The sequence below is a fragment of the Salvelinus namaycush genome, chromosome 32 (genome assembly GCF_016432855.1).
Source record: "Salvelinus namaycush isolate Seneca chromosome 32, SaNama_1.0, whole genome shotgun sequence".
NCBI classification, from domain to species: Eukaryota; Metazoa; Chordata; class Actinopteri; order Salmoniformes; family Salmonidae; genus Salvelinus; species Salvelinus namaycush.
The window spans coordinates 7,244,694-7,305,641 of NC_052338.1; the positions used below are offsets into that span (position 1 = coordinate 7,244,694).

The 60,948-nt window shown below is 42.5% G+C and overlaps 3 protein-coding genes across 5 annotated transcripts in view; 1 reads left to right on the top strand and 2 right to left on the bottom strand.

The window, feature by feature from the left end:
* Positions 1 to 3,983, bottom strand: part of LOC120027299 (inhibitor of growth protein 4-like) — a 5,783-nt gene extending 1,800 nt beyond the window's left edge. Inside the window, exons 1-7 of one of the 3 annotated variants that reach the window (XR_005473280.1) lie at positions 3,920 to 3,983; positions 3,307 to 3,378; positions 2,970 to 3,136; positions 2,555 to 2,669; positions 2,142 to 2,253; positions 182 to 326; positions 1 to 59 (exon numbers count right to left, since the gene is read on the bottom strand). The exon at positions 1 to 59 is cut by the window's left edge and continues 363 nt beyond it. Coding sequence is in view for 2 of the 3 variants with exons in the window: in XM_038972219.1 (XP_038828147.1) it covers positions 182 to 326; positions 2,142 to 2,253; positions 2,555 to 2,669; positions 2,970 to 3,136; positions 3,307 to 3,378; positions 3,920 to 3,956 (648 nt within the window). In the remaining variant the exon portion in view is untranslated. Of the gene's footprint in view, positions 60 to 181; positions 327 to 2,141; positions 2,254 to 2,554; positions 2,670 to 2,969; positions 3,137 to 3,254; positions 3,379 to 3,919 lie in introns of those variants that run through there. The other 2 variants (XM_038972219.1, XM_038972220.1) reach the window with 2 other exon arrangements.
* A 17,475-nt stretch (positions 3,984 to 21,458) lies between these two features.
* On the top strand, positions 21,459 to 44,662 carry LOC120027302. The gene is made up of 9 exons (XM_038972221.1): positions 21,459 to 21,555; positions 30,324 to 30,371; positions 30,804 to 30,841; positions 34,442 to 34,544; positions 35,645 to 35,869; positions 38,749 to 38,889; positions 40,162 to 40,490; positions 40,871 to 41,119; positions 43,877 to 44,662. Exons 1-9 carry the CDS (start codon positions 21,528 to 21,530, stop codon positions 44,090 to 44,092), a joined length of 1,377 nt encoding a protein of 458 aa, XP_038828149.1. The 5' UTR covers positions 21,459 to 21,527; the 3' UTR covers positions 44,093 to 44,662.
* A 3,978-nt stretch (positions 44,663 to 48,640) lies between these two features.
* On the bottom strand, positions 48,641 to 60,654 carry LOC120027238 (chloride channel protein 1-like). The gene is made up of 13 exons (XM_038972139.1): positions 60,591 to 60,654; positions 58,407 to 58,562; positions 57,850 to 57,919; positions 57,371 to 57,481; positions 56,534 to 56,747; positions 56,201 to 56,334; positions 55,925 to 56,109; positions 55,012 to 55,093; positions 54,677 to 54,759; positions 50,805 to 50,852; positions 50,417 to 50,530; positions 50,169 to 50,255; positions 48,641 to 49,950 (listed from the first exon to the last, which is right to left on the bottom strand). The coding sequence occupies exons 1-13, from the start codon at positions 60,600 to 60,602 to the stop codon at positions 49,474 to 49,476; spliced, it is 1,773 nt and encodes a 590-aa protein (XP_038828067.1). The 5' UTR covers positions 60,603 to 60,654; the 3' UTR covers positions 48,641 to 49,473.
* Positions 60,655 to 60,948: the final 294 nt, after the last annotated feature.

The following is a 60,948-nucleotide window of genomic DNA, read 5'->3' on the forward strand; positions in this document are numbered from 1 at the left end:
ATCAGGGTTGGGGTTCATTTCAATTCCGTCATCTCAGGACGTGATGTCATTGCTTCTCTCTATGAGAAAAAAAGGGAATTGGAATGTCAGTTTCCTTCCTGAATTGAAAGAACTGACCTCAACTCTGGACCTAGTGCTCATGTACCACTAGATCGTCACTGGCAGAAAGCTGTGGACTCACGTCTGTGTTGTCACAGCCGATCATCTCTCCGTAGGACACTTGGTGACACAGGCAGTAGGTGGGCTCGTTGGGGTCCACGGGCATGTCCAGCACGTCCGAGGGGTGGACGTTCCCAAAGTTCACTGTAGGGGCTGTGAACTCAGGCCTAAGGACAACAAGGGAGGACAATGGGGATGAATACTGAGAGGAAGAGATGTACTGCATCAGAAGCTGCTGCAAGATACGGAGTGAGAGAATGAGAGAAGACCAGAACAGCACATTTCGGGTTAGGTTCACGGGAGTTATTTGAGTGGAGATGAAAATGAGCTGTCTTGATTATATCTGGTACAAAGTAGTGATGCACTGATATGACATTTTTGGCCCGATACCGATAACCGATATTTAAAATTTTAGCGGCCTTTTAAGCATTCTAGTACAGCGTCGTCCAGGCCGTCATTGTCATTAAGAATTTGTTCTTAACTGACTTGCCCAGTTAAATAAAGGTTACACACCACACTGACCAAAAAGTTATTTTGTTGGTATTTACGTAGGTAAATGTAAAACATAATCATAATCAAAACCTATTTATTTTAAAATCTATTTTTCCTTTATTTAACTAGGCAAGTCAGTTAAGAACAAATTCTTATTTTCAATGACGGCCTAGGAACAGTTAGTTAACTGCCTTGTTCAGGGGAACAACAACAGATTTTTACCTTGTCAGCTCGGGGATTCGATCTTCCAACCTTTCGGTAACAAGTCCAACGCTCTAACCACTAGGCTACCTGCCGCCCATGTTTTGTTGTTCAGTAGTTTCATTCTCTACCAGGATTTCTATGGAACGCCGTTGGGGTCTTTGCGTGTCAACAAAAGATATATGTCAAGTGTCAACTAAGTGTGCAAATTGGACTTTGCGGCTAGCCTTCAAAAATAAAATATGGCATATTTCTACTATTTGTATTCATTTGCAACACTGTCAACAACATACTTTTATTTTGAAGGCAAACCGCAAATTTCACTATTGTGCCTAATCCTTATTGTGGCTAGCTTCACAACACATAACCCGGTCTAGCCAGATGAAGCTACCTGGCTGCTTATAACATTAGCTTTGGGCAACAGGGTTAAGTAGCTGGCTAGCCATTTATTTTCATGGAACTGAAGTTCAAGTTCAATAGGCCAACAACAAGTGGCAACCTAGCTAATACTTAGTCACAAGGATTCCTAAATCATTGTTAAGAATAATGAAAATGACTGCAGTTTCTACTGGTCATTGTTTTCAGGCTGGTTGTATTGGTGCTAGCTATGTACCAAGCTAAAGCTAGCTACCCCAGAAGTTGCGGTCGAACAAATAATGCTTTATTACCAACGCGGTATTGTAAACACATCGTTTGTGGCCGGTGTTTGCAGACTTTATTGTCCAGCTTTGACAGTGCTACTGTATCTTTTATGACACACAAAGACCCAAACGGCATTCCATAGTATGTATGTCGTGAAGCTAATTGCAGTGACGCCATTACTGTATAACTCCGGTAGGGCAACATCTGAAAAATAGCGCACTTGGTAGTGTGTACCGGTGCTCGACCAGTCGGCGAAAGCCAACATCAACCACGACAGAGAACGGTTGATTGTCAAGGCCAATGAATTCCATTATCTTGGCTTTAATGGATTTCGCCTTTGAGTTGTCTCGCTGAAATTTTGTTACTCTTTCAAATGACCGCTCGATCCACACAGCAGACATTGTGTGGGCTAGGTTAGGAATGCTGTGTTGAACGTGTAGCGCTACATTTTACATGGCGTTATTACATCACGTACCTACGTTATATAGGTATGCACGGTAGCTTTGACATCGGTTATTAACATCGGGCCCATACCGATGTTGGCATTTTTTAGCTAATATCGTTCGATTCCAATATGTTCACCGATGTATCGTGCATCCCTAGTACAAAGCATCAGCCTATGAAACGTATGTTTTAAGTGTACATACGCTTGTGTTAGTTTGACTTTCTTCTGTCCGCTTTTGGGGCTGCAGTCGTCGTCTGACTTCACCTTTAACCTTGTGCGAGCCACCTTCTTCTCTTTTGGCCCCCTGAGCTCACCTGAAAAAAGACAAAACTCTTTAGGCTATGGTCACATTTGGAGCTTACCTGGGTTGTTTATTAAGCACCAAACAGAAGAAAATAGACTAATAAAATAAATAAGGAGGGACTCCCTGGACTTAAGAATGAGCAAAAGTTTGTTTTTGCTAAAATGTTTTCCATTGCATGCCATAATGAACATGGCCCAATTCACAGCTATCTATAGGGTTGAACGTCAATGAGACAACACTAAAAAGTCACATTTGGGTTGAAGGGACAAAATTGAATGAAAATGAGCACAAAGTGTCTGAACAGAACTTACTCTTGATTCCCTTACTGGAGGTTGAGTCATAGTCTGTGCTCTCAATCTTTTTCTCCTTCAGGTCTGCCTCGAAGCGGGCCAGGTCTGTGTCCAGCCTGCGAATGTGTTTGTCCACCTGAGGGTCACAATGAATAACAGGACACTGACTGAGACATTACATGTAGAAATGACGGACATCTCAACTTGCCTAGGCTAACTATTCACAGTCGAAGCAGAAAGTAGTCAACATTTCCATTTCCAGCTGCATCAAACATGCTAATTGAGAATATAACACACATTTCACTATGTAAGGCTTACCTGCAACCTGAGGTAACCCTCTCTCCAAAGAGCACCTTTCCTTTCCTCATTACTAGTATGGACCCCAAGCAGCGCTTCTATTCCCATTCTACTGTATCCATCTTAAGGTCCTACTCACCATCTCATAGGTCTGCATGGCCAGTTGGACCTTATCATCTCCAAACTCTTTACACTTGCCATATGACTGCTGGATCTGCCGGAGCAGGGAGAGCTTCTGCTCAGAGGAGAGGGTGTGTGTGTTTGATGTGTACTCACGAGCCAAAGAGTCTATCTGCCCTTTCAGATCTGAGAGAAAGAGATTAATTCATTTATAGTAAATTGTGGGTACAACCATCACATGGGCTACATGCACACTGACTTCTGACTTTAGCCTAGACACTCTGGATAAGTGTTTTCTATTTACCTGTTATGATAACAGCAACAATCATAATATCAGATCTGTGTGAGAGTCTCACCCTCTGTCCGTGTGTCCAGGTCTCTCATAAGAGTGAAATTCCTCTGTAGCTCAAACGGCAGATTTTCTATACCTAGAAAAACAAGGTTGTACAGTGTATCACGTTATATACCGGTTCCAAATCAAATACACCAGTATCATCAGTGTCAGTGGGCTGCAACATTGCTAGTTTCTTGTGTGTGTTAGGTAACGTTACTAAAACTGTCAATGCTGGTCTATAAATATGTATAACTGTTATTACGTAAACGTGAGGATAGCACTGAATAGAACCCTACGATACAACAAAGTCATTTAGAATCGATCAAGAACGGTATAATTATGCACCACTTTGTTAGCTGGCCATCTAGCTAACTTGGGTTGCAGGCGCGCTAACTTAGCTAACGTAAGTTAGCTTTCTCGCGTGCTCTTTGTCCCTTGCTCTGGGCTTTTTTATGTAGTAAAGTTAGCTGAACCAGTAACTGGGCTTCTTGTCTCCTCAAGCCCTGGTACTGGTTCTGGGAGTAGCTATGCGTGCATGTAAAACAAAAATACACAAACAAATTCCATTACACAATATTTTTGTAGGATTCTACATTATTTCATGAATAAAACATAAAAAATGAAAACTATCTTACTGTCAAGGTAATGTTCTAAATACATTCCCGCCGCCATCTTGAAAATAATAAACAAAGGGTTCTCTGGTCTTCTTCTTTTATGAGGTTTAACGGCGGTTGGCATCCAATTTGTTGCATTACCGCCACCTACGAGACTGGAGTACAACTCCCTTATAATTTGCTTCGAAAATAAAAATGTACTAAATAAATACCCTACCATCTAACACTACACTCACTAATTTCAAAATGATATAAAATAAAATTAACACCACCCTACTCCACTGATTAAATGTATTTATTCCTACCTCATGCTATCACACACTGTAACTGTGTGCCTCCCGGGTGGCGCAGTGGTCTAGGGCACTGCATCGCAGTGCTAGCTGCGCCACCAGAGTCTCTGGGTTCGCGCCCAGGCTGGGCTGGGTTCGCGCCCAGGCTCTGTCGCAGCCGGCCGCAACCGGGAGGTCCGTGGGGCGACGCACAATTGGCATAGCGTCGTCCGGGTTAGGGAGGGTTTGGCCGGTAGGGGTATCCTTGTCTCAGTATGTAAAAAAAAAATGTAATAAAATGTACTGTAAGTTGCTCTGGATAAGAGCGTCTGCTAAATGACTAAAATGTAAAATGTAACTCTTCTGCTGTCAAGTCTCGCACACCCAAATACCTCTCTGCAGCTGCCACCACAACCTCAATTTTCTGCGACTTCCATTCCATCCCTGCAGTACAGTCGATAACCATTGTTATAAATGCTAAAAAATCAAATGTTAATGAAACTTATCACTCTTTGGTCTATCCCTCTGTACTGGTATATTTCTACTACTCTCACCACTCCTCCCCCTTAACCCATCTTCCTCTACTTTCTTCACTGCCTCAGCATATGACAACTTCTGCCTTACTCTAACCCTGGAAACCTCAACCTGCCTCTCTCGCACGGGACATTTTTGATCCCCAGCTCCATGGGCACCCCTACAATTAACACATTCCACTACTTTCCCCAATGCTACACATTCCTTTGTTTCATCCCCTTCTGCACATTTCTCACACCTTGGACCCTCGCTCCTACACACTGCTGCCACATGTCCATAAGCTTGACACCTGTAACATCTTAATGTATTCGGCACATACGGTCGTATCCTAACTTCACTTTGTCAGGCAAAGACTCTACTTCAAAACTCAAAAGAACAGACAATGTTCTGTTCCCCACTCTCGCCACCCTGTCTGCGTCGCATCAAATGACGAGAATCACATACACCGGGAATCTTTCCCCTCAGCTGATCAACGTTTATATCTACTGCTACCCCAGTTATCACTCCTTTCATTGGTGCCCTTTTCTTGAGAACAAAACAATTCACTTTTCTTGCTCACATTCATTTTATTCCGAGCTCATTCTCCCTCTGACCAACAGAAACACAAACAATTATCACTAGATCACATTACCCAACAATTTTTTCACCCACCGTGAAACCACAAATGGATCAGCCAAAAGGCAAGAGTCCACTTTTTCCATAAACTTCACTCCTACTGTCACAGACTCATCTTTTTCCTGATCCTCGGTGCATACCTCGGTCTCTGATAACTTCACCACACCTGCCACCTCCGATACTTCACCCTCATTCACTTCCATTTCTCCTCCTGTCTTCAGCTCCCTCTGCTTACACTTTCTAACGTTCTTCTTTAACAAACCATCTCCCCTTTTCCACCATTTTTATCTGACTCAAGCTCACCCTCTTCTTCCCTCTCTCTCTTAGACCTCCTCTCCCTCTCTTTTCCCCTCCATCCCTCCTCCGTTTTCCAAGTATACGTCTCCTTATGATAATACTGCACTACTCCTGACAACCATCTTGTTCTTGCTTTCTCTAAGGACTCCATTTCCGTTGAGGCGTCCGTTCTCGTTCTTCCGGTCAGACATGAAATCAAATTCTTCTTCTCATTCTCCTTCTTCTGGGTTTAAGGTGGACTACATCCTAAAAGTTGTATTGCCGCCACCAACTGTGCGGAATGAAAATAAAAGATTACAAAAAACAAATAAATATGGATAAAAATACTAATTAACTACCCAAACTCACTCCTCAAAACGCTCCCTACTTCATCTGTTAAAAACAATAATCATGTATAGTCCCTCCACAGGCCTGGGAAGGCGTCATCTTCAGACGCCAAAAACCCTTGGAAATCTTCCACTGTGAAGTCTGCTGAAGCCACAATGTCCAATTTCTTTGATTTCCTTGCTACTTGAGCCACAGTTGCAATGAACACCATTAAATCCACTTCCTTTACCTACAGCATGTCCAGTTCTCTTGATTGACAAATAGGCCTATTCACTATGGGCTGTTGTCCATTCACTACCATTTCTTCAACATCACTTGTTCTCTCAAATCTTTTGATCGCTTCCGCATAGGAGATCCGATGCAGCGCCTAAATGCCACCTCAACCTCCTTCACCCTTACAGGACATGCCATGACCTCTGGGCCATGATCAGTGGTGTAAAGTACTTAAGTAAAAATACTTTAAAAGTACTACTTAAGTAGTTTTTTGGGGTATCTGTGCTTTACTATTTTGATTTTTGACAACTTTTACTTTTACTTCACTACATTTCTAAAGAAAATGATGTACTTTTTACTCCATACATTTTCCCTGACACGCAAAAGTACTTGTTACATTTTGAATGCTTAGCAGGACAGACAATGGTCCAATTCACACACTTCTCAAGAGAACATCCCTGGTCATCCCTACTGCCTCTGGTCTGGCGGACTCACTAAACACAAATGCTTTGTTTGTCAATTATGAGTGTTGGAGTGTGACCCTGGCTATCTGTAAATAAAAAAATCTAGAAAATTGCGCCGTCTGCTTTGCTTAATATAAGGAATTTGAAATTGTTTGTACTTTTACTTTTGATACTTATGTATATTTTAGCAACTACATTTACTTTTGATACTTAAGTCCAGGATCCAGTTGCAGGGGGGTTTGCTGAGGAGTATTTATGTCTGTAATAAAGCCCTTTTGTGGGGAAAAACTCAGTGAGTGGGCCTGGCTGCCAAGACCCTCCCAGGCCCATCCATGGTTACATCCCTGCCCAGTCATGTGAAATCCATAGATTAGGGCTTAATTCATTTCTTTCAATTGACTGATTTCCTTATATGAACTGTAACTCAGTAAAATCTTTGAAATTGTTGCATGTTGCATTTATATTTTTGTTCAGTGTATGTATATATATATAAATAAAATACCAACACAAAATTAAACAAATAAAACATTAAAAAACAAAACCACCAAACATAAAAAATTAAATAAATCAAACAACTTCACTGGTAAAAAATAAACCGATCTGATCCCTACACAGGCTCAAGGGGAGCCTGGAGGGCGGGGCGTCTTCCTGCGCTAGTACCCATTGCAAGTCTTCAGATGTAAAATCCTTAAGTCTCAAAACATTTCTTCCGCAGCCACAATAATGTCCAATTCCTTAGACTTCATTTGAGACTTGAACCTTACAGATTATAACTGTGGAAATGCTGAAATCTTCAAATTCTTCTTCTTATTTGGTATTATGGCGGTCCGCAAACAAATGTTATAGGTGCAAGCCGCCACCTTCTTTATTGGCGGCCTACTATTCTGTAGTATGAATTCATTACACTTAGTCCCTAAAAATTATTTCTGTGGATTTTATATGGAGATTGGCAACCAACTTTAAAGGGGCAATCAGCATGCATGCCTCAGGAGCTTAATTCAACTGTCGTACATCATCAGAACCTAAAATATAAGCTTTTTTTACTCCATAGTTAGTAAAAAAAAGTAAATATAGGCTCAAAACGTGGTTAAACTACAATTTTGATACCATGGATAGTCAGTCCTTGCATCCATAGCTCTGTCTATGAATTTGAGAGTGGTTACATTCCTCTAGCCCTATCCCTCAGCTTTTTACCGAAACAGGGGTGGGGAGTTCGCTTTGTTTTTGTTTCAATTGCTGATTGCCACTTTAAGGTGCAGTATGGGCAGCAACTCCATGATGTATAAAGATAAATGATCCGTTGTTGTTTTTGTCAGCGCCACCTTAAACTCAGGAACACTAAAAGCTGCTCCTGTCCTCCCTGTTTTAGGGTCCTTAGATCCATTAGTGAATATATTCAAGAAAGCGTAGTACTGTGTTCTTAAATGTTCACTTACAACTGAATCTACTCCTTCCTCAACGTCTCTTACCCTCTCAGGCAACCCTAGGTATATCATTGGCCGAGTGAGCAACCAAGGTGGAATAGCAGGAAGAGGCTGAACTCCTTCCCAAACAATCCCAATCCCATTTCTTACCTATCCAGCCAGAACTTGTATTCAGATCTCGTTCACGCTCCCAGCACTCTAGGAGCACCTTATGTGTGGGATGTGTAACCTTATATCCTTGAAGATTTACCCAATATATCATGGTTAGTTGTTGTCTTCTCAACTTTAATGGTATCTCTCCCAACTCTACGTGCAGCGTTGCCACTGGGGAGGTCCTGACTGCTCCACAACATATTCTAGGTCTTGTGCCTGGATTACATCAAGCTTTTTTAAAGATGTCTGAGCTGCTGATCCATACGCTACACTACCATAGTTCAGTGATCAGACAGGGAATGAAGTTCGGGGGAACCCAGTAGGGGACACCCCTTTTCATTTTGTGCCACCAAAATAAGGTTTTCATACATTTAATGAATAATAAAGATTTTCTATTGCATTTTAAAAAATCCAAAAAGTTGAACAATTTTATGTGGGCCTATTTTTTCCCTTCAGTAAGCTATGTTACAAACGAGATGCAATATGCATTAGTCTAAGGAAGAAAATAATATAAATATTATCTGAAATACATACCTTTTTGTTATAGAACAGAAATATTTATATGGAATTGGCAAAAATATAAATAAATAGTAGGCCTATCTAAATTGAGAAACTAAACCTCAGATGAAGAGGAATAGCCTCTTCATCTGATCCTGTATCCTGATTGATGCATATAGACCTCCTTTCTGCCACTTAACTCTGGCAAACTGTAATTTCTCCTTGTGCTGTCCTCTATGCTAGAATGGGATTCTAATCAACTCAGCGGAGCTGTTCAACAGCTGGCAGGAAACCAGACAGGGTGAATGGAATAATATGGTCAGAGGATGCAGAGGAGACACCATTTGGTTTGTCCATTCGTTCATTCATTCATTCATTCATGCAATATTCATTTATTTATTATCCGGGGCACTTCAAAATTACAAAGCATTCTCTGAGTGTGTGTCACCAATAGGTGGCAGTGTACTATATTCTATCACCATCACAATTCACTGTCAGTAAAGAACCTGATGAAATGGAAGTAGTTTCCCCTACCACTGATCCAGAATCAGATATTTGTCAGTCTCCTGATGACTCTGAAAATGACAAGCACTGAGTAAGTAGCAACAAAGGTGAGATGCAAGTAATGACCAACCTATCGGGGCAAAAGCACTCGACCAACTAGAGGCGCATTACTAAGAGAGACAAACGCAAACAAGAAGAGGGGTCGACAGACTAACAGGCGGAAGAGGGAGGAACACAGACGTGTGCACCACACGACATGCAGACGAGTGTGAAAAGCTCTGAATTATAGAGAACACACACACACACACACACACACACACACACACACACACACTGCAACTCTTTATCCTCGTCAGTTGTGCCTCACTATGTCAAGCAGGCCACCCACTTTTGTGGGGAGGTTAAACTAGAATAGTTCTTTATCTCACTTCCTCTCTCGGACTGTCTTATGTCTCACTGTCTAAGATGGTTCCAAAATATGCTGTTATTTTGTCAATCTGAAAAGCTTTCATGTAGAAAAACATGAGTGGTGCTAAAGCCACAACCCTGAATTTGTGTGTCAGCAAACGGCACCCCTTGCCACTTGATTTGCTAAGCTGAGGAAAAGGGCCAGAGAAATGTAAGCACTTTCAAATTTCTAGATAAATCTATGGATGCAAGACCTGACAGCAACTTGAAGCTATGGGCTACATTGTTTGTTGACAAGGACTCAAATTACAACAAAACCTAAACAATGATGTAAACCATCCTTATATTTTGGGTTATGATGGTACTGGAACTGACCCTGTATATGCTAACTTACAGTAATTTATCGTGTTTTTCTTATTTCTTATTTGTATATATTTTGTGATTTTGTTCTACCTTACATTATTATTTATTACTGAATTGTTGGGGTTAATGCTTGCAAAAAGCTTGAAACTTGAAATGACAGATTTTACCTTAAAAGTCAAAGATGTAAAACATACTATCTAGGTGTGCTTTGTTAGTGTCAAATAGCTCTGTACCAAAACTTGGCACAGAAATTATGAGAAGAGCACAGCTGCAGAGTTGATATGACCACTTGGTTTACGTGGCAATACACCCTTATCTGGCAGTTGTCCTGCCTTTGCAGCATAGCTTATTCACACAAGCCCTTAGTGAGAAATAACTTTCTTATCATCTTTGATTTCCTTAATTCTGTTATTGTTTTCTTTTTAAACTTTTGGAGTTAGGTTTTTTTTAGGATCTGGAGTGAAATCTAAAAATCATACAGTTTAGTAAAGGCAGAGGTTAATAGTACATTTACTGTATATAAAATTCCCTCCAAGACAGAGAATGTGCATGTATATGGATCGGTGGGGTGATCCACCAATGATGTCAAGCCTACCGGCCTCCCTGCCCTCTCTGAATTAGATAAAAGGACAGGACCCACTGCTGCACAGCTCACCTATAGTGCCTGCCAGCCCAACACTCTGCACCATGTTCCTGTTCCTCTGCATTGCCATTCTCCACAGCCTTGTTCTGGGTGCTCCTGTGCTTTACCAGGGGGAAGAGCTATCCCAAAACTACTGCCCAATGGGCTGGTACGATTTTAACGGACGCTGCTATAGGTATGTTGCTACACCACTGAACTGGCCTGATGCTGAGTCCTACTGTTTGACTCAGGGAGCGAACCTGGTCTCTGTGCACAGTGCGGCAGAACACCAGTTCATCAAAATCCTGATCCAGAGATTCGACCCTGCGGAGAGAGGAACCTGGATGGGTCTGTCTGACATCCACGTGGAGGGGAGGTGGATGTGGTCTGACGGGTCCAAAGTGGACTTCATACCCTGGCATCCATCCCAGCCTGATGGCGGACGGAATCAAAACTGTGTAATAACTAACCATTTTGACCAAAGGTGGAATGATCAAGGTTGCAATTACAGTCACGCCTTTGTCTGCGCCGAACGTCTCTGCTAGCCAGTCATCCGTCAAGATGGAAGGGCTTCCATCCTGAGAAGAAACCTGGTTTTCAATAAGAAATAAACACATTTGATTGAAAATACTGTTTTTATGGATTGCTTGTGAATTTGAAATAGAAGTAGTGTGATTGCTTTAGCTGTCTTTTTATTGTATCAAGAGGCCTCGTATTAAACAATTATGACAAGAATGAAGCAATACCCACTTTTCTGGAATGGCTGTAATGCTGTCGTTGGAGTACAGACACAGTGAGTGAAGTGAGAAATGAACTTTCACAAACTTTAATGTTTTTGGTTGAAAGCCATACACGTAACATTTCCATCTGCAAATAGTGATAAATGTCAATAAAATATAAGTACTAGTGAAGGAATTAAAATGAACTAGATGTGTGTAGAACTTCCTCTTTTGCAAAAACACGAAAACTGTCCAGTTATGCTGATGATGACTTAATTTTTAAAAATTTAACCTTTATTTAACTTGGCAAGTCAGTGAAGAACAAATTCTTATTTACAATGACGGCCTACACCGGCCAAACCCAGACGACGCTGGGCCATTTGTGCGACGCCCTATCACGGCCGGTTGGAATACAGCCTGCAATCAAACCAGGGTGTCTGTAGTGATGCCTCTAGCACTAAGATGCAGTGTCTTAAACCGCTGTGCCACTCGGGAGCCCAACATTTATACAATGTTTGTATAAAACATTCACCTGATGTTGCAAGAATGTTTCCCAGAACAAATGTTGTTATTACATTACCTGGGAACCTAATAATTACCGTAGGGGAACGTTCTGTGGTGGTTGTTATAGATGGTGCATACAACGTTTTTGTGAATTTTAGGAGAAGATTCCAAGAATATTTTCTTTAACAAAAAAAAATCTTAACAAAAAAATAACATTTTGTTATCAAAATTATTTGAACGTCTTTGGATGTTATCATCCTAATACTCAGCTTCATGTTATAAATTAGAACACGCAAAGCCACGCCCCTTGTTTGACAGGGCGCGTCCCGGTTAATCTCATAGACCTCCATTCAAAGTTGGCTTTTTTCAGTGGTCCCTTTGAAGCTTTCAAATAACGCAAAAATGCCCAAAAGGAAAAACCCAGACATCAAGTTTTTCGCTGTACCAAATCCCCAAAAAGAGCCTCTCAGACGACTGCTGTGGCTCCAGTCCATCAGACGTGAGGATGCCTGAGGGACCTGGCTTCGTCACACACCTACCTGTGTGGTAAACACTTCATTACAGGTTACAAAAGTCATTATTGTTTACATTAGACTGGGTGTAGATGTGTGTTGTACTGTTCATTTGTGTTTTTGTGTATAACAAGGAGAGCTATCCAGCTTTTTTCATATGCTTTCAGTCAACTGTAGCTAGAAGTAATGCTATCTGTGGTACCGTTAGCCTCTTTGCTCACGACCTGTACAGGTCTCTCGAGCGAAAGAGCGTACTAACGTTAGCTACCTCAAGTTCAACAATGTAATCGGCTATAAACAAGAAGGGTAGAGTGAAAGCCATCCTGAAAGTTCATTAGCTAGCTTACATTACCTGTCTAAGAGATAGTGAAATGTGTTGTGTTCGCCTGTTGTGTACACAGGATTAAAAGCTGGGCAGGAGCCGAGCTCCCCCACCTTGGCTTGGGTCTAAATTAGTGAGAGCATGCGGTGTAACAAGCCCTAGGCTATTCGTTACAAAATAACATTACAGCCATTGAAAATCAAATTTTAGAAGAACATGACTTGCCAGATGCCCTCTCTTGTTTTGTAGCCAGTCGTCCAAAGTGCTGTTGTCCTGCCCCCAAATGAAAGACACTTGTCCTCCAGGACTCCACTGCCACAATACTGGACGTACCCATCACATGAGACTCCAATGTAATGATTCTCCTGACAGATTCTGAAACTGGCTCTCGCCACTTTCAACTTGCTGTGGTTTCTTTGCTCCATGATTCTATTATTTGAACATGTTTTCTTGCTGTTTTAAAGGAACGTTTTCTTAAAGTTCTTAGAACATGACTTTAAATGGAACCATGAGGAAACCTGCAGAAAAATGTTATGCTGATGTAGTGAAATTCCTACCTAAGAAACATGGTTCTCAAAACGTTATGTGCTAGCTGGGTATCCTGCACCATTCCCAGAATGTTGTGGGAAGGTTATATGCAAAATAACCATAGGACAACCACGCTCTCACCAAGCTCTAAGAAACATATGGTTCTCAGAACATTATTTGCTAGCTGGGAAATGCCTTTGGAATGTGGTTTTCGGGGCATTTTCATTTACTATAGTATGGTATTTCCTACCACAGTAACTTGACCTAAACCCAAACCAGACTATCAAATATAAACAAACTTATGCACTTATAGGGGCATTGTTGCAGTTTCACACGTTATACAGTAGCAATCTTTTACTTCATTACTGGGAAGAGAGAGAATGGTTTTACTTTTATAATTGGGAGCATTATTTAGAATCAATAGCAGCGAAGAGATACAATTTACTCATTAAAATGTCGCAACCGTCGGAAAACAAATACATGTTTTCTGATAAATCCTCCTAATGCTGGAGATAAGGTGAAAGCTTGCAGTGGGGATATGATACAGTCAGAAAACAGTCACAATGGCCAGACTAAAGTGGCAGTGCACATTGCTCACTGGCTGCAAAATGTTGCAAACGGAAGAAAACCTGTTCAAACCAGAAGGTTGCTGTCTCACAGAGATCCTATTAAATTACTAGAGGGGGGGGGGGGGCTATGTCATAAACCCTCAAAGTTCCAGAATGGTGTGAAAATGGCAGCCATATTGTTCAGGGAGAAACCAAACCCAGTCTAACTGGAATGAATGGCAGTAAGAGACATAATCCTTTTACTTATGCAGGAAATTAAAGGTAAGGCATGTGATGTATCAGAAGTGGTGTAATAGAATTATTGTCAACCTAAAATATTTTCATATAATTATAAATACAGTTTATACACACTTTATACACATTTTCTGTATAAATAGCCTCTAAAATATAAATGTCTACATTTTTGTTTTCTTTGAAAGCTGTGATAAAATATCAGTGCTTATTGCATTTACAACTTGTGAAATCCTCAACTGATTTGAGCCAGTGTATGACTATGGAATGATTAACTCTATTGTTTGGATGGAATGTTGGCATATTGGCAGTTTGTTTGAAAAACGAATTGAATCATTCCTCTAAATCTGTCTGGGTAGCTAGCTAACAAACATACAGCGCAGATAAATTCTTCAAATTCATTATTTTAAACAATATCTTATCACAGTACTGGCAAACCAAAATGGCTCACCTTTATTCCATCATAAGAAGGGTCATGCCCATTCTAGTATTCTAATTCTATGGCTGACTCCATCTCAGCGCAGCGAAATACATTACATCCCCATGAGAGTCCTAATGAAACCAGAGTCGTCTACATCAGTCGCCATGGGTGATGGCGTCTGCCGAACCAATAAGCTGGCAAGTAAATAAAACCCTGCTGAATTGCTCCTATTCCACCCAAAGAATTGATTGTCGCCAAGGGCAACCAATCGGTACAGGTGGGGGCCCCAAGTAGCGGCTCTCTGTCTGGATTAGTGGGCTGTCAACAGCGGCAAGGCCACCACATTCATTCTGGCTGGGCACTGTTCCACCGGGCCTGCATTCAACACAACACCTAAAGTGTCACTATGGCTATTACAGTGTGTGTTTTGAGTGGCAGTTGTGAATGCTGTGTGATTGGCTCTTTATAGCTATGGCAGGTCTTGTAGTGAAATGTATAGTACCATATGCTTTGAGCGATCATGCATACGGTTGGTTTCTGATGAGCTGATGCTATGTGGAAAGGGTATTTATTTCTGTTGATGCTTCAGGGCAGCTCGAGCAACCAGATGGTGAAACAAGGGTAAGAAAAATATATTTGGACGAAGAAGCAGACCTGGGCTCAAATACTACTTGAAATAATTTTAAACACATTTTCTGTGGTTGATTGAGGTTGCCAGCAACAAAGGAACAAATAGAAAAGTCCCAAACGTGTAAACCCCGCCCATATGGCATTCCAGGGAGGCAAAGCAAACATTCAAAGTATTTGAAAGATTTCAAATAGCATTTGAACCTAGGTCTGGGAAGAACATGACTCTGTGTGAGAGAAATAAAAATAATGTAAATAAGCCTGAAAACATGAACATATGGCCATTGAGGGAAATGGAAGAATCCTAATTAGTCTACCACCATTTAACAATGACAGATTCTTCAAATTAGTTTTGGACCTCGGACAGGCTTGGAAGGCCATGAATGACACGCAGAAGCAGAGAGCACAGTGGAGTTTCCCCTTAACTTTAAACCTAACCAAATTTCTTAATCAAACTTTACTCCAGGTTGGGCCCGAGGAAGAGCAGCTGTGGGGATGGGGATCCTAATAAAATACTAAATACTAAACCCACCCTTAACCCTAACCTCAACCATTGGAAATTCCTTGCCTAAACTTAACCAATCACATTACTTGCCTAAACTTAACCAATCACAAGCATTGTTTGCCATTGACGCAGAGCTGCCCTTATAGCAAGACTGAATCTGGAAAACTCCAATCTAGGATATGGATTGGATAATGCTGAGAGACGTGGTTTTAACAAGGGAGCAGAGTGGGAGGATTAAGAAAGTGTTCCTTAGAGCGACTTGTCTCAGGCTGAGTCCCAAATGGCATTCTATTCCCTATGGGCACTGGTCAAAAGTAAAGCACTATGTAGAGAATAGGCTGCCATTTGGGACACAGCCTCAGAGTCCTCTTCCCTGCGAGAGAGCAGCAGAGATCAGATGCTTTACCTTCAGCTGTTTGAAGGCGAAGTGAACCTATTGATTAAGCTGTAGTCGCGAGTGTGGGAGGGATCGTTATTTGTCTTTGCTGTCAGCTTTTGAACCTGATAAGCCTTTTGTGAGATTTATATCAGTATGTGTGTGTGCGTGTGTGTGTGTGGAATGATGATAATGCCACCAGACTGTGGCCACATATTACAGTGAAGCCAAATATTTTTTAAATACAAAAATCACCACAGACAAAGACAAAATCACTCAAAGTTGATAAGGAAGTAGTCCTGTCTGTCTGTCTGTCTGTCTGTCTGTCTGTCTGTCTGTCTAATATGTCTCTCTAATATGGTCATACATTGGGCAGGAGGTTAGGAAGTGCAGCTCAGTTTCCACCTCATTTTGTGGGCAGTGTGCACATAGCCTGTCTTCTCTTGAGAGCCATGTCTGCCTACGGCGGCCTTTCTCAATAGCAAGGCTATGCTCACTGAGTCTGTACATAGTCAAAGCTTTCCTTAAGTTTGGGTCAGTCACAGTGGTCAGGTATTCTGCCACTGTGTACTCTCTGTTTAGGGCCAAATAGCATTCTAGTTTGCTCTGTTTTTTTGTTAATTCTTTCCAATGTGTCAAGTAATTATCTTTTTGTTTTCTCATGATTTGGTTGGGTCTAATTGTGCTGTTGTCCTGGGGCTCTGTGGGGTGTGTTTGTGTTTGTGAACAGAGCCCTAGGACCAGCTTGCTTAGGGGACTCTTCTCCAGGTTCATCTCTCTGTAGGTGATGGCTTTGTTATGGAAGGTTTGGGAATCGCTTCCTTTTAGGTGGTTGTAGAATTTAACGGCTCTTTTCTGGATTTTGATAATTAGTGGGTATCGGCCTAATTCTGCTCTGCATGCATTATTTGGTGTTCTACGTTGTACACGGAGGATATTTTTGCAGAATTCTGCATGCAGAGTCTCAATTTGGTGTTTGTCCCATTTTGTGAAATCTTGGTTGGTGAGCGGACCCCAGACCTCACAACCATAAAGGGCAATGGGCTCTATGACTGATTCAAGTATTTTTTGCCAGATCCTAATTGGTATGTTGAAATGTATGTTCCTTTTGATGGCATAGAAGGCCCTTCTTGCCTTGTCTCTCAGATCGTTCACAGCTTTGTGGAAGTTACCTGTGGTGCTGATGTTTAGGCCGAGGTATGTATAGTTTTTTGTGTGCTCTAGGGCAACGGTGTCTAGATGGAATTTGTGGTCCTGGTGACTGGACCTTTTTTGGAACACCATTATTTTGGTCTTACTGAGATTTACTGTCAGGGCCCAGGTCTGACAGAATCTGTGCAGAAGATCTAGGTGCTGCTGTAGGCCCTCCTTGGTTGGTGACAGAAGCACCAGATCATCAGCAAACAGTAGACATTTGACTTCGGATTCTAGTAGGGTGAGACCGGGTGCTGCAGACTGTTCTAGTGCCCGCGCCAATTCGTTGATATATATGTTGAAGAGGGTGGGGCTTAAGCTGCATCCCTGTCTCACCCCACGACCCTGTGTGAAGAAATGTGTGTGTTTTTTGCCAATTTTAACCGCACACTTGTTGTTTGTGTACATGGATTTTATAATGTCGTATGTTTTACCCCCAACACCACTTTCCATCAATTTGTATAGCAGACCCTCATGCCAAATTGAGTCGAAGGCTTTTTTGAAATCAACAAAGCATGAGAAGACTTTGCCTTTGTTTTGGTTTGTTTGGTTGTCAATTAGGGTGTGTAGGGTGAATACATGGTCTGTTGTACGGTAATTTGGTAAAAAGCCAATTTGACATTTGCTCAGTACATTGTTTTCATTGAGGAAATGTACGAGTCTGCTGTTAATGGTAATGCAGAGGATTTTCCCAAGGTTACTGTTGACGCATATTCCACGGTAGTTATTGGGGTCAAATTTGTCTCCACTTTTGTGTATTGGGGTGATCAGTCCTTGGTTCCAAATATTGGGGAAGATGCCAGAGCTAAGGACGATGTTAAAGAGTTTTAGTATAGCCAATTGGAATTTGTTGTCTGTATATTTGATCATTTCATTAAGGATACCATCAACACCACAGGCCTTTTTGGGTTGGAGGGTTTTTATTTTGTCCTGTAACTCATTCAAGGTAATTGGAGAATCCAGTGGGTTCGGTAGTCTTTAATAGTTGATTCTAGGATTTGTATTTGATCATGTATATGTTTTTGCTCTTTATTCTTTGTTATAGAGCCAAAAAGATTGGAGAAGTGGTTTACCCATACATCTCCATTTTGGATAGATAATTCTTCGTGTTGTTGTTTGTTTAGTGTTTTCCAATTTTCCCAGAATTGGTTAGAGTCTATGGAGTCTTCAATTACATTGAGCTGATTTCTGATGTGCTGTTCCTTCTTTTTCCGTAGTGTATTTCTGTATTGTTTTAGTGATTCACCATAGTGAAGGCGTAGACTCAGGTTTTCCGGGTCTCTATGTTTTTGGTTGGACAGGTTTCTCAATTTATTTCTTAGATTTTTGCATTCTTTATCAAACCATTTGTCATTGTTGTTCATTTTCTTCGGTTTTCTATTTGAGATTTTTAGATTTGATAGAGAAGCTGAGAGGTCAAATATACTGTTAAGATTTTCTACTGCCAAGTTTACACCTTCACTATTGCAGTGGAACATTTTACCCAGGAAGTTGTCTAAAAGGGATTGAATTTGCTGTTGCCTAATTGTTTTTTGGTAGGTTTCCAAACAATCTCTCTCTCTCTCTCTCTCTCTCTCTCTCTCTCTCTCTCTCTCTCTCTCTCTCTCTCTCTCTCTCTCTCTCTCTCTCTCTCTCTCTCTCTCTCTCTCTCTGTCTCTCTGTCTCTCTGTCTCTCTGTCTCTCTCTCTCTCTCTCTCTCTCTCTCGGTCAAAGGGAATATCTAAGCAGTGTCCTTCCATGAGACTCAGCATGTGAAAGACCAACTCATTGCCAAGAATAGGATTACCCATCAGCCCCTTCTCTTGGCATGTCTCTTTGTGATCACCTCTCTATGACCCACAACTCTCTTCATTGAGGAAGTGATGAATACACACACATGTGACGCATGCACGTGCATAGATAAATATGCAGACATATACAGACACACAAGTACATAACATATACACGGAAAGACCCATAGTCAACCAGCCAGCCAGCTAGACAACCAGCCAGCCAGCTAGTCAACCAGCCAGCCAGCTAGACAACCAGCCAGCCAACTAGACAACCAGTCAGCCAGCTAGACAACCAGCCAGCCAACTAGACAACCAGCCAGCCAGCTAGACAACCAGCCAGCCAGCCAACTAGCCAGCCAGCCAGCCGGACAGCCAGCCGGACAGCCAGCCAGCTAGCCAACCAGCCAGACAATCAGCCAGCCAGCCAGCTAGCCAACCAGCCAGCCAGCCACACAAACGCATGTGCACACAGGCACACATACACGTACACACACCGTGGTATCCCGGAAGGTCTACCCCGAGGGTTGGTGATAGAGGGGAGGTACGTTCCGTGACGCTGGGTCACTCTGCTGGGAGTACACGGGCTGGGCACCCCGACGCTGATGGCCCCAAGTAGAGGTAATTAGGGGAGAGTGCCAACCAGCCGTGCAAGCCACATAGAGGGAGCACCGTGGCACATCGTGGGGAAGACAAAGAGAGAGGCAAGGAGTGAGCCTATCGAGGGGAACGAAGCTCCCGGAGGCACGAAGCCAAATACGAGAAGAAGGACCGAGCCAACCCTATGTTATTTTTTGTTATGTTTATTTTTTGTTGCATAGTAAAGTTGTGTTTTCTGACTAGATCTCGGTCTCTGTGTCCATCTCTGCACACTCAACCCAACACCCCACGGTTTACCACAACAGATAACAAAACAAACACACACACACACACACACACACACACACACACACACACACACACACACACACACACACACACACACACACACACACACACACACACACACACACACACACACACACACACACAGAGCTATAAATAGAAATATGGCTGTATGTTTTTTTTCTGTATGCAGACCCACGAGCATCCATCCCTGCCTCTGTCTCCCTTTCACCTCTCCTCCTCTGTCACCCTTCCTCATCCCTCCCCCTCTCTCCTAAAATACTCATTTGTGCATCTCAGTCTCACCACTCCTTAAAGAGCCACTGAACACGCCGATTGGCAAGGGTGCTTTTCTGTTGCTCATTACAAAAAACTAGATTTCAGTTTTGGTGGAGTGTTTCCTGACCGATTAAGCCTATTTCAATTACTCAAAATCCCCAGAATGAATCTAAAGTTACTCTAGTAATCTGTCATAAATGTTTTGTGATTTTTCCAAGGATGTTTGAGTTGCACAATTTTACCTCTAAGGTGTTTGGTGCAGTATTTCTCAAGTAAAAAAATGCACATGTACATTGTCAAATCAAAACCCAACCTTCATTTACCTGTTGTGAGGCATGGATTTTCCTAACTTTGTTTACATAAGAGGAGATCGACTTCCTGTTTACACTTTGTAGTCAATTTTGACACAAGAATAACTATTTCTAACACATATCGATGCTACATAGGCCATTTTCAAAGGGATTCGTAGCTTTTTAAAGGCCGTCGCTCTTTAACACGACTCAAAGCCCCCCCCCCCCCCCCCCCCCCCCCCGCTTCACTCCATCCTCCTCAGCTCCCCCTCTCTTCCTCTCCATCTGTCTCTCTCTCTTGGTGATAGATGAATACTTACCCATAAGTTATTATTTTAGTTATTATATTCTATATTAACCAATAGATGTTTGCGTATTTTAAACATGTTTTATCAGTTTGAACACATTTTACATTTTTGGACAGCCAATGCTGTCAAAGCATTGAGCTCCCTAGGGGAAAAGCCAGTATTCAACGTGTGAGATTTGACTCTGAGCATAAAAGCAGAAGCTGAGGGAGTAGGAGAGAGTCCGAGAGCTTAAGGACTCTTCCATTGTCCTCCTGCCTCGCTTCCTCACATTTGAATCCCTTTCTGTGTTCATATGCATATTGTGTGAGTGAGATGGAGAGAGACAGAAAGAGGGAGGGGCAGAAGGAGAGGAAAACAGCTGTACTGCATTGTTAGAGCGAGAGAGAAAGAGAGAGGTGGGGGAAAAGATATATACTAGACACTCATTCTTCACACCGGCAAAAGATACAGAGGACATTTCCATTTCATAGAATAGGTCAATATCTCTGCTAAATTTGTGATGCTTAAATAATTTAGAGAGTTGGGATATTAATGGCATTGAAGTAACTAGTACTTGCTTGTCATCTTTCCCTCCCTCCATCCTCCCCTGCTCTCAGACACATTGACTTGCTGACTGACTAACTGGGATGCTCCAGCATCGCAACACTGGACTTTGTGTGTCTCGGTGTGTGTGCCAGTGTGCTTGACGGAGGTAATGAGAGAGAGAGGGAGCGCGCGAGAGAAAAGCAGAGCAAGAGGAGGAGAGAGAGAGAGAGAGAGAGCGAGTGAGAGACGTGCACAAACGCACACACACATACGGAGCGAGACGGGAGGAGAGAAGAGGAGTGGAGAGAATGCCTGGTGAAAGGGTGGCGCTTCCTCGCTTGCTGCTTCCAAGGCCTCTGTGAGAGAGAGACACCATGGGCTGCATCGGCTCCCGGACCATCAGTAAGCAGACCCCCATCTTTTCCCCCTTCTGCTTTTCCCCCAGTGACGAGAGAAATGGAAGAGGGTGGGAGTGGGGGAGGTAAGGAGGGCTCTCAATTTCTCCTCTGAAACTGTATGTACGTTTCTATGGAGACGTGTTGGGTTAACCTGGCTCAGCAGCGTCCGACCGAGGCTAGACATACAGGAGAGTTTTTTTGTTTGATCATGGTGAATGCTGAATGTGTGTGGGGACTAGGGAGAGAAGGCAAGGCACCAGCATGGCAGTGGAAGTGAAGGCAGGACGTGACACGATTTGTAGTGGACTGGAATAAGGGGCGACTCGGGTTGACATTTCAGCTTTATATGCCTGATGTGCTGTACGACCATGTGCGGATGGCGATAGGTGTGTGTGTGAGAGAGAGAGAGAGAGAGAGAGAGAGAGAGAGAGAGAGAGAGAGAGAGAGAGAGAGAGAGAGAGAGAGAGAGAGAGAGAGAGAGAGAGAGAGAGAGAGAGAGAGAGAGAGAGAGAGAGAGAGAGAGAGAGAGAGAGAGAGAGAGAGCTGAGAGAGAGAGAGAGAGAGAGAGAGAGAGAGAGAGAGAGAGAGAGAGAGAGAGAGAGAGAGCAGAGAGAGATGCAGAAGGTTCTGAGGAGACAGAGAGACTGAACGATGACGTTAGAGGCTGTTTACAATGATCTCAGGGGAGACAGGTGAAAGGAGAGAACGAGAGAGAGGAGAGAGAAAGCGAGAGAGAGGGAGAGAGGGAGGGAGAGGCAGAGAGAGAAAAGAATGATGAGAAATCCTGTTAGCAGTGTCTGCATGGTGTACTGTTGCACGTATAAATAGTGATGGAGAGAAGAAAAAAAGGAAAGAGTGAAGCAGAGAGAAAGAGAGCAGACCTCTGAATTTCATTATGGAAGAAGGATTGGAGGGAGGGAGAGATGGATGGAGGAATGGTCATGAGGAAATGGACTGTTAGTTTGACTGTGTGTGTCTGTGTGTCTGTGTGTTTGTGTGTGTGTGTGTGTGTGTGTGTGTGTGTGTGTGTGTGTGTGTGTGTGTGTGTGTGTGTGTGTGTGTGTGTGTGTGTGCACTCCCTCTTGTTTAACTGCCCTCTTGCCTTGACATAGAGCTAAGGTAACCATTCGCTGTGTCTGAGAAAATCGTAAATGCTCCTCTCCTCTGTCGGAGTGCGTCATGCCAGCGGGTAATACATTGAAGCATGCGTGCGGCAGCGCATTTCAGGTTAAGAGGTACTGTATACAATTGAGACACACAGACACAGACACACACACACACTCACTCGGCTGGACTATGACCCGCATTGGATGAGTCATAACCGGTCAAACCCAGGTGTGAGCCAGGGTGCTCTGCACATGTAGGTTAATTGAGGAAAGTTAACGGTGCCCGTAGTTAATACAGCCGGTGTAGCTACATTGAGGTGTATGGCTCAAGATAGTTTCAGTGGTAAAACTAGCTTCATGGAGCATGAAGCTAGTTGTTGACTGAATGGATACTGTTGCATACTGTTGACTGAATACTGTTGACTGAATGGAATTACATGGTCTGTGGAACTCGTACGGCCCGTCCGGCTGTGACATAGGCAGTAGTTGATTTCACTGAGCTCGATCTCTCTCCGATTGGATAAGATATTATCGAGAGTGTGTTGTACTGTAGATAGTATAACAGATGAATTAAAATGTGGTGTGTCGTTGTTTGGGGGGGATACATAGGAGAGAGTGATTGCCCTCTTTTTAAACACTTGCCAGTTCCTTTATGAAAACAAATGGAGGCTCGCGGTCGGAGATGACCTTTGATTGTCATTGAGTCTGTGGAGGATGTGTAGCATGTCTATTGAGCGTGGAAATGAAAGCCAGCCTGGCGTTTAAGAGACAAATGAGTGTGCGAAATGTGTGTGTCTGAAAACAAACTAGGGAAGGTGTTAGTGGATGTAGAATTTGTAGCAGGAAACGACACTAGGGTTTTCCCTGTTCGCTGTAAGGGAGTTTTCCCTCTGACTGGGTCTCTCATTTCTCTCTTCATCTCTCTCTCTGTCATGGTTTGCTTCTGTAGTATTTAACACATAGGGTTTTAGAAAGATGCTGTAACTTGTGTAAAATACCACTACATTACTCCTACCAATACTTACTGCCAAACAAATAAACGGCTTGCTTCGTCTACTAAATAGACATGCCCATGTTAGTGTATCTTATCACGTGCAATGGTCCGTTTGATATCACATGTGAACTGAGGTGGGTTTCTTGTGATAAACTACAACAGCCCATTGCCGCGAGCGCTATTGTTATAATAAGCATGACTTGCTATAAATAGCATCTGGTATGGAGTGAGGGCGATGGATGCAGAATGGAGGGGAGATACTTACAGTAAATATGGGTCAACAGCGCATCCCCACGCCGTGTTGAGATCCTCTGGGAAACATTCAGAGGAACCATGCCATGTCAACAAGAGAGCATGATCTGATTCTACTGTATCCTACTGTTATTCCGGTGAATTGCGTAGCCTGCCGAACCTAGTTATTACAGCGTATTCCATTATGTTCATAACGGATGTTGTTCATGATGAATGGTTTGGCAGCTGTGTTTATTCCTAGACTCTGTCATTGTCTGGGAGACAACAGAGCTCTTCAACCGTGTTCACTCAGCATTGTCTTTGTTTGTCCCGTGGTTCTATATCAAGGAAGGTTAGCATAGCAATGTCAATCTCAGCAGTGTAGCATGCTTACTATAATGGTTAGTCACAGGCCTTATGAGGCAGTTTATGGCAAGAGGTTATTCGATTTCAAATGGTCACGTCAAATTTCATTGGCGGCGTACACATACACTGAGTGTACAAAACATTAGGAACACCTTCCTAATGTTGAGTTGCATCCCATTTTGCCCTCAGATCAGACTCAATTCACCGGGTATGGACTCTACAAGGTGTCGAAAGCGTTCCACAGGGATGCTGGCCAATGTTGACTCCAATGCTTCCCACAGTTGTGGGAGTGGTGGAGTGGTGGACCATTCTTGATATACACGGGAAGCTGTTGAGCGTAAAACCCAGCAGCATTGCAGTTCTTGACACACTCAAACCGGTGCGCCTGGTACCTACTACCATACCCCGTTCAAAGGCACTTAAATATTTTGTCTTGCCCATTCACCCTCTGAATGGCACACATACACAAACCATGTCTCAATTGTCTCAAGGCTTAAACATCCTTCTTTAACTTGTCTCCTCCCTTTCATCTACACTAAATGAAGTGGATTTAGCAAGTGACATCAATAAGGAATTATAGCTTTCACCTGGTTTCACCTGGTCAGTCTATGTCATGGAAAGAACAGTGTCACGGATCCCTATGGAACGTTCATAATCCACACCTGTCCCCGATTCCCACTGATTAGTATTTGTATATATGTGCCCTTTGGTTTCCATGGTCTTGTCGATTATTGTTACTATGTCCGTTGGTGCGTGTGAGTACCTGTGCTGTGCGTTTTGGCTTTCGTGCCCTTGTGGATTGCGCAGATGATTACGGTTTTCGTCCCATGTGTTAATTATTGTGCGCTTGTGTTATTTATTAAAGGTACTCCTCGCTCTTTTGTTTGGGTCTCAACCCTGTGTTTTGTATACGTGTTTATTTGGTCTTCGTCACCGTGCCTGTACACGGCACGCTGTAATTTGGGTAAATAAAAACCCCTATTACGCATTCCTGCACCTGTCTCCCGATCCTTTATACCAGTGCGACAAACAGGTGCTCTTAATGTTGCTATACTCAGAGTATTTTGCAGATGTTATAGGCCTTCCTCAATCAATCACATATCTGTCATTGACTTAATTTCTTGTCTTTCATGGGTGGTGAGACATTTAAAGTACAGTGGCTTGTGAAAGTATTCACCCCCCTTGGCATTTTTCCTATTTTGTTGCCTTACAACCTGGAATTAAAATAGATTTTTGGGGGGTTTTGTATAATTTGATTTACACAACATGCCTACCACTTTGAAGATGCAAAATATTTTTTATTGTGAAACAAACAAGAAATAAGACAAAAAAACTGAAAACTTGAGCGTGCATAACTATTCGCCTCTTTGATTAATGCCCTCCTTGCCTGGTCCGTGAGTTTTGGTGGGCGGCCCTCTCTTGGCAGGTTTGTTGTGGTGCCATATTCTTTACATTTTTTAATAATGGATTTAATGGTGCTCCGTAGGATGTTCAAAGTTTCTGATATTTTTTTTTAGAACCCAACCCTGATCTGTACTTCTCCACAACTTTGTACCTGAACCTGTTATCAAAAGCTCATTGGTCTTCATAGTGCCGCATGCATGGTGGTGCTCCTTGTTTCGTGGTGTTTCAGATTCTGGGTCCTTTCAGAACAGGTGTATGTATATACAGTCGTGGCCAAAAGTTTTGAGAATGACACAAATATTAATTTCCACAAAGTTTGCTGCTTCAGTGTCTTTAGATATTTTTATTATGGAATACTGGAGTATAATTACAAGCATTTAATAAGTGTCAAAGGATTTTATTGACAATTACATGAAGTTGATGCAGAGTCAATATTTGCAGTGTTGACCCTTCTTTTTCCATACCTCTGCAATCCACCCTGGCATGCTGTCAATTAACTTCTGGGCCACATCCTGACTGATGGCAGCCCATTCTTGCATAATCAATGCTTGGAGTTTGTCAGAATTTGTGGGTTTTTGCTTGTCCACCCGCCTCTTGAGGATTGACCACAAGTTCTCAATGGGATTAAGGTCTGGGGAGTTTCCTGGCCATGGACCCAAAATATCGTTGTTTTGAGCCACTTAGTTAACACTTTTGCCTTATGGCAATGTGCTCCATCATACTAGAAAAGGAATTTCTCGTCACCAAACTGTTCCTGGATGGTTGGGAGAAGTTGCTCTCTGAGGATGTGTTGGTAGCATTCTTTATTCATGGCTGTGTTATTAGGCAAAATTGTGAGTGAGCCCACTCCCTTGGCTGAGAAGCAACCCCACACATGAATGGTCTCAGGATGCTTTACTGTTGGCATGACACAGGACTGATGGCAGCGCTCACCTTGTCTTCTCCGGACAAGCTTTTTTCCGGATGCCCCAAACAATCGGAAAGGGGAATCATCAGAGAAAATGACTTTACCCCAGTCCTCAGCAGTCCAATCCCTGTACCTTTTGCAGAATATCAGTCTGTCCCTGATGTTTTTCCTGGAGATAAGTGGCTTCTTTGCTGCCCTTCTTGACACCAGGCCATCCTCCAAAAGTCTTTACCTCACTGTGCGTGCAGATGCACTCACAACTGCCTGCTGGCTGCCATTCCTGAGCAAGCTCTGTACTGGTGGTGTCACAATCCCGCAGCTGAATCAACTTTAGGAGACGGTCCTGGTGCTTGCTGGACTTTCTTGGGCGCCCTGAAGCCTTCTTCACAACAATTGAACCGCTCTCCTTGAAGGTCTTGATGATCCGATAAATGGTTGATTTAGGTGCAATCTTACTGGCAGCAATATCCTTGCCTGTGAATCCATTTTTGTGCAAAGCAATGCTGACGGCATGTGTTTCCATGCAGGTAACCATGGTTGACAGAGGAAGAACAATGATTCCAAGCACCACCCTCCTTTTGAAGCTTCCAGTCTGTTATTTCGAACTCAATCAGCATGACAGAGTGATTTACATTTACATTTAAGTCATTTAGCAGACGCTCTTATCCAGAGCGACTTACAAATTGGTGATCTCCAGCCTTGTCCTTGTCAACACTCACACCTGTGTTAACGAGTGAATCACTGACATGATGTCAGCTAGTCCTTTTGTGGCAGGGCTGAAATGCAGTGGAAATGTATTTTGGGGATTCAGTTCTTTGCATGGCAAAGAGGGACTTTGCAATTAATTGCAATTCATCTGATCACTCTTCATAACATTCTGGAATATATGCAAGTTGCCATCATACAAACTGAGGCTGCAGACTTTGTGAAAATTAATATTTGTGCCATTCTAAAACTTTATGCCACGACTGTATACTGAGATCATGTGACATTGAGATTGCACACAGGTGGACTTTATTTACCTAATTATGTGACTTCTGAAGGTAATTGGTTGCACCAGATCTTATTTAGGGGCTTTATAGCAAAGGGGTGAATACGTATGCACGCACCACTTTTCCATTTTTGTTTTCTTCAAATTTTTTGAAAAAAGTTCTTTTTTTCATTTCACTTCACCAATTTGGACTATTTTGTGTATGTCCATTACATGAAATCCAAATAAAAATCCATTGAAATTACAGGTTGTAATGCAACAAAATAGGAAAAACGCCAAGGGGGATGAATACTTTTGCAAAGCACTGTAGGCCTTCTTCAATTTCCCATATGAAAACACACTGCTGAACATTCTGTTGAAGCCTTGACCTGGCCAGAGACCTGCTGTAGCTTGTTGTGTACTATTTTGCACCGCTCATCTTGTTTGTTATTCAGTTCTATTGAGTGTCTTTGAGATATTGCATTACACAGGAATGCCCCCCAATATTGATTTCATTAAAAGTGCTGACAGACTGACTGACGGATGCTCGGTATTGAGCGGAGCATGCTCACTGTGTCGCATACACCGTACGGCTGATGACGCGAGTTGACAGACGACTCGCAAGGTGACGGACACGGGGCCAAGGTGACTAGTCGATGGAGTTTACTTGACGGGTGGTCATGGTTGAGCTGCTACTGACCATTAGAGTGGAAGACTGCTAGTGGTCATAGGATAAGAGGGGCGAGAGAGGCTCAGGGAGAGGGAAGAGGATGGGAGGAAGGAATTTGGAAGGGTGAGAAGAGTAAAGGAGGAATGGAGAAAAGAAGACAAAGAGAAGCATGGCTTGTGTTAGGGTGGCTAAGTGTTAACTTAATCTCTGAGACATATCATTTGAATTAGTAGCATGTTGTTTTGGTGATTTTTCCTCCAATAATAGTTTGGAACAGCTGTCCAACTCTTTTTTTACGCAGTAGTTACTCACTGGGAACACACTGGCTGAATAAACTTTGTTCCCACGTCATTTCAATGACATTGCGTTGAACCAATGTGGAATAGGCATTGAATTGATGTCTGTGCCCAGTGGGTATGTATTTCGGGTCCAATGCTTTTGTATATTAGGTTGACAGTATTTGTGGTAGCTCCAACAGTTTTTATCACAAATAAAGTCCCCTCATATAGACTACGGAAATTGATGCTGAAAGGTCGAGGTGCCATTTCCACAGGTTGTCACTTTGGTTTCAAGCCCTGGTCTTACCGTGGCCATACCTTACCATGATAGTCGCTGCATATGCGCTCAGAATAAAAAAAATGCAGTACTATGTCCTGCTAGAACTCCATTTGGCACTGGTACTGGAGTTGAAATGAGTCAGGCTTTGGCCTTCACCCGGAATCAGCGTCAGGGCGCACGTCACCCACCGTGTGTGACAGCCAAGACGCCCTACTCTGCCCCAAGTGATCGCAAAAGACAGATGATGGTGGTCCTTAACATTCCGAACCACGAGATCTGTCAGGAGCGATTGCGGCAGTGGCCGACGATTCTCCCTTCCCCCGCCGTTTGCTTTGATGACCCGCGCGGCTTCTGGCTTCCGCTCGGTTGGTCACAGCAGGCTAATGCACCCGTAAGGAATTCGCTCAGTGCAGCGAGAGTGGCGAGCCTCTGCTATTCCGCCCACTGTGTGAACCTAGTCCTACCCTTCCCCAGCTCACACAATAGCTCGGAACAAAGCTTTTCCCCCACCTTTGTAATTGTACAGTTGTATCATAAGACTGCTGTGACGGTTGAGACCTTACCTCTCCTCTCAAACGGTTCAATATCTGACTCAGATGTTTTGAATCATCAATGAACGAGGGAAAGGAAATTCTCTACAACGAGACAAATTCTACAGCAAAGTGGAGGAGGCGTAGTTCTCTATGAGATCAAGAGGTCTGCCTGTCTAGTTTACTACAAGCTGTTAGATGACAGTGATGCCTATGAAGATTGAAAACCTCTTGACAGGCCAGGGTGACAAGCGTGGGAAAAGATGAGTATGTTTGGGCCTGTTTTTTTTGTGCATGTTTTACAGATGGATGGACCTCACACATGAGGTGGTGATCAACTGTGGACACAATTCACTGTAAGAAATATTGTGACGATTGTTTTAACACCAACAAAAAAATATTCACCACCTTCTCATTCCATTGGTTAAGATGCAGGCTTGATAACACACCATAGACACCAATTGATATCATTAAAATATTGGCCTACTGGAACGCTCCCCCTCCTCCTCCTCCTCTTCCTCCTTCTCCTCCTCCTCCTCCTCCTCCTCCTCCTCGTAGTTTTGTCCTTTTTTCTCAGCCCCATCTTGGTATTCCCTTGGTTTTCTTTTCCACATTGAGTGCTACTACCTCTTACTCGCCCTCTTTTTTTCGCCCTCTTTCTCCTCGGTTATCTTGGAGTTCCATCAGCTTTAGAGGTCTCTGGTGTGTGAGTGTCTGATGGAGGAAAATGGCCTCCAGGTTCCCCTGTGTGTCAACTCAGCTGTAGTTAAAGTGTTTCAAATCAGATTTTAGAACTCAATTTGACTTTCTTTCATGTTGGATCTATTTCTTTACTGGTTTTTTGCCTGTTTAAAGGACACATGCAAGTGTTAAACGTGTTCAGATTTAGATGGGGGGCCCTTAGATAGTCATGAAGATGTGTTTCAATTAAGAACTCCCCTTTTAACTGTATACATGTTAAAGTGAGATGTTAGGATATAAAACAATACAGACAAGTGTTTTAAGGATTTTGAATTCAATTAATGACTTTTTTCAGCTTATATCTGTGTGGAGAAGAGGGCACGCAATGCAGTGTCAATTTACAGTATGTGCCAATATAATATTACTTTACTATATTTTCTGTATTTTGGGTTTAATAATACAATATGCCTTACTAACAGTTGAATAATAATGAAAACATAACAGATTAGCATTTAATATGTGTTTGAATGCATGATTTAGTAGGCCTACTATCAAATGCATCCTAATGATCATGCAGTTGAAATATGACATCCCAAACTGTCATTCGAGGCCGTTTTAAACATAATCAAGTATAGGAATCTAAAGATCTTGGCTTATAATGACACATATTAGTTTTTCCTAATGTGCTAACAGTTGGTGAAAATAATAATCACATTTTAGTGCTTTGTGTGAATGTCAGCATAAATGTTGGAGAGTGCTGTCAGCTCTACTCAGTAATGGTTGCATAAGGCTGGCTTCATGTTCTTCTATCTGCTTTTTCTATCTTTTTTTCTAGCAGCGGACGCTGTTCCTGTACGGAAAGATGGGGAGCAGGTACGAAGGACATTTCGATATACAGTACATTTTATCCCCCTGAAGTGAAATATCATTTGTCTTGATTTTATACCATTCCAGCTCTACTCTCGAGTGTATTTCATATTTATGTCAAATGGATCCTTGAGCCAAGATGGCCATCGAGGAAAAGGGTCATCTCATGGTTTCTCATATCTAGTAGTGAAACTGAGCTTGTTTCGTTCACGCTGCTTCCTATACTGAGAGTGCCATGACATAATGTTGCTCAGAGATGGTTTGTATTGAATTTCTCACAGAGGTCACCGGAGCTGGTCTCGAGAGCCAAAACCATTACGGTGCTATATATAATCTCCCACTCCAGGGACATAGCATACGATCCATCTCACTCCTTTACCACTGTTGCTGTTTGGTTTTTCTCTCTTGAAAGAGGCTACAAGGCTGAATTGCAATACACAACGGGTTCTTTTTAAACTGAAAAAACACACTACACATTGACAACCAACAAGACCACCACAGATGTTTAAATACAAAGAAAGCATGTTTACTATACTTAATATGCGATTTGATATTTTATGGGACCCCCCCCCATCCCCCATCTGACAAGTAGCAAAACACAGTTTAATTTAATATGGGGTAAAAAAAAAAAAAAGCCCATATATTTCTGGATATGGTGGATGAAATCCGTCCACATTCGGATGAATGAGTTTGTGATTCAAAGATGCCACAGTATGATGTCAACACAGTAGTGGCAGCTGAGCTGAAGGTGGATGCAGCCAGCAGCCTCGTAACACACAAGGTTAGAAAGACAGTATGCACTCCTCTGGACTGGCCAGAGTTTGATGGCAACAACACGACCACTGATTGGCCGATTGACACAAAAGTGCTACACCGGGGGAAACCTGTTCCCAGAAATCACTGGGCCTGTTGCTAGGAAGAAGAAGTTCCAAGGACGCTGACACCCTGCTGCTCCATGCGCGCCCTTTCTGTTAATGCACATTTTAACCATGATAAATCCTTTCTAGTGACACCCCACACCGCAAGCCCTCGTAAGTAAAGAGTAAGCACTGACCCCGGTCACTTTTTTCAGTGAATAATTCAGCATTTTGTGGGCTTCGTTTATCACCATCCCAACTAAAACTGAAACCCTCTGGGCGGCTAGCTTGGACTTCACGGGGATTGCTAAATCACTCTGACAACTCATGAGGTGTTTTATAAGAAGGTATTACAAAGTGAAAAAAGATTCACTTGCAGTTGCAATACATACTCCTATAGAAACAACAAGAAATGGCAATACAGTCGGGAATGTTTAATTTTGACATTTCAGGCCCTTCTCAAGACCAGTCTCCATAATACATATTCCTAGCAATAATTTACACCAGGCCCCTGAGTATGTGGGAATGGAATCTAAAATGTATCTGTGAATCTCAAATTTAGTCTGTTCAACTAGGTTGGACTGAGCAATACTCATTATATCCAACCAACTTCCAACACCTCTCTAAGGCCAGCCTAATTCTTTATGACAAAATGCAATGGCCAATGGGCATACTCCAGTAGGGCCACTTAACTGCCTGCAGAAGTTGCTGTTGGCCCTGGCAACTAGGTCAGATTTGACCTCAAGCCTTTCCTTGTTATCATAACATTGGAGTATGATAGGCCTGATGATGAGTCAGATTCCACAATTCTATGATGAGTGTATGCTCTCAGTCGGTATTAGATAGAATATCGCGACCCGGCCCGCCTTGGGGGAAAACAATCCATTTTTACCTTGTTGATCCTATTGGCTCACAGAAAACACTTGACCTTTTTCAAACACAATTTTCTTGTAGTATTCTTGTTTTAGCCAATTACAAATCTACATTTAAGAAAAGTACTTTTCGACATTGCCTGCTCCTGAGAGTTCTCACTTCTTAGAAAAACATAATATTGTAAGGCTTCCCTCATGCCTCTTTTTATGGTGGCGCTAGCAGCCACGTGAGTTCCAGCTAGCTACCGACCAGAACATTAAGCTAACCAAGACCAACAACACAAACATACAGACTATACTAAACAAGTTACATGTCTTACCTGGGATGAAATATTTTCCACACACATAGCATACTTGGACTCCAGGTCCCCACAATTTCCCACTCTCCCATACCGAATAGCCTGCAGCCACAGGGCTGTTCTCGCAGGCTCTATTTCCCTACGTGGGAGCATTCTGAACTGTATGTCGGGATGTTTGACCTGGTTACATTTACACTGAACAACACACTAGCTTTTGGCATGTTTTGTTATTTCTGTATAACTACAAATGTATGATGAAGTTGTCTTTTTTAATGGAAAATAATGTTTGTTTTTCCTAATTTGTGGGTGTGGTTGAGGGGAATTACTTATGACGTGAATATCGACTTGGCGGATAGTAGGAGAATGACATCACACGGGGCACCATTTTATGTATGGGTTTTCCTCACAAGGGGCACAGTTTCGTCCTATTTCTAAGTACAGTATGTGTTATGATAATATAAGATATTATTCAATTATGAATAATTAGTTATATACTATTATTGGGAGGGAAGCACGACAAACACCAACACTGACTTCAATGGCAATACAACCATTTTTTGTTTTGTTTTCCGATTTCCAAAGCAGATGGTCAAGCTGATATGAGAGAATCTATTCCTTCACAGACAGTGAATTCTCATATCTAATCTATCCAAAATGTATCAATATTTAAATCCCCCGGCCGCCTCGTCCAAATCTCTCTTCCTCTTTTGATATTCCATCACTCACATTCTTTCTCTTCCTCCCTCCACCCAAATCTTTAGTACTTTACTACCACTGGCTTCGCCCTGCGAATCTTTTGCACACCTTATTTGTCTTACTGTTGTTGCTGTCATTGTCGTTGTAGCTGTTCTTCTTTTAATCCTCCTCTCTGTTGCGTTCCCTTTCCCGCCTCCTCTACACACACACCTACTGTATATCTCTCCTGGCTTTCTTCCTCTACCCCCCTCTCTCTCTCAGCATGGGCGCACCGAGTTTTCCTGCAAGGGAATCAATGTAAATCCTTTGCTAATCTCGCCCTCTTCCTCCTCCGTCCCGCCGCGTGGTTCGGCTCACTCTGTCTGTAGATAAACCAGAGTTTTTGTCCTTCACTCTCTCCCCGTCCCACCTCCCTCCCTCTCTCTCCCCGTCTCTCTAGTTTAGCGTTGCTGCTAATCTACTGTGCTGCCTGTGTTACATAGTATCTCCGGCTCAGGGATAAGAAGCTGTAATAACCTTACCATAATCTACGGTAGCTAATAACGCTAGCTGCTAGCGTGATGCTCCTTTATTTATCAAGCATATGAATCACAGGCCCTACAGGTAGAGTCCAGTGTCTGCACATTGAACTACTGCACCACTGTGCTGACTGTTGCTGGTTTGACCAAAGTGCCGATATGATTTGGGATGTGTTGGATAATGTAATGTCAATTTTGCTTAATATGATGGTAGTTGTATTTGATTGTTAAGTAGAATTTACATTTTGCATATCTAATCCTCAACCAATAATATTGTTTTGCCCCCTCTCAACAATCGGCAATTCCTCTCCCCTTTCTCTTCCACAATTCTTTCTTTCTTTCCTCGCCTCATCCCTTTCTACAGCTCTCTATGGAGGACACCACTTCCATTCTGCCTCGTCTGAAGAGGAACTCCAGTGCCTACGGGATCGGTGCTCTGGCTAAGTCCTCACTGACAGGTGTGTCAGGTGTGTGTTTGTCCTGGTAGATGGTAAACCAACGCCATGTTGGCTCCAGACAGGAGGAGGAGATGGAGCCAACATGGGTGCCCTTCCTGTTTCACTCCCTTCCTCCCCATTGATATCTAATGCACACGTCAATTTACCACTTATGGGCAATTGATGGAATCCAATCAGATTTGAAAAAAAATCTAAATCAAAATCTCCACAGGCGTGTTGGGAAATGTAGTGTTTTGTAGTGTGTTGGCAAGGCAGGTTTATGGCTCTGTGCTTGTCTGTGCTTTGAGTGTATTGTTAGTGTTGTGGTCGTGTCTGTTGCAGTTGAAGTACATTTGATTTGATTTCGTGTGTATTTCACAGTCAGACTATATCGACCTTGGAATGATGAAGACCTCAAAAGCATTACTTCCCTTACTCCCAAAATAACTTTGCATAACATTGAATATAAATCTACGATGGATATTATTTGATGAAGGAAATTAGCATTTTTATGAGGACAACCTTTTTCAAATCAACAAAGCTTCAGCCCAGCATATCTGCTTTTGCCCAATGTATTCAGTTCACACTCAGTTGATTTAATTCGATTTGTATTGTTCCCCCAAACACTTACACCGAATGAATAGTACATCCCTCGTTATCGTCAGATATTTGCACTTTAATTAAGGATTTGCAGTGGTGCTTTCTCAGAATTATGTTTACAGCGAAGGTAACTTTTGTCACATTTGAATTACAAACAAATGCTTAAAGTCTAATGAATCTCGTCTTCTTGATGAATTTCAAAAGTGAAGACTGAATATTAATATGGTTCATGGAGCTCATCGATCAAGTCAAGAAGCCATGATGAATAAACAGACAGCTTTTAATAATGCAGTAAGCCCCATCTACATCAACTTCAATCTCCAACCACCCATAATTGCTGAGAGACATCCATGAAAGAGGAAGAAGCCATTTTGTACTGAATTCTATGCCTTCCAGAAAGAATGCATAACCCATTAAGCATTTTCCACGGTTCCTAGCCCATTTCACTTCCTGAACCCAAATCCGTCGTCGGAGGTGCCATATTCAGAAATTGAATGAAGCAATATCCCCCCCCTCTATTCTTTATTTAGGCGTGTCCCGTTCCATGAAGGATAAAGTGACAAAGCCCACTGCCATGGCCTCGGGCAAGGTGGCTCACATGATCGAATGGCAGAGCTGGAACACACCATCCACTGGGACTGAAGGGACTGTGGTCGCCAAAATCCCAACCTCGCAACGCGAAAAGGATAGGAGAAGGGAGAGTGAAATGTACAGTGAACTCAGTGAAGGAGAAAAGGAAGCCCGCTTCACCGCAGGTAAGAGTGAACATAAGAACCAGTGAAAATTAAACAAATCAATATGTACAGTGCATTCGGAAAGTATTCAGACCCCTTGACTTTTTCCACATTTTGTTATGTTACAGCCTTATTCTAAAATGGATTAAATAGAAAAAATGTCCTCATCAATCTACACCCCATAATGACAGTGAAAACAGGTTTAGACATTTATTACAAATAAAAACTGAAATATAACATTTACAGAAGTATTCAGACCCTTTACCAGTACTTTGTTGAAGCACCTTTGGCAGTGATTACAGTCTTGAGTCTTCTTGAGTATGACGCTACAAGCTTGGCACACCTATATAATAGCCAGTAGAAACCACACTGCATCCCACTGCTGGCTTGTTTCTGAAGCTAAGCAGGGTTGGTCCTTGTCAGTCCCTAGATGAGAGACCAGATACTGCTGGAAGTGGTGTTGGAGGGCCAGTAGGAGGTACTGTTTCTTCTGGTCTAAAGAAATATCCCAATACCCCAGGGCAGTGATTGCGGACATTGCCCTGTGTAGGGTGCCATCTTTCAGATGGGACTTAAATGGGTGTCCTGATTCTCTGTGGTCACTAAAAATCCCATGGCACTTATCGTAAGAGTAGGGGTGTTAACCCTGGTGTCCTGGCTAAATTCCCAATCTGGCCCTCATACCATCACGGTCACCTAATCATTCCCAGCTTACAATTGGCTCATTCATCCCCCCTCCTCTCCCCTGTAACTATTCCCCAGGTTGTTGTTGTAAATGAGAATGTGTTCTCAGTCAACTTACCTGGTAAAAATAATTCTCTGCAGATTCTCTCTGTCAGGTTGGATGGGGAGCGTCGCTGCACAGCTATTTTCAGGTCTCTCCAGAGCTGTTAGATTGGATTCAAGTCCGGGCTCTGGCTGGGCCACTCAAGGACATTCAGAAACTTGTCCCAAAGCCCCTCCTGTGTTGTCTTGACTGTGTGCTTAGGGTTGTTGTCCCGTTGGAAGGAGAACCTTCGCCCCAGTCTGAGGTCCTGAGCGCTCTGGAGCAGGTTTTCATCAAGGATCTCCCTGCACTTTGCTCCATTCATCTTTCCCTCAATCCTGACTAGTCTCTCAGTCCCTGAAAATGGTGGCAGGGATGGTGGCAGGTTTCCACCAGACATGACGCTTGGCATCCAAAAACTTCAATCTTGGATTCATCAGACCAGAGAATCTTGTTTCTCATGGTCCCAGAGTCCTTTTTCTCAATAGGGGGGGCGCTATTTCCACTTTGTAAAAAATCGTTCCCAAATTAAACTGCCTCGTACTCAATTCTTGCTCGTACAATATGCATATTATTATTACTATTGGATAGAAAACACTCTCTAGTTTCTAAAACCGTTTGAATTATATCTGTGAGTAAAACAGAACTCATTTTGCAGCAAACTTCCTGTCAGGAAGTGAGAAATCTGAAATCGAGGGCTCTGTTCCAGGGTCAGTTTATTAATTTGCATGGAATCTATGGGTCTACATGCACTGCATACGCCTTCCACTAGATGGCAGTAGGCAGTGAGAGTTGGAATGGGGTGTCTAGCTAGATCTGAGGCCGAACAAGACCTCTTGGAACCGTGGGTCTGGTCTTTTCACTGTTTGGCTTGACGCAAGTGGGACCTCTGCATTGCGTTCAGAAAAGCTTTCGTTTTAGAAGTTAGATATATCCGGCTCTGATTTTATTTGATATATGTGTTAAAAACATCATAAACTAGTTATATTAAACCGACTTATATCAGTTTATATCAGTTGATTGCGATTTTCGGTATTTTGTTTGTTATGCGTTCTGGTGAGTTGGGCACTTCCGTGCCGCATGGCCAGCTTTGTTAGCTAAATCGACAGATGAAAACGACATTCTACAACCGAACAATGATTATTCTGGAAAAAGGACACCTTGTACAAGATTCTGATGGAAGCTCATCAAATAGTAGGAACCATTTATGATATTATTTCGTATTTCTGTCGAAAATGTTTAGACTATATTCCGCCCAGATTTCGGGCGCTGTCTCGCTATAACGTAAGCTGTATGTCGTACTAAGGTTATTTTAAAAAATCTAACACAGCGGTTGCATTAAGTACCTTTTGGCAAATTCCAAGCGGTCTGGCCACTCTACCATAAAGGCCTAATTGGTGGAATGCTGCAGAGATGGTTGTCCTTCTGGAAGTTCTCTCATCTCCACAGAGGAACTCTGGAGCTCTGTCAGAGTGACCATCAGGTTGTTGGTCACCTCCCTGACCAAGACCCTTCTCCCCCGATTTCTCAGTTTGGCTGGGTGGCCAGCTCATTTAAGAATGATGGTGGCCACTGTGTTCTTGGGGACCTTCAATGCTGCAGAAATGTTTTGGTACCCTTCCCCAGATCTGTGCCTTGAAACAATCCTGTCTCGGAGCTCTATGGACAATTCCTTCGACCTCATTGCTTGGTCTTTGCTCTGACATGCACTGTCAACTGTGGGACCTTATATAAACCAGTGTGTGCCTTTCCAAATCATGTCCAATCAATTGAATTTACCACAGGTGGACTCCAATCAAGTTGTAGAAACATCTTGAGGATGATCAATGGAAATAGGACGCACCTGAGATCAATTTCGAGTCTCAGAGTAAAGGGTCTGAATACTTCTGTTTGAATTTTTTATACATTTTCTAAAATGTCTAAAAAACAGTTCTGGCTTTGTCATTATGGGGTATTGTGTGTAGAATGCTGTGTGGGAAAAAATATTGAATCAATTTTGTAATAAGGCTGTAATGTAACAAAATGTGGAAAAGGTCAAGGGGTCTGAATACTTTCCAAATGCACTGTAAATAAATGAGATTTGGAACCATGTATTTTACATTGTTTACAAAGTCTATCCCCTTGTTTCATCCAGGATTAATGGCACAATTTGCCTTATCGGAGGCTACTCTGCTGGGCTGGAGATCTATGGAGGAAGACAGCCTTTGTGCTGGCTCCAACCAAGGCAGTGTGGCACACCTCAGTGAGACCAACCAGGAGAGCATCACCAGCAGAGGTAAAGGACTAGAAACATGGCCGCCACACACTAGAAATAGGGCAGCCATTTTATTATAACTTTTGTTTTTAAAGTACAAACTACATTTCAATGAACAGCACTCACTGAATCTGTTCATCCAATGCCATTGTGCTATATTGTGAAATTGAGAAGGATGTACAAGTAACATTTGATAGCATATAGCATTTCAAGCCGAGATCCGCGATAGACGCAACAGCGCCACTGGTCGCCCCAGGAGCATTTGTTATAGTTTTTTGTTGTTGTTGAGGAAATTAGCATCCAGCATCGTGGTCAAAAGAAATCGTTGTACATACTGTGCTGTTCTATCTTGCGTGCAATGATGTCCGAGGGGAAGAAGCAGTCTTCGTTGTTTAAAGTAGCTTCTTTGTTGTTGTAATATCGCAAACGGATGTGGCAGTTTCAGCTTTAACGAATGAATTCCAGATTCAATGAATGAATACAAAATGTTTTTTTAATACTAAATTAAGCGTTTACTTTTCCACAACAATACTAGTGCCAAATACAAAAACGCATAATTGAGTTAATATATATGTAGTTGTGAAGAGGGATCGTAATTGACTTGTGAGCTCCACATCCACTCTGTAATGGACTGTGCTGCTCCATATTTCACTGTCGAAGGCTTCCAGCCACTTTGATTGATGTTGTTTACTCCCGTTTGATTGATGTCATTTCCACTCCATTTGACAGGTCTGCTAGAGGTGCATCAGGGCTTTATGAAGAAATGTTGCGGAGAAACTCAAAATGGCCGCTGTGGCCCTGGGGTGTTTGGTTGGGTGGTGTCGTGTTGTAGCAGAAAACCCTGGGGGAGCTTGTAGGTTAACACAAGGACTTAGCCTGGCTCTCATTAACAGCACCATATGGGCCCATTCTCTGCTATTATCAACCCAGAGACCAATTAAAATCAGATTATTATAGGCATTATAATAACTAAGGCACGGTTTGCCCATCGTCAAGTGAGCTTTCATTTTCTCCTTAGATATGTTGAGCTTCAAATAAGTTTCCAGTGTATTTATTGTCAAAATGGTGACGCTGCTGTAAATATCTTCTGATATCTGGTGATACCGCTGCTTCAATGCCCTTTGAACCCAACTAATGTAAACCACTGTTATGGAAACTGAAGGCCACGTTTACCTATATCCACTGCCTTCTGTGACACATCAAAAATCTTTGCTTTGTGCTCTGAGATGACAGTTTATTACTTGTATCTAATCCAAAATGTACTTCTCCCTTCATCCCTCCCTAACACAACAGATCAGGCAATGCATCACTCCTCGGCCGACGTGTGGCCCAACACCTACGTCGCCCAGGGCCTCTATTGCCTCTCCTCCTCCGACGCCTGGGAGCCAATCAGCAACGATCCATCGGGCGTGGCCTCGCCGGCCGCCTACATCATGGCGGGTGGGGGCGGAGGGACGCCCGGTGAGGGCTACGGCGAGGTGGACAACGTGGGGGGCTACATCCAGCAGCAGCAGCAGTCCCAACAGCTCACCCTGCAGCAGCAGAGCCAGCTGCAGCTCCAGCAGCTGCAGCAGATCCAGCTGTACCAGCACCAGCAGCTAATGCTCTACCAACAGCAACAGGTGAGACAGACTGGACTGGACTGCCTCATAGAGTACTGTCACCAGGTGCACTTATAAAAGTGTTTCAATAAAACATGGAAGTGTCTAACTGACAACCATTGTAAGACAGCAGTATACTAGCAGTTTGTTAGTGTTATTAGCAAAAAATTTATCCAATTTTCTTATCCTTCTTACTGTTAATGTAATGCTACCAACGCTTTAGTGTTAATAACAACACATGAGACCTACTAATTACATACAGAAATACTTGTTGCCAAGAGCAACAGATGACTCATTTCCTCCCACTAGCCATGAGCTATCAACTCATGGGGATGTTTCTTGATAATGCAATTTTTTGTGTCATGAGAACATTTTAAGGAACTGTGTTGCCTTATCTACAGACAATGGAACACAGACTACACAGTGCAAACCACTCCCTCCAAGCCACGCCCAACAGCACCATCCACAGTCTGGGCCTGCCCACTCACCCTCGCCTGGCTGACCTATGGGGATCCGCGCAGGTGGAGATTGTCGGACAGATGAGCGGGCCAATGGGTGACATGGTTGGGGGTGTGGTCGAGACCTTGGGGGAGGAGCCAGAGGAGGAGAGTGAATGCATTTCAGAGCAACAGGAAGAAGAGGAGACTAAGGTGAGCCATTTGGTTGAAGAAAAAGGTGTTGATTTTCAGACGATCAATCAATAAATCAAATGTATTTATTAAGCCCTTCTTACATCAGCTGATGTCACAAAGTGCTGTACAGAAACCCAGCCTAAAACCCCAAACAGCAAGCAATGCAGGTGTAGAAGCACAGTGGCTAGGAAAAACTCCCTAGAAAGGCCAGAACCTAGGAAGAAACCTAGAGAGGAACCAGGCTATGAGTGGTGGCTAGTCCTCTTCTGGCTGTGCCGGGTGGAGATTACAACAGAACATGACCAAGATGTTCAAATGTACTTAGATGACCAGCAGGGTCAAATAATAATAATCACAGTGGTTGTAGAGGGTGCAACAGGTCAGCACCTCAAGAGTAAATGTCAGTTGGCTTTTCATAGCCGATCATTCAGAGTATCTCTACCGCTCCTGCTGTCTCTAGAGAGTTGAAAACAGCAGGTCTGGGACAGGTAGCACGTCCGGTAAACAGGTCAGGGTTCCATAGCCGCAGGCAGAACAGTTGAAACTGGAGCAGCATCACGACCAGGTGGACTGGGGACAGCAAGGAGTCATCAGGCCAGGTAGTCCTGAGGCATGGTCCTCCGAGAGAGAGAAGGAAAGAAAGAAAGAAAGAAAGAAAGAAAGAAAGAAAGAAAGAAAGAAAGAAAGAAAGAAAGAAAGAAAGAGAGAAAGAGAGAAAGAGAGAAAAAGAGAGAGAATTAGAGAGAGAATACTTCAAATTCACACAGGACACCGGATAAAACAGGAGAAATACTCCAGATATAACAGACTGACCCTAGCCCCCCGACACAAACTATTGCAGCATAAATACTGGAGGCTGAGACAGGAGGGGTCGGGAGACACTGTGGCCCCGTCCAACAATACCCCCGGACAGGGCCAAACAGGCAGGATATAACCCCACCCACTTTGCCAAAGCACAGCCCCCACACCACTAGAGGGATATCTTCAACCACCAACTTACCATCCTGAGACAAGGCCGAGTATAGCCCACGAAGATCTACCCCACGGCACAACCCAAGGAGGGGTGCCAACCCGGACAGGAAGATCACATCAGTGACATAACCCACTCAAGTGACACACCCCTCCTAGGGATGGCATGGAAGAGCACCAGTAAGCCAGTGACTCAGACCCTGTAATAGGCCAGACTACACTCAATCATAGGACCTACTGAAGAGCTGAGTCTTCAATAAAGGCTTAAAGGTTGAGACCGAGTCTGCGTCTCTCACATGGATAGGCAGACCATTCCATAAAAATGGCGCTCTATAGGAGAAAGCCCTGCCTCCAGCTGTTTGCTTAGAAATTCTAGGGACAATAAGGACGGCAGGACCAAATGGGAAAGATAGGTAGGAGCAAGCCCATGTAATGCTTTGTAGGTTAGCAGTAAAACCTTGAACTCAGCCAGTGCTTTGTATTGCTTTAGATATAATCCATATTATCTCACACATTGTTGCCTAAGCAGATTGAGCCAAACTGATATTGCCACTATTAACAGCAGGCCCTACAAGTAGCCAAGTCAAACGTTCAGCCTGCTGCATAATATGTTCAGCCTGCGTAATATGTTCAGATATTGAATTACTTTGACATATTTAATTACGTTATATTACGCTAAATTCCCTATGGTGGAGATAACGTGTTTCTACATTACACAGACTAACATTTTCACCACACAAGAATTACAGGAAATACACAGCCTTTAACCTCAGATTGGTGATGTTAGTATTAAAGTTTATAGTCTTTGGTTAAGTACTAGTGTTTTTGCCATATGCGCCAGTCCGTAGTGGGACTTAGAATGCAGCTTTCATTTTCAGACCACGGTGGCTAGAAAGAAATTGGCACTCTTCCCATAAACGTCTCTTGCCTCACACGAATGCATGGATTTGAGGGTCAACCTAGCATTCAAATGAAAGCCAACCCTGTCGATATTTAGAAACTGGTGTGAGGTGGTGATTCGTTGAAATTATCCAGACAGAAAAGTGTTGTGTTTCCTTTTCCGTGTTGGCCATCTACCGAAATAATTTTCTCACAGAGATATAAATTGATAATGTGCTACGACAGGTTGTCATCTATCAACAGATATATGTAGAATACCCAAGTTCATTGAGGTTTATCTGTTAGAAGAGCGCAAATAGTACATGTCGCTGTGGTTATTGTCCCAAATTCCATTGATTGAAATACAATATCAATGTGAGTGATTAATTTGTGCGTGCTATTGATACAGTAGAACAAGCTAATCAATTCCAGTCTTGAAGGACCGCTTGGTAAATATTGGTGCGTGTGCAGTTTATGAGGTACTAATTGAAGTAATCTGAACACAAGTGTGAAATGTGTAAGGAGTAATTTATGTATGTATTGGTCTTCAAAATATCACAACTTATTTCAGCATATTGATCTTAAACCGGTGTTTTGACACTTTGCCAATGTATGTTTTAGCCATATAAATGGTACTTTTAACATGATTTTCCAACAGGATTTTACTTTATCAGGTAATACATACTGAATGAGCCGCAAAAAAAGTGCTATGATTTATTGATTTTGATGATATTAGTGAAATCGAGAAAATATGTTTGTCCTGCCAACTACAAGTGTTTTACGTCAAAGTCAGTCCTCCAGCCACAAGATGGCGTGCAAGGCTAATACATGGGTTATGCTGTACCCACAGGGAGAGACTGTTGACTGATCCTCACAGTTTGGCAAGTACAGTATAGTTAGTAAACCATCCATTTACTGTTTTCACAGGAAGATGAGATTACGTTAACCTTGGAGCCAACTTTGACCCCGTCGCCGCTTAGAGAAGATGCCACCTCGATTGGAGGCACCAGTCCACAACTAGCATGCCCAGAATCAATGGCAGAGCGCATACCCTTTGTGGTCACACCCTGCATAGTCCAATCGTTGGAGGAGAAGGATGAAGAGGTGGCGGAGGGGTCTATTGTTGCCGTGGCAATCAATTGAGAGGGACAGTCAGAAAGAGAGACTGACAAACGTGATACACTTATCAATAATCAACCAAGCAAGCTATTCCACACCCCTTCCAGCTATTTACCCACTCTGAGACTGAGAAAAAAAACTGAAAGGCCAAGTGCTGGAAATGACAATGATGAAAGAGCCACAGGGGACTTTAAAGACAATTCATTGACTGCTCAAATCTGTGGGTTTGCTTAAACGTAAGGATTTGTTTTGCAGTGATATTGAACTAAGGAAAGGAAGTTGAAAGAGTTAAAGAGTAGAAAGAAAGACAAAGGACACTGCGATAAAGTTCAGTGCAATACAGAGAATCACGAGACGACCAAAAGGAAGTGCATGCTTTTGAAAGTAATCTAACGATAATAGTAAACCGTATACAAAGTAATAATATATAATAATGATTTTTATAAAAACTAAAAAGGAAATAAAGTAATATGTATCAGTGTTTGTTTGTGTGTGTATGTACAGTGTGTGTGCGTGTATGTGAGAGTGTTCAAATGTATGTATGTACAGTATGTATGTATGTATGTAAAAATATATATATATATTCTCGAAAAACATTATTGTTGGTAGTGGTATTTTGTGTGGTGTTCAATAGTTTTACACACAAACTAATTTCTCGTGGACAGGCGCACATAACATAAATGGTATCGTCTTTCAACAAACTGACTAACAAGCAGCTTTATTCTAGTGACCAGATTTTTCGTCACTGATCATATTGGACAAATCATCATTTTGTAGGTGCTCGCATCTTTTGAATTTCGGAAGGGGAGGGGACATTTGGCCCATTGACTTGCCAAAAACTTTCAGAGAGAAGGGGTGGAGCTACTGCCCTGCCTTCGCTCCTCGTTCTAGAATATTTTCTAACACCTCTCCCCCAGAACTTAATTGAATATCTGACGCAATTCCGCAAGATTTTATTTCTGGGTTTCCGAGATTACACACACACACAAAATATGGATCATATACCATTTATAGTGCTGGTAGGCTTCTTGTTGGCCACTGTATCGCAGGGTTGGGCTCAATTCAGAATTTTGACTCCCATTCAACACACGAGTTGAAACTAAAATTGTATTGGCCACACCCCACAGGATGTAGAATTTGAACTTGAGTTTGAGTGACAGCAAGTGGAATTGAATTCAGTGCAATTCAAAGAAACACAATGCCACAGATGTCTCAAGGTTTGAGCGTGCAATGGGCATGCTGACTGCAGGAATGTCCACCAGAGCTGTTGCCAGATAATTTAATGTTAATTTCTCTACCATAAGCTGCCTCCAATTATGTTTTAAAGAATTTGGCAAAACGTCCAACCGGCTTTACGACCGCCGATCACGTGTATGGCGTTGTGTGGGCAAGCGGTTTGCTGATGTCAACGTTGTGAACAGAGTGCCCCATGGTGGCGGTGGGGTTATGGTATGGGCAGGCATAAGCTACGGACAACGAACACAATTGCATTTTATCGATGGCAATTTGAATGCACAGAGATACCGCTATGAGATCCTGAGGCCCATTGTCGTGCCGTTCATCCACCGCCATCACCTCATGTTTTAGCATGATAATGCACGGCCCCATGTCGAAACGATCTGTATACATTTCCTGGAAGTTGAAAATGTCCCAGTTCTTCCATGGCCTGTATACTCACCAGACATGTCACCAATTGACCATGTTTGGATGCTCTGGATCAACGTGTTCCAGTTCCCGCCAATATCCAGAAACGTCGCACAGCCATTGAAGCAGAGTGCAACAACATTCCATACGCCACAATCAATAGACGATCAACTCTACTCTGCATGATGCAAATCGTGCTCACACCTGATACGGACTGGTTTTCTGATCCACAACCTAGCTTTTTTTTTAAGGTGTCTGACCACCTGTATTCCCAGTCATGTGAAATCCATAGATCAGGGCCTAATGAATTCATTTAAATTGACTGATTTCTATATATGAACTGGAACTCAGTAAAATCTGTGAAAATGTTGCGTTCTTTTTTCCCCCATTATATATAATAACTTTGCATACAGGTTATGTTTTCCTTGATCATACATTTTAAGAGTTTGTCCTGAAAAGCAATTGTTTCAACAATACTTTATATACTGTACCAGTCAAAAGTTTGGACACACCTACTCATTCCAGGGTTTTTCTTTATTTTTGCTATTTTCTACAATGTAGAATAATAGTGACGACATCAAAACTATGAAATAACACATATGGAATCATGTAGTAATCCAAAAAGTGTTAAACAAATCAAAATGTATTTTATATGTGAGATTCTTCGACGTAGCCACCCTTTGCCTTGATGACAGCTTTGCACACTCTTCGCATTCTCTCAACCAGCTGAATTGAACCTAAACGGCTATATGCTTGCTGGCTGGATTAGGATTCAGAGAGTAGACTGGGTCACTCACACCCATCATGAATAAAGGACAACTAAAATATTCCATTCAAAAGTATTAAAAAGACACAACAGTTACTCATTCTTTTGGAAGCCATTAGTTCCTCCGACAATGCTATGAAATCTGGAGTGTTAAAGTCCTGTCAACAATACGGCTTATCTGGTTCTGTTACTGCCGTCTTACTGTAGGCTTCACTACCCTCTCTCTGTCTGTCTCTTTATAACTGACTAATTCTTCTGTTGGAGGAGATTGTTTTACTGCCTGTAACGTTGATGACAATAGAAGTGAGAGACAGAAAGACTGAAGTGTGGGAGTGGAGCTGAGAACACTCATTTGTTCACCAATTCATCAATATGACAAAGAGACATGTTGCTAAGTACAAAGTTAATTCCAAAAGCCCATGTTCATTTAATATAGTGTAAGTAGCACTACATTTCCTAGTAATAGTTTCATAAAAGTTGCATTCATTTTCAGTTAATCATTTTATATTATTTATTATGCTGTTCCAAATCCATATGCCTTGAATAATCACAATAATAAAGAATTTGGCAGATAAGTTACTAACATTTATTAACTACATTATACATTGTTAAAACATTCAGAGACAAATCGGCCTACAAAAAGATAAATCAATAAATACACGACTAAAGACAGACAAAGAAACGTAAACATGTGTGCTCACACATTCTAGTGTACTGTAAATACAGTTGAAGTCGGAGGTTTACATACACCTTAGCCAAATACCTTTAAACTTCATTTTTCCACAATTCCTGACATTTAACCCAAGTAAAAATTCCCTGTCTTAGGTCAGTTAGGATCACCACTTTATTTTAAGAATGTGAAATATCAGAATAATAGTAGAGAGAATGATTTATTTCAGCTTTTATTTCTTTCATCACATTCCCAGTGGGTCAGAAGTTACCATACACTCAATTAGTATTTGGTAGCATTGCCTTTAAATTGTTTAACTTGGGTCAAACATTTCAGGTTGCCTTCCACAAGCTTCCCACAATAAGTTGGGTGAATTTTGTCCCATTCCTCCTCATCTCTAGGAGACAGAACGCGTCTCCTTCCTGAGCGGTATGACGGCTGCGTGGTCCCATGGTGTTTATACTGCGTACTATTGTTTGTACAGATAAACGTGGTACCTTCAGGCATTTGGAAATTGCTCCCAAGGATGAACCAGACTTGTGAAGGTCTACAATTCTTTTTCTGAGGTCTTGTCTGATTTATTTTGATTTTCCCATGATGTCAAGCAAAGAGGCACTGAGTTTGAGGGTAGGCCTTGAAATACATCCACAGGTACACCTCCAATTGACTCAAATTATGTCAATTAGCCTATCAGAAGCATCTAAAGCCATGACATAATTTTCTGGAATTTTCCAAACTGTTTAAAGGCACAGTCAACTTCGTGTATGTAAACTTCTGACCCACTGGAATTGTGATACAGTGAATTATAAGTGAAATAATCTGTCTGTAAACAATTGTTGGAAAAATTACTTGCACAAAGTAGATGTCCTAACCGACTTGCCAAAACTATAGTTTGTTAACAAGAAATGTGTGGAGTGGTTGAAAAATGAGTTTTAATGACTCCAACCTAAGTGTATGTAAACTTCCGACTTCAACTGTACATACTATACATTCATACATTAAAAAACAGATTGACAACATACAATCAAAATCCTTTTCATTTAACAGACAGGAAGATTCCTCTGTCCAACATCTGCAGGTTTAAAGACACAGGGAGCAACCTGAGAAACTGTTTGAAGAAGAGAAAGAGAGGGAGAAAGAAAGAGGTGGTTGTGGGAGAGTGACAGAAGTTCATAATTCAACTACTTTTCAGATAAAACATTGCGTCATACCGTAGATTTTTTCTTCTGTGCTCAGTACATAGACTTGGAATCCCTGGCCACTCTAATAACGGAACACTAAGTCACTTTAATAATGTTTACATCCTGCTTTACTTTTCTCATATGTATATACTGTATTCTATGCCACTGTATTTTAGTCAGTGCCACTCCGACATTGCTCAATCTACTATTTATATATTTCTTAATTCCATTCTTTTACTTTTGTAAAAAGTAATTGTGTGTATTGTTGTGAATTGTTACATACTACTGCACTGTTGGAGCTAGGAACACAAGCATTTCGCTACACCCGCAATACCATCTGCTAAATATGTGTATGTGAACAATACAATTTGATTTGATTTGTGTCAGAAGAACATTAGGGTTTTGTTTATTAGGGCATGCAAAGGGTAACGTTTTACAACATTTCGCAACGTAAAACGAAAATGAGCCTTTCTTATTGGCCAAGGTCGAGGTAGCCCCCCCTGTTTCAGTCCGTTTTCCTCCATCTGGTGCCTAATGAACACAACCCGGCTTTTTTTGGGAGGTAGGAAAAGTCACCAACGTAAAAGTCACCAAGTTTCATAATAATGTCATCAGTATGTTTGTTTTGCGTTATCATCAAGTGAGCGATTCATCTAAATTACAGAGGGGGATGGCAGTTGTTCAGCTGGAGTCATGGCATCATTAAGTAGAAAACCTCTAGCATCATTACATCTGAGTTGGCTGTCGTCAGTCTGATTTAACACTGTCATCTATCAGCCCAGCATGGTGATCATAAAACTCCCTCCCAAGGTGAGGATGGGTTTAGTAAAGGTCGTTTTGGGGCCTTGTTGATTTTTTAGCTCTTGGAGCACCACTGGTAGCCATTGTCTCCTGTTTAAAACCAATGACACCAATTCTAATCTTAAAAAGTCAAGTACTACTATCGAGCCCAGATGATTTCTCCTCGTGGATTCACAGACATCATTCATCGAGTGAAGAAAGAGGGTGCGAGAAGGAACAGCGAGAGAGCGAAAGAGGGAAAGGGCAATAGGGAGAGAGAGAAAATGGAGGGATAGAGAAAGACTAAAAGAGAAATTCACACCATAAAAAAAACGTTATAAAAAAACATCACTCGTCTATAAGGCTAGATGGGCTGCTCATCATCACTCTCCTCCTCCACTTGCTGCTTTGCGACAGGCCGGAGGGCGGTGAGGGGAGAGGAGAAGGCGGCGAGGGGGATGGAGAGGGCAATGGTGAGGGGCATGGAGAGGGGCGAGGTGAGGGGGATGGAGAGGGGCAAGGAGTGGGGTAGTGAGGGGCTACTGTTGCTACTGCTGCTCCCCGTTCCGCTGCTGCTACTACTACTGCTGTTCACCTCCGCCACCTCCCGCCTCGTGCCCTCGATCCACACATCCATCTCCTCCTGTGTCGGGGGAGGTGGCGGGGCAGTGGCATGGGGGAAGATGGGAGCCTGGGAGAGAGGGAAGGAGGGGGTGGTCAGGGAGGAGGGGGCTGAGGTTGCCTGGGGTTTGGATGACTTTTGGCTGGTGTTGCGGAAGCTGGCCAGAGGGGGACGTAGCCGGACCCCGCTACGGGTGGAGCCCTCGATGGCCTTTTGCAGCTGGGAGAGAATGGGGTAGTGGCAACAGGGAAAGAGAGGGGACACATTAGAAGAACACAACATTGAATTACATGAAAATAGCATGATGAGTAGACTCATAAGGCAATTTGACTCAACCCTTACTAAATTGTCAGGTTCCGTCACAAGCAAAAGATAATGAAATACTTTAAAACAGAAATAGAGAAAGAGATAAAAGAAAGAGAAAAGGAGTTTCTTACCTCTTTAAGAGCCACAACACCCACCAGTTTTCCGATACTGGTGACATAGGCATGACTCAGGCCCAGTAATGAGAAGAGAGTGTGGGTCTGGGACAGGCAGAAAAGGTCAGACCTCAAATTAGGCCGCAACATTTTGGTATGGCTTCTGTTCTGAGCAAATCCACTATCGTTTGTATTTCCATGTGTCTAGACATGATGTCAGATACTATATCTCCAAATTGGTATGAATTGGCAGCACTTGAACCAACCTTGTGTAATGATGTCCTCTCCACTAGCTGGAAAGGGGAGGGATCTATTCGGATCTGATCAATTTCCATTGGCTTGTCCATCTCAGCCTCCTCCCATTCTTTGATCTGCACCAGCTAACCAGACACAATGTCAAGAAACGCAACACTGTAATTGACTAAAAACACTCTAAAACGCAACCTTCAATGTCAACTGCCTCCATAAGAGATGTATGGATGTTGACACTTTTTAACCCTCTTATGGATTTCAACATATTAACCCAGACCCTTTTGACAAGGACAAAAGTGTTGGAAAATGTACAAGGCAGCCTACTCTAATCATTTGGCATGGTCTCAGGGGAAGTAAAGTTCTTGAGACCGCACTTAAGTGGACCTGAATGAGATCAGTTACCTCTTCTGGTGTCATCGTATCGGACAGGAGAGGGTTGGCGCAAGGCTCCTGATGAGAGAGAGAGAAAATAGAGGGGGGGGGGTAAGATAAGACACTTCCCGAGTAACGTCATGTACACATTTTTAGTTGCCCCCACTATCTTTGAAGAGTTTCAAGGTGAGGTGATGAGAGTCTCTACACTTCTGCTTCCCATAACATAGCTGATTGCGGCTGTTCTTGAAACCAATAACTCATATTTGTCCCTTTAAAATATATAGAATTATTTGGTTGAATGCAGTGTCAAGAATAACATGTTTTGTGTGGGCTGCATGTTCATCGATGTACTCTTGTTGATTTTTGAAGCCAGGAGTTTGTGTGAAATGTAACAATAACTTGGCTTTTCCTTATGAAATAGTCATGAGTTTGGGGTGCACAATTCAAACCAAAGGCTGGCCTATCCAGTAGAAAACTGTACAACTACGACGAGTGACAAAATATTAGGATCATCATTGAATAGGGAGATACAGTAGGTTGGTCAGAAGGTGCAAATTCAAACCCTGTACTTACAAGTACATCCTTGAGTATCATTAACATACATTGTTTTTCATATTTGCAGTATAAAATGGTAATATGAAAAGCCAACCAGCCAGCCATACCAGGGAAATAATAACCATATGTCATATGTTGATTAACATATAGAACTAAGAGGGAATATGTTTGACTGTGCACACACTCTGAACAATCTCCATTTGCAATTCATGTGAGTTCATGTCACACGCAATTAGATAAGGGAGTGTGTGTACATAGAGAGCAGTGCCCAGTAATGAGATTCATCCCATGCAAATATAATGGCTAAATATTTATATTTCCCATCTTGAAATATGGTATAATATAATACAATCAAACCGCCAAAGATAGAAGATACAGTTGAAGTCGGAAGTTTACATACACTTAGGTTGGAGTCATTAAAACTCATTTTTCAACCACTCCACAAATTTCTTGTTAACAAACTATAGTTTTGGCAAGTCGGTTAAGACATCTACTTTGTCCATGACACAAGTCATTTTTCCAACAATTGATTACAGACAGATTATTTCACTTATAATTCACTGTATCACAATTCCAGTGGGTCAGAAGTTTACATAAACTAAGTTGACTGTGCCTTTAAACAGCTTGGAAAATTCTGTCATGATGATGTCATGGCTTTAGATGCTTCTGATAGGCTAGTTGACATCATTTGAGTCAATTGGAGGTGTACCTGTGGATGTATTTCAAGGCCTACCTTCAAACGCAGTGCCTCTTTGCTTGACATCATGGGAAAATCAAAAGAAATCAGACAAGACCTCATAAAAAAAATTGTAGACCTCCACAAGTCTGGTTCATCCTTGGGAGCAATTTCTAAACGCCTGAAGGTACCACGTTTATCTGTACTAACAATAGTACGCAAGTATAAACACCATGGGACCACGCAGCCGTCATACCGCTCAGGAAGGAGACGCGTTCTGTCTCCTAGAGATGAACGTACTTTGGTGCGAAAAGTGCAAATCAATCCCAGAACAACAGCAAAGGACCTTGTGAAGATGCTGGAGGAAACAGGTACAAAAGTATTTATATCCACAGTAAAACGAGTCCTATATCGACATAACCTGAAAGGCTGCTCAGCAAGGAAGAAGCCACTGCTCCAAAACCACCATTAAAAAGCCACACTACGGTTTGCAACTGCACATGGGGACAAAGATTGTACTTTTTAAAGAAAAGTCCTGTGGTCTGATGAAACAAAAATAGAACTGTTTGGCCATAATGACCATTGTTATGTTTGGAGGAAAAGGGGGGAGGCTTGCAAGCCAAAGAACACCATCCCAACCGTGAAGCACAGGGGTGGCAGCATCATGTTGTGGGGGTGCTTTGCTGCAGGAGGGACTGGTGCGCTTCACAAAATAGATGGCATCATGAGGCAAGAAAATTATGTGGATATATTGAAGCAACATCTCGACATCAGTCAGGAAGTTAAAGCTTGGTCGCAAATGGGTCTTCCAAATGGACAATGACCCCAAGCATACTTCCAAATTTGTGGCAAAATGGCTTAAGGACAACAAAGTCAAGGTATTGGAGTGGTCATCACAAAGCCCTGACCTCAGTCCCATAGAACATTTGTGGGCAGAACTGAAAAAGCGTGTGCGAGCAAGGAGGCCTACAAACCTGACTCATTTACTCCAGCTCTGTCAGCTCTGTCACAACTTATTGTGGGAAGCTTGTGGAAGGCTACCTGAAACATTTATCCAAGTTAAACAATTTAAAGGCAATGCTACCAAATACTAATTTAGTGTATGTAAACTTCTGACCCACTGGGAATGTGATGAAAGAAATAAAAGCTGAAATAAATCATTCTCTCTACTGTTATTCTGACATTTCACATTCTTAAAATAAAGTGGTGATCCTAACTGACCTAAGACAGGGATTTTTTACTAGGATTAAACGTCAGCAATTGAGAAAAACTGAGTTTAAATGTATTTGGCTAAGGTGTATGTAAACTTCCGACTTCACCTGTATCTACATCTCAACAGCTCATTACCCCAGTAATTTATTTGCTGCTCAATTCTCTTTATTTGCTGCACCAGAAATACTTTAGTGATCGTTAGGAAGATGTTGGTGTGTGCACAGTAGTGCTGATCGATTAGTGCTTTGAGGTTGGTTGGGTTTTTTGTCCGTGCTACAGGCGGCAATACCGGTCCACTAATACTTGACTAGTAAAGGCTAAGAGCACTACTTTGGTTAATGTTTTTTTTAAAATACATTTTATGTATTTCTTATTATTATAACTGTTTTAATTCAGATTTTTCACAGTGTGGTGCAGCACCTTCAGCACCCTTACTTCCTGTGTCAGTGGTTGCACCTCCTTTTGCCCTCAGAACAGCCAAAATTCATTGGGGTATGGACTCTACAAGGTGTCGAAAGCATTCCACAGGGATGCTGGCCCGTGTTGACTCCAATGCTTCCCACAGTTGTGTCAAGTTGGCTGGATGTCCTTTGGGTGGTGAACCATTCTTGATACACACGGGAAACTGAAAACCCCAGCAGCGTTGCAGTTCTTGACACACTCAAACTGGTGCGCCCGTCTGCTATTACCATACCCAGTTCAAAGGCACTTAAATATTTTCTCTTGCCCATTCACACATACACAATCCATGTCTCAATTGTCTCAAGGCATAAAAATACTCCTTTAACATGTCTCAGTATGGTCAGTCTATGTCATGGAAAGAGAATGTTTGGTACACAGTGTATATTACATTTGTATTATTTGATTACTTTATTCCATTCCAAGCCATCATCTCGTCTCTATAGAGCTGCTGCCTATGCCGTCTGACAAAATCACAATTTTAGCAGCCTAGTTCTTCAAAGTAAATAAGGCATATTTTTATGACTGCTGAATACAAACTATCAATCACTTAGATTATGTATTTTCAGGTAGAGATACCTCACAAAGTACCTGCTCTCTATCCCTCTCGATAGCGAGTTCTTCTGTCTCTTCTCTCCCTCTTTGTGTCTGCACCACACAGACTGGACAAGTAGGTGCACAACGGATTATGATCATTGTAGTCAATTACCATGTTTAATGTGCCAAACTAAGTAGAACATTTGCCTGTTGGAAACTACAACTCCCTACTACATCGCACAGTTCGGGCTTGATCTGATTTATCTCTAGAGAAAATGTGCATTGAGCTCACAGAAGAAAAAAAACATGGAATTCAAATAATTGAACCGACGTTGGTCAATTAGTTGTTTAAAAAAACGAACAAGAAAACTGACATGTTGGTTAATCGCTCAGCACTAACGTAGAGTCACAGGCACAAACACAGACACAGACATTCTGTACACACACAGTTATAGACTACCTGTGACTGTCCCTCTGCCTGTCTGTCTCGAGAGGTGAAGATATTCCGTAGAGTTCTCCTAACAGACTGAAGAGGGCCATTTTCTGAAAAGGACAGATGATAAAAGATGTGATGGACGAAGGTCAAAGTCCTCTACAAAGCTGTCTTGATGTTAAGATTGATAACAAAACAATTCAAAGCTGTATAATAATATGAATATACAATAAGCTGTATAATAATATGAATATACAATACACTGTATAATAATATGAATATACAATACGCTGTATAATAATAGATGACACTGTTGCCAGGCTACCATAGAAGCATTGTTCCACAGAGATGGTTCAACTCACCAGGAGCTGTGTGATTGGACAAGGGCTCCTGTGGTTTAGGAGATGGCAGGGGGCCATTGCTCTCTTCCTGAACTGGGGTACTCTGGGAAATGTAACAAAACAGTAAATTCATCACATTGACAGCTTAAATAATGGCACAATACAAGTTCCTTGCAGCAAGACGCTTCAGTAAGCATTTTCCAGCTTGTTCCTGTAGATTAACACTTCCTGGTTCCAGGTAGAACCTTGTCAACGAACAAGGAATCCTTTTAGAACCCTTCGAAAAACCTTCTTGGATGAAAAAAATGTGCATGCAGACCCAAGTAGAACCCTGTCCTTGTAGAACAACCTTTTTAGAACCATTTTTCGTTGTACCTGTGATAACACCTGCATATCTGTGTATGCGACTAGGGCTGTGGCGGTCACGACATTTCGTCAGCCGGTGATTGTCAAGAAAATTGACTGCTGGTCTCACAGTAATTGACCGTTAGTTAACATATATGCATTCAGCATCTCCTGGCTTCCACACAAACTACAAGACACTGATGCAGACCTTTGGAACATCTACATTTTAAAAAGTCTAATAAATCCATGTAATATAGCCTACACCTTCAGAATAAATCCATGATTTATTTTAGACAGGTCGAAAGAAACATGATATGAAGAAAATGTAGTCTATTTCAGAAGAACAAAATAGCATACTCTGAGTTGTCCTTATGTTTGGTCCTGATCTGGCTGTGTCATATGGCTGCGGGCTACACTAGTTCATTGAGCAGACAGGTTGACTGCCTTCATGACTCGTAACCGCGGGTGTGGCGGTAATACGGTCACCATAACAGCCCTATAGGCGACCAATAAACTTTAATTTGATTGATTTTCTAAGAGTGTGTTTTTGATTCCTTAGGAACATTTCCCCTTGGTCTCTCTGACACACCTTATCTCCACTCTCCTCATCATCTTCATCCACAAAGGCAAAGGATTCCCAGCTGTCTTTGGCATACTGGTTCTGTTCCTGTAAACGCTGTTCCTGCCTGAGGATCCGCCTCTCTGCAGAGAGCCACCAATCACAGAGAGCGTGGAGCTCTGACCGCTCGACGGAGCCCAAAAGGATCATAGAGTCTACAGGAAGAGTCACATGATGATGAGCCACTCAAGAAATGAAGACACTGAAATGTATCCCCACGTTCACGAAAAAGGCATACATTTTTACCTGTTGAATCCACCAGTGGTATCGTTTTGAGAGAAGTGGAATCCAGGAGGTGTATCAACTCCCTGTAGGTGGACTGTAATGAGAGAAACTTCACTTTCCTAACCATGATGTCCTCCACAAAGATGTTATACTGGCTGTAAGTCAGAAGGAAATGCCAATCATTAATTCATGCTCAACACTTGTGTACTACTGGTGTGTTTATGTTGAAGACTCAAGCATGCTGAGGCGGCCATATTGACTCAAACAACTCATTCTTTTAGCATGAGACCCTCAATGCAACTGGGCCCCCTTAGAGCCAACATGTCACCTTGGTTGCAGCTTCTCTTTGCACACCTGATGTGTCCAAAGCCCAGCTCAGGGAGGTAAGGCAGTTTCTTGATCTGGATGATGGAGTCGTAGAGCGAGGGCTGCAGGCCCTGGGCCACCATGTTGGCCAGGATCACTGCCACCATCATGGGCAGGATGTGGGAGATCTGGCCCGTCAGCTCGAAGCAGATCACCGCCGTGGACACCGTGTGGGTCACCGCCCCGGTCAGTGCTGCCGCTCCTGGGAGTGAGGAGGGAGAAGAGGAAGGAAATGGAAGACAGAGGAAGGGAGAGAGGGATGGGTAGAAAGAGAAAAGGAGAGAAAACAGGCATTTGCAGGTGGAAGGGATGTGTAGATGGATGATCCATAAGAGAGGGGGATATAAAAAAAAAGGGGGTGATGGGTGGATGGCAAAAGACGGGAAGGATTAATGGGAAGAGGCAACACACTACTCATAGTTGGTGGACAAGTACAGGAGGGATGGGAGGAGGGAAAGAAGGGATGAGGCATGGGGTGAAGAACAAGGGATGAGGGGTGAGGAAGAGAAACATGATATCAGGGACCCAGGGTTGGTAAGCAGGGAGATGACTGATGTACAGAACGGCACGTGGGAATAGCGAAGGAAGAAAGAGTAAAAGGGATGGAATGAAAGGAGCAGAGGAAAATAGGAGGGGAGGGGGGTTTGTAGGGTAGAGATGGAAGATGAAGGAGATTAATGGTAGCGTATAGGTTTATGGGTCACCGAGACAGCGGAGGACAGGAGAGGGGGAACAGACAGTGACATTTCACTGTCACACCAAAGGGGGATGACGGGCAGGCACTGACTGAGACAGGGAGAGGAGGAGGTGGAAAGGGAGACTAACCAATGACTGCGTAACCTCCTGGGATGATGCGGTACAAGATTCCATCAAACAGAATCCCATCGGGGAAGAGGGCAGCCATGATCTCCCCCACGAGTCGGCCGAAAGAGGCTCCTGGGGGAGAAAAGATGGTGGATATGGGAGGCGAAATGTCACGTTTACATTGCACGTTGGCTAGGTGACGTTTGCACCCCCCCCCCCCGCCACTCTCCTAAGCACCCATCTATCTCTGTGGCTCACTAGTGATTTATCACTCTTTGGTTATACACGACATCGCATCCTTGAAGGTACATTGATTAAAAACGACCCAGAATGGTTTACTTCATGATTACCCATGAAGCTTTACACAATAGTCATGTACTGTAGGCTTTTGGGTCACTCTCTCTGTCAATTTACATGAACGAAGAAATATAAAAAATGGATATGGAATTTGTGTTCATATTACAACTAATAACATATGATAATCTTGTGCTTCTGTTTACCGAGTAAGAAGACAGGCATGAAGGCTCCAGAAGGGATGGGCATCGTTGTCGAAACAGCAGACATCCAAAACTGGGACATGGACGGAATTCAATTAGTAACTGAGCAGAGTTAATGCATCTTAGCACTTCCACAAAAGCGTAGAGGATTTGACTTGAAAGGTATTTGTCAAATACTAGACTACATTCCCGACTAGTCTATTCGGTGACATTTCTCCAATCCAATAATACCATTGTGACAAGATACACATCAATTTCTCCTCGATGGGAAATACTAATCCTACTGCTGCTAACACTCACAGTATTGCACTCTTATCCTCCAGTACACACAGTGGAAATCTCTAGGCAACAATGTCGAGTTTGATACTGATGGAGTGCTAAGGATTACATCTCCACTACAGTCTCTCTGAAGGAGATTCTTATTCTACTGAGATGAGTGACTCAACCAGGAGTCTGTCATTGTACTGAGTGGCGCTACGTGCAATGTGTGACTATACTGACAAGCGCTACGGGGTGGAAAAGAAAGAGGGAGGAGGGAGCAGGGGAATGAGGAAGGGTACCTTCATGACGAAGAAGAGGAGGAGGATGACGAAGACGCTGACGTCGGGGTGCAGCCAGGCAGAGGAGCGCCCCAGGCCGGGGGGAGGGGGGGAGCCCCAGATTTTGGTCCAGGTGAAGTTGTCGAACAGGGAGTTGATGCATTCTCTGGGCATCAGCTGGCGGTGGCATGAAAGATGGGAAAGGAAGAGGGAAAAGTAATGGCAAAAACTGTTAAAAAGTGTTAATGAAAAATAGTGTTAAAAAGTGTTAGTGAAAAAGTGTTAAAAAGAGTAAGGGATAAATTGTGTTAAAATGTGTAATGAATAGTTTAATATATACAGTACCAGTCATAAGTTCAGACACACCTACTCATTCCAAGGTTTGTCTTTATTTTTACAATTTTTGCATTGTAGACCAATAGTGAAGACATCAAAACTATGGAATCATGTAGTAATTAATAAAGTGTTGACCGCCACAGGAAAGGAAGACCCAGATTTACCTCTGCTGCAGAGGATAAGTTCATTAGAGCTACCAGCCTCAGAAATTGCAGCCCAATTTCTTTTCCACCCCGTAGCGTTTGTCAGTATAGTCACACATTGCACATAGCGCCACAAAGTAACAGACACATCTCAACATCAACTGTTCAGAGGAGACTGCGTGAATCAGGCCTCCATGGTTGAATTGCTGCGAAGAAACCACTACTAAAGAACACCAATAATAAGAAGAGACTTTCTTGCCCCAAGAAACATGAGCAATGGACATTAGACCGGTGGAAATCTGTCCTTTGGTCTGATGAGTCCAAATTTGAGATTTTTGGTTCCAACCGCCGTATCTTTGTGAGACGCAGAGTAGGTGAATGGAAGATCTCCGCATGTGTGGTTCCCCCCGTGAAGCATAGAGGAGAAGGTGTGACGGTGTGGGGGTGCTTTGATGGTGACACTTTCTGTGATTTATTTAGAATTCAAGGCACACTTAACCAGCATGGCTACCACAACATTCTGTAGCGATACGCCATCCCATCTGGTTTGCGCTTAGTGGGATTATCATTTGTTTTTCATCAGGGCAATGACCTAACACACCTCCAGGCTGTGTAAGGGCTATTTGACCAAGAAGGAGAGTGATAGAGTGCTGCATCACCTAACATCAACCCAATTGAGATGGTTTGGGATGAGTTGGACCGCAGTGTGAAGGAAAATCAGCCAACAAATGTGCAGCGTATGTGGGAACTACTTCAAGACTGTTGGAAAAGTATTCCTTGCGAAGCTGGTTGAGAGAATGCCAAGAGTGTTCTGTCATCAAGGCAAAGGGTGGCTACTTTGAAGAATCTCAAATCTCAAATATATTTTGATTTGTTTAACAGTTTTTTGGTTTCATACATGATCCCATATGTGTTATTTCATAGTTTATGTCTTCACTATTGTTCTACAATGTAGAAAAATAGTAAAAATAAAGAAAAACCCTTGAATGAGTAGGTGTGTCTAAACTTTTGACTGGTACTGTATATATAAATATCGAATTATATTTTGACAAAACCAACTGTACTGTAGTCAGAACTCGTTCAAAATACTACAGATGAAGATTGCTTTGTGTGCATCACATATGTCAACCTGTAGGCCTATTCAATATAGTTCCAAAAGAGAGGTTTTGAAATAATTGCCAATACTGTACTGTGAGCATAATGGTCTGTTTTGGAACAAGTTCCATCTTAAAAAGGTGCTAAACATCGTAGCTTGAGGGTGAAGATCCCACCGCACACAGGTGTTTCTGACTGCTTTAAACACACCTAATTCGCACTAACTATGCAGGCTATTTTAAGGTGTCTCAAAACACATGATTAACCTAGGGCATTTTTCTGAATGGCTGGGCAAAGAGGCTTCTTCAAATAATATCCAGCTATTTTTATGAGAAAGCAAAAAATTTACAATTTACATATTTTGGTAAGTAGTAACACTCGTTAGTTGATCCTATGAATGTTGTTCTGCAGTGATGCTTTTCATGATTGAGAAAAAGTAGATAACAGTCGCATTTAAGCTAAACAAAACAATATTGGTAACACTTTATAATAACGTATGCTTATTCATCAAAGTGTAATAAAGTGTTACCGACGTGTTTTCAAGTCACAATAAACAGGGACTTCTACAGAGCATATTCGTAGTGAGAGATGAAACAAAAATTGGCAAATACAATTATATTTGAACTCTGACCTCTCCAGCCATGAACTGTCCAAATCCAGGGGGAAAGGTCAAGCTGGCTATCACTAAGGTCACAACACCGGGGAAAATCAGTCGGCTGGGGAAAGAAAAGGGATTAAAAACTCTATGTTCCAACCCTATGTCCCTGTGGTTCTCTGTAGCTCGGCTAGTAGAGCACGCTTCGGCACTTGCAACGCCAGGATAGTGGGTTCGATTCCTGGGACCACCCGTGTGTAAAATGTATGCACACATGACTGCAAATAGCTTTGGATAAAAAATGTCTGCTAAGTGGCATACAGCGCCTTCAGAAAGTATTCACACCCCGTTACTTTTTCCACATTTTGTTGTGCTACAGCCTGAATTTAAAATG

Coding starts and splice junctions, on each gene's coding strand:
- LOC120027302 (XM_038972221.1), top strand. CDS start 21,528: ATGGGCTGCATCGGCTCCCGGACCATCA. Junction 21,556..30,323: donor CATCGGCTCCCGGACCATCA/GTAAGCAGACCC, acceptor GACTTTTTTCAG/CTTATATCTGTGTGGAGAAG. Junction 35,870..38,748: donor GGAAGCCCGCTTCACCGCAG/GTAAGAGTGAAC, acceptor TGTTTCATCCAG/GATTAATGGCACAATTTGCC.
- LOC120027238 (XM_038972139.1), bottom strand. Junction 57,920..58,406: donor TCCTCTTCTTCGTCATGAAG/GTACCCTTCCTC, acceptor TCCATGTCCCAG/TTTTGGATGTCTGCTGTTTC. Junction 57,482..57,849: donor CATGCCTGTCTTCTTACTCG/GTAAACAGAAGC, acceptor TTTCTCCCCCAG/GAGCCTCTTTCGGCCGACTC.